The 72089-nt window shown below is 45.2% G+C and overlaps 2 protein-coding genes across 4 annotated transcripts; both read left to right on the top strand.

The window, feature by feature from the left end:
* Nucleotides 1-25855: 25855 nt before the first annotated feature.
* LOC311140458 (nucleosome assembly protein 1-like 1-A) lies at nt 25856-47152 on the top strand. 3 transcript variants are annotated; one of them, XM_084175526.1, is made up of 14 exons: nt 25856-25940; nt 31060-31101; nt 33566-33654; nt 35397-35499; nt 38712-38853; nt 39652-39732; nt 40024-40152; nt 40675-40746; nt 40859-40998; nt 41582-41747; nt 42083-42205; nt 42318-42350; nt 42884-42934; nt 45307-47152. In XM_084175526.1, the coding sequence occupies exons 2-14, from the start codon at nt 31085-31087 to the stop codon at nt 45343-45345; spliced, it is 1185 nt and encodes a 394-aa protein (XP_084031652.1). In that variant the 5' UTR covers nt 25856-25940; nt 31060-31084; the 3' UTR covers nt 45346-47152. The 3 variants fall into 3 exon arrangements, with proteins under 3 accessions (XP_084031652.1, XP_084031650.1, XP_084031651.1); XM_084175524.1 differs by having other exon boundaries at nt 39652-39744; XM_084175525.1 differs by having other exon boundaries at nt 25876-25940; nt 31063-31101; nt 39652-39744.
* A 7984-nt stretch (nt 47153-55136) lies between these two features.
* Nucleotides 55137-57668, top strand: phlda1 (pleckstrin homology-like domain, family A, member 1). The gene is made up of 2 exons (XM_084175530.1): nt 55137-55754; nt 56491-57668. The coding sequence occupies exon 1, from the start codon at nt 55264-55266 to the stop codon at nt 55720-55722; it is 459 nt and encodes a 152-aa protein (XP_084031656.1). The 5' UTR covers nt 55137-55263; the 3' UTR covers nt 55723-55754; nt 56491-57668.
* The last annotated feature ends 14421 nt before the right edge of the window (nt 57669-72089 follow it).

The raw sequence follows: 72089 nt of genomic DNA, 5'->3' as shown, positions 1-72089 counted from the left end.
CTTTGACTAGGCCATTCCAAGACATTTAAATGTTTCCCCTTTTGGGTTTGCGCCAGACATAGCATTTTCCTTGATGGCCAAAAAGCTCAATTTCTCATCTCACCAGAGTACCTTCTTCCATATGTTTGGGGAGTCTCCCACATGCCTTTTGGCGAACAGCAATGGCATTTTTCTGGCCACTCTTCCGTAAAGCCCAGCTCTGTGGAGTGTACGGCTTAAAGTGGTCCTATGGACAGATACTCCAATCTCCGCTGTGGAGCTTTGCAGCTCCTTCAGGGTTATCTTTGGTCTCTTTGTTGCCTCTCTGATTAATGCCCTCCTTGCCTGGTCCATGAGTTTTGGTGGGCAGCCCTCTCTTGGCAGGTTTGTTGTGGTGCCATATTCTTTCCATTTTTTAATAATGGATTTAATGGTGCTCCGTGGGATGTTCAAAGTTTTGGATATTTTTTTATAACCCGACCCTGATCTGTACTTCTCCACAACTTTGTCCATGACCTGTTTGGAGAGCTCCTTGGTCTTCATGGTGCCGCTTGCTTGGTGGTGCCCCTTGCTTAGTGGTGTTGCAGACTCTGGGGCCTTTCAGAACAGGTGTGTGTATATATACTGAGATCATGTGACACTTAGATTGCACACAGGTGGACTTTATTTAACTAATTATGTGACTTATGAAGGTAATTGGTTGCACCAGATCTTATTTAGGGGCTTCATAGCAAAGGAGGTGAATACATATGCACGCACCACTTTTCCATTATTTATGTTTTAGAATTTTTTCAAACAAGTTATTTTTTTCATTTCACTTCAACAATTTGGACTATTTTGTGTAAGTCCATTACATGAAATCCAAATAAAAATCCATTTAAATTACAGGTTGTAATGCAACAAAATAGGAAAAACACCAAGGGGGATGAATACTTTTGCAAGGCACTGTATATGCTGATGATTATGTAATCCTATCCTCCTCTCCTCCTCCTGTCCTCCTCCCTCCTACTCATCTCTACTCCCTCCCCCTCTCCTCTCCTCCCTCTCTCCTCCTCCCTCCTACTCATCACTACTCTCTCCTCTCCTCCTCCCTCCTCCACATCTCTACTCTCCCCCTCTCCTCTCTCCCCCTCTCCTCCCTCCTCTCCTCCTCCTCCCCACTCCTCATCTCTACTCCCTCCACCTCTCCTTTCCTCCTCCCTCCTCCTCCTCTCCCCCTCTCCTCTCCTCCTCCTCCCTTCTCCTCTCCTCCTCCCTCATCCTCCTCTCCCCCTCTCCTCCTCCTCTCCTCCTCCTATTTCCTCCTGATCTCTACTCTCCACAAACATCCTCCTTGCCAGCTAGCATCCTGTCACTCGACAGGCAGAACTGGAGCTGTGGCAGATGTTGCTCTCATATCTTGTTGCCTTTCAAGTCATGGTGCATCGTAAACAACCGTTCTACATATTTTTATATTTTTATTTAGTATAAGCACAGGACGGACGGGCAGACGACAAGGACACAAGGCTATAGTATGTGCTGGGACAGCACTTTGGGATACAGTGCGCACACACACACATCCTTTATGAATCTGACCCCTGATACCATTGACTCATTCGACAGGGGTGCGCCCTCCCCCTCCCTCTCTCGACCTTTCCTCCCTCTTCCCCCCAAAAGCAGGAATGCCCTTAACCAACATAAAAGAGAGAGGGGTAATCCGCAGTCTTTGCATTGGTGTTTGGGGTGGGGAGCTGGCTCAGCAGTGTATTTATCCCCCTGTGGGATCGCCAGCGCATAAAAGAATTGCTGCAGCGAGGCTCTCATTCAGAGCAGGATTAGTGGAGCATTACTCCATGTTACTAGTCCTGCCCCGGCCCTCCACAGACATGCACAGAGCAGTCAATGCAGCGACTGCCGGACAGTTCTATCTATCTAGACCATACAGCCAGATAGTCAGCCCACTCACACTGCACTCCTCCCTCCCTCCTTTCTCTCGCTCTCTCTCTTTCTCTTCTCTCTCTCCTCTCTCTCTCTCTCTCTCTCTCTCTCTCTGTCTCTGTCTCTCTCTCTGTCTCTCTCGCTCTCTCTCTCTCTCTCTCTGTCTCTCTCTCTCTCTCTCTCTCTCTCTCTCTCTCTCTCTCTCTCTCTCTCTCTCTCTCTCTCTCTCCTTATTTCCCTCTCTCCCTCTCTGTCTGTCTGTCTCTCTCTCTCTCTCTGTCTCTCTCTCTGTCTGTCTGTCTGTGTCTATCTGTCTCTCTCCCCTCTATCTTTCTACCTTCTCTCTCTTTCTCTCAATTTCAATTTCAATTTAAGGGCTTTATTGGCATGGGAAACGTGTGTTAACATTGCCAAAGCAAGTGAAGTAGATAGTAAACAAAAGTGAAATAAACAATAAATATTAACAGTAAACATTACACTCAGAAGTTTCAAAAGAATAAAGACATTTCAAATGTCATATTATGTATATATACAGTGTTGTAACAATGTGCAAATAGTTAAAGTACAAATGGGAAAATAAATAAACATAAATATGGGTTGTATTTACAATGGTGTTTGTTCTTCACTGGTTGCCCTTTTCTTGTGGCAACAGGTCACAAATCTTGCAGCTGTGATGGCACACTGTGGTTTTTCACCCAGTAGATAAGGGAGTTTATCAAAATTGGGTTTGTTTTTTAATTCTTTGTGGATCGCTGTAATCTGATGGAAATATGTGTCTCTAATATGGTCATACATTTGGCAGGAGGTTAGGAAGTGCAGCTCAGTTTCCACCTCATTTTGTGGGCAGTGTGCACATAGCCTCTCTCTCTCTCTCTCTCTCTCTCTCTCTCCCTTCTATTTGTCTTCTACCTTCTCACTCTCTCTCTCTCTGGCTGACAGGGGCATCTCTATTCCCTCCCTCCACGGTGTGGTTTGATGAGTGGAATCCTACATTGGATGAGCGTATGTTTTGTAGATCTCATTGAGCCGGATGCTATTTTTAGCCGGAGGAACTGCGATGGGGGGGTGTTGTGGTGGTACCCCCTTTGTACAGCTACTGGCACTCACTCACCCCACCGCTCACTATGTGTGCAAAGTGCATCCCAAATGGCACCCTATTCCCTATAGACTGCACTACATTTCACCAGATCCCTATGGGCCCTGGTCAGAAGTATAAAGGGAAGAGTATGTCATTTGGGACGTAGAATATGTATTGGATTCAGGTCTATTCTTATCTGGCAAGCAAACTATTTAAATGGCCTGACGAGCTCATTCTATACCAGTATTGTCTCATTCTATACCAGTATTGTCATTCTATACCAGTATTGTCTCATTCTATACCAGTATTGTCATTCTATACCAGTATTGTCTCATTCTATACCAGTATTGTCTCATTCTATACCAGTATTGTCTCATTCTATACCAGTATTGTCTCATTCTATACCAGTATTGTCTCATTCTGTACCCGTATTGTCTCATTCTATACCAGTATTGTCTCATTCTATACCAGTATTGTCTCATTCTATACCAGTATTGTCTCATTCTGTACCAGTATTGTCTCATTCTATACCAGTATTGTGTCACAGAATCTGCCGAGGCTGCTCCTCCTCCTTGTTCGGGCAGGCTTCGGCGTTCGGCGTCCCCGGAGTACTAGCTGCCACCGTTGAATGTTTCGATGTTCGTTTGGTTTGGTCTGTCTGTTACACCTGTGTCCGTTTGGTCTTGATTATGTGCCTTATAAGTTTCCTGTGGTTGTTTTCGTTAGTTGTGTGTTATTTTATTTCCTGTCTGTTGGTGGTATCCGGTGCAGTACTCTGGGATTGTTATTGTAACGCATTGTGTTGCGTTGCCTCCTCGTTAGAGGTACTTTATTTTGTACTGGTTGTACATTTAGTAAAGTCTTGTTTGACTGAGCTTATGCGTCCTGCGTCTGACTCCTCTCAACGCACCCACATCAACAGTGACAGAATAACACACCACCATGGAGTCAGCAGGAGCAGCGGCGGCACCCAAGTCCCTCGAGGAACGGATCAGCAATCAAGACACCATGATCCAGCAACTTGGGGCCGCCATGAACGATTTGTCCAACACGCTGCGTCGTTTGGTTACTGGAGAGGTGCCCACATCTTCGCACACCTTACCATTACCATCGGCCAGTCCTCCTCTCCCAGTACCGGAACCCAGCGGCATTCGGCTCTCGCTCCCGAGGGCATATGATGGTACCGCAGCCGGGTGTCAGGGATTCCTCCTGCAGGTGGAACTCTACCTGGCCACCATACACCCGGCGCCCTCGGGATACTAGAGCGTCTCCGCCCTCATCTCCTGTCTCTCCGGCAAGGCGTTGGAGTGGGCTACCGCCGAATGGAGGGGAATAGACGCCGCTACCATCACCTACGCAGAGTTCTCCCGCCGCTTCAGGGCAGTGTTCGATCATCCACCTGAGGGGAAGGCGGCGGGGGAGCGTCTGTTCCACCTCCGACAGGGGAAGAGGAGTGCCCAGGAGTTCGCCATGGAGTTCCGGACGCTAGCGGCAGATGCGGGATGGAATGAGAGGGCCCTCATAGACCATTATCGATGCAGCCTACGAGAGGACGTTCGTCGTGAGCTGGCCTGCAGGGACACCAACCTCACCTTCGACCAGTTGGTGGACATGTCCATCCGTCTCGACACCCTGCTGGCTACCCGCGGACGTCCCGAATGGGGGTCGTCCATTCCATCCTCCAGCACCGCCGAGCCGATTCCCATGGAGTTCGGGGGTGCAGGCGCTAGGGAGAGGAGGAGAGAGAACCCGAGGGGGGCCGTCCCCTGCACCAACTGTGGCCGTGGAGGGCACACTGCGGCTAGGTGTTGGGGAGGGTCTCCTGGGAGAGGGGACAACAGGTCACGCACTGGGGAGTCATTTCAGGTGAGTAGATGCCCCACTTACCCAGAGCTCTCTGTTGGACACCTGTGTATACCTGTGAGATTTCCACAAGTGGCACCTCATTCCCAGCATAAGGCGCTAGTAGATTGAGGTGCAGCTGGGAATTTTATTGATCGTGTATTTTGTTCTAGGGTAGGAATTCCCCTTCGGCCGGTGGAACCCCTTTTCCCAGTTCATGCTCTAGACAGCCGGCCGCTGGGGTCGGGGTTGATTAGAGAAGTCACAGCACCACTGAAGATGATTACGCATGGGGGTCATGAGGAGATCATTCAGTTTTATCTGATCGACTCTCCTGCGTATCCCGTGGTGCTGGGGTTTCCCTGGTTAAGCACCCATGATCCTACCATTGCGTGGCAACAGAGGGCTCTTATGGAGTGGTCTGCCCAGTGTGTAGGGAGATGTCTAGGTGTTTCCATAGGGGCAACATCGGTGGAGAGTCCGAACCAAGTGTCCGCAATGCACATTCCCCCTGAATATGAGGATTTAGCACTGGTTTTCAGCAAAACTAGGGCAACACGGTTGCCACCTCATAGACAGGGGGATTGTGCGATAGATCTCCAAACAGGAGCGGCACTTCCGCGGAGCCGTGTGTATCCCCTGTCTCAAGAGGAGACCGCGGCTATGGAGACTTACATAGCCGAGTCCTTGGAACAGGGATACATACGGTCCTCCACTTCCCCGGTTTCCTCAAGTTTCTTCTTTGTGAAGAAGAAGGACGGAGGTTTGCGCCTGTGTATTGATTATCGTAGTATCAATCAGATCACGGTTAAGTACAGTTATCCTCTTCCTCTGATTGCGACTATGACAGAATCATTACGCGGAGCGCGGTTCTTCACAAAGTTGGATCTCAGGAGCGCGTACTATCTGGTGCGCATTAGGGAGGGAGATGAATGGAAAACAGCATTCAGCACCACCTCGGGTCATTACGAATATCTCGTCATGCCATACGGTTTAATGAATGCTCCTTCAGTCTTTCAATCCTTTGTGGACGAGATTTTCAGGGACATGCATGGGCAGGGTGTGGTAGTGTACATCGACGACATCCTAGTGTACTCTTCTACACGAGCCGAGCATGTAGCCCTGGTACGCAGAGTGTTGAAGAGGCTGTTGGAGCATGACTTGTATGTCAAGGCAGAGAAATGCTTGTTTTTCCAGGAGTCCATCTCCTTCTTGGGTTATCGATTGTCCACGTCTGGTGTGAAGATAGAGGTTGACCGTGTGTCGGCCGTGCGTAATTGGCAAACTCCAACCACTGTAAAAGAGGTGCAGCAGTTTTTGGGTTTTGCTAATTACTACCGGAGATTTATCCGGGGTTTTGGACAGGTGGCAGCTCCCATTACGTCCCTGCTAAAGGGGGGTCCGGTGCGTTTGCAGTGGTCAGCTGAAGCGGACAGGGCATTTGTTAAACTGAAGGACCTGTTCACTTCGGCTCCGGTGCTGGCGCATCCGGATCCCGCTTTACCATTCCAAGTGGAGGTGGACGCGTCAGAAGCCGATATTGGGGCGGTTCTGTCGCAACGGTCTGGCACGCCACCTAAACTCCGCCCCTGTGCGTTCTATTTCAAGAAGCTCAGCCCGGCGGAGCGTAATTATGACGTAGGGGACACAGGGAGTTGTTAGCCGTGGTTCAGGCCCTAAAGGTGTGGAGGCATTGGCTTGAGGGGGCTCAACACCCTTTCCTCATTCTGACTGACCACCGTAACCTGGAGTACATCCGGGCAGCTAGGAGACTAAACCCTCATCAGGCTAGGTGGAACATGTTCCTAACCCGGTTTGTTTTTAAGATCACGTACATCCCAGGGTCCCAGAACGGTAAGGCAGACGCCCTGTCCCGGCGGTATGACACAGAGGAGAGGTCCATTGAGCCTACTCCCATACTGCCGGAGTCTTGTCTGGTGGCTCCGGTAGTGTGGGAGGTCGATACGGAGATCGAGAGGGCGTTACGTGCCGACCCTACTCCCCCCGAGTGTCCTGTGGGGCGGACGTACGTTCCGCTCGAGGTTCGTGACCGACTTATTTATTGGGCTCATACATCACCCTCCTCTGGACATCCAGGTATTGGCCGGACAGTGTACTGCCTTAGCGTGAAATACTGGTGGCCAACGTTAGCTAGGGATGTGAGAGTTTATGTCTCCTCCTGCTCGGTGTGCGCCCAGTGTAAGGCGCCTAGACACCTGCCCAGGGGAAAGTTACATCCCCTGCCCGTTCCACAACGACCATGGTCCCACCTCTCGGTGGATTTTGTGACCAACCTTCCCCCCTCCCAGGGGAATACCACCATTTTGGTCGTTATGGATCGGTTTTCCAAGGCCTGTCGTCTCCTCCCAATGCCGGGTCTCCCTACTGCCCTACAGACCGCTGAGGCCCTATTTACCCACGTTTTCCAGCACTATGGGGTTCCCGAGGATATAGTGTCTGACCGAGGTCACCAGTTCACCTCCAGAGTCTGGGGGGCTTTCATGGAACGCTTGGGGGTCTCGGTGAGCCTTACCTCGGGTTACCACCCAGAGAGCAATGGGCAGGTAGAACGAGTCAACCAGGATGTGGGTAGGTTTCTGAGGTCCTATTGCCAGGGCCGGCCGGAGGAGTGGTCAAGGTATATCCCCTGGGCAGAGATGGCACAGAATTCTCTCCGCCACTCCTCCACCAATCTAACACCTTTCCAGTGTGTTTTAGGGTATCAGCCGGTTCTGGCACCATGGCACGAGAGCCAGATCAAGGCTCCTGCGGTGGATGAATGGATTCGACGCTCGGAGGAGACGTGGGACGCTGCACATGTCCATTTGCAGCGGGCCATCCGTCGACAGAAGGCGAGCGCCGATCGCCACCGCAGTGAGGGACCGGTATACGTACCAAGAGATCGAGTCTGGCTCTCGACTCGAAACCTGCCCCTCCGCCTGCCCTGCCGGAAGCTGGGTCAGCGGTTTGTGGGGCCTTTTAAAGTCCTGAGAAGATTGAACGAGGTGTGTTACAGGTTACAACTGCCTATTGATTATAAGAATATTAACCCCTCGTTCCATGTGTCTCTTCTCAGGCCGGTGGTAGCTGGTCCACTCCAAGAAGATGAGATAGGAGAGACCCCTCCGCCCCCATTGGACATCGAGGGGGCTCCGGCGTACAGGGTCCGGACCATCTTGGACTTGAGACGCCGGATGAGGGGTCTCCAGTATCTCGTGGAGTGGGAGGGGTACGGCCCGGAGGAACAGTGCTGGGTGCCTAGGAGGGACATCCTAGATCCATCCCTCCTGACTGAGTTCCACCGTGGTCATCCCACGCGCACGGGTCCGCGTCCTCCTGGCCGTCCCTGAGGCCGTGGTCGGCGCACAGCTGGAGCCGCGCGTCAAGGGGGGGGTACTGTCACGGAATCTGCCGAGGCTGCTCCTCCTCCTTGTTCGGGCAGGCTTCGGCGTTCGTCGTCCCCGGAGTACTAGCTGCCACCGTTGAATGTTTCGATGTTCGTTTGGTTTGGTCTGTCTGTTACACCTGTGTCCGTTTGGTCTTGATTATGTGCCTTATAAGTTTCCTGTGGTTGTTTTCGTTAGTTGTGTGTTATTTTATTTCCTGTCTGTTGGTGGTATCCGGTGCAGTACTCTGGGATTGTTATTGTAACGCACTGTGTTGCGTTGCCTCCTCGTTAGAGGTACTTTATTTTGTACTGGTTGTACATTTAGTAAAGTCTTGTTTGACTGAGCTTATGCGTCCTGCGTCTGACTCCTCTCAACGCACAACAGTGACATATTGTCTCATTCTATACCAGTATTGTCTCATTCTATACCAGTATTGTCTCATTCTATACCAGTATTGTCTCTTTCTGTACCAGTATTGTCTCATTCTATACCAGTATTGTCTCATTCTATACCAGTATTGTCAAATAGACCTTTCTGTTATATCAACAAGCTCCACTCTCTGTCTCATGTTAGCCTAGATAACACATTTCTTCCTCAATGGGAAACCTTAAAAGTATTGTTCCTTTCTATTCTAAAAAATTATTTACTCCCCTTAGGTTACCTGATGTTATCCATCTTAGGTTAGCTGATGTTATCATCTCAGGTTACCTAATGTTATCCATCTTAGGTTACCTGATGTTATCCATCTTAGGTTACCTGATGTTATCCATCTCAGGTTACCTAATGTTATCCATCTTAGGTTACCTGATGTTATCCATCTCAGGTTACCGGATGTATATTTTCCCCCACATGAAAACAGAGCACAGGAGAGGCAGCTAGGATAAATAAAAACAGTGTGTTCAGATCAGCCTTTTAAATGATATCTCTGTGGCTCAGATGGGTTGAGTCCCAAATGGCACCCTTTTCCATATATACTGTAGTGTTCTACTTTTGACAAGGGCCCACAGGGAGAAAATAGTGTCATTTGGGACTCTGTGGACTGTACTGCTGCCTTATTGTTTTGGACATGGTACAGGGAGTCAACCGCCTCATCTGCTCATTTCACTTTTGACCCGCTGCTCTCTGGCCCCACCAAGATGGACCTGTCACACAGACTGTGTGTGTGTGTGTGTGTGTGTGTGTGTGTGTGTGTGTGTGTGTGTGTGTGTGTGTGTGTGTGTCTCTCTCGCGTCCAGTGGTCTCACTGTTCTCTCGTGTCATCTTTCATTTGTGTACAGCTCTGTGTTGCTCTGCCGGTGGAAAACATTCAGTAAATATATATTTACATTTAAATGTTCGGTAGTGCTTAAATGAATGAAAGTGAGTGTGCACTTCCTCATGCAACAGAGGTGGTTTGGTGAACCACACTCCAGTGATGCCTTGCCTGAGAACTGAAGACTTGCAATAGTTCCCCAATAGTTCCCCATAGTTCCCCAAGCTCATGCTTAGGTTTTAGTTAAATCTTGTGGAGTGCAGGAGACCCTAATTGGAACCCAGTTACACAAGTGTCTTTTAGTTACAGTACATGTCGTTTCAAAATGTTTTATCCCAAGGGGTTTGGGGATTGATTTAAACCTGCTTTTCTGCCATTGTAGAAACTGAGAAAATAATTGCTGAGATTATTGAGCCATAGCTTTGTGTTGCTGTAATTGGGGGAAGTGAATCGATACATTCTAAAAACTCACCATATTGCAGGTAAAGCTTGTAAAGGAATGAAAATGAAAATATTTTGCATGCGTTTTATGTTTTTTTCCTGCGTGAAAAAAAACGAAGGATTCTGCGTAAGGGCAACCCCTAAGTTTAACTTGCTAGTTATCTAAGTGGCTGAATTAATATGGTCACAGGGCATCATATTGTGTTAGCTTTCTGTCTTGTTTGAGAAGATCTGGATACCGCCCAACCTTAGTTGCGAGTTCGAATCTCATCACGGATAACTTTAGCATTTTAGCTAATTAGAAACTTTTCAACTACTTACTACTTTTTACCCTGAACTCTAACCCCTAGCCTAGCGAACTTTAGCCAGCTAGCAAACGTTAGCCACCTAGCCATTTAGCTAGAATTTGTAACATAAAGTATCCTAAAGTACATTTTACAAATTCGTAACATATAGTACGTTTTTCAAATTCATAACATATTGTACGTTTTGCAAATTCATAACATATAATACGAATTGTAATTTGTAACATATCATACGAAATGGTGATGGACCTCACCAAATTAAACATTCCATACGAAATGTAACATATCATACTAAATGGATTGTCTCGAATTACATATAGAATAATACGGAATGCTCTGAGACCAGGTTGCTTTTTCATGACAAGGTCAAGATGTCATGGGAAAGAGGTCATATTTTGGTTGTTACCTCATCAGATTACAACCATTTAAAGACCGATATTTCGGGTTATGCATCAAACAGGGTGGAACTGTTACACTAAGAAGACGTGAAGGCAATTCCACAGCAACAGAATAATGCTGAGACTTTTTCACTCAGAAATTGTTAAAAGTCATCCTTGTGCATAGAGTTGTATGGTTTGTTTAACTTTACAATCATTGGTTTTTGTTTGGCATACATTTTAAAGTGAAAAATCTGAGCATCATTCTGTTGCCGTGGAATTGCCCATTAAAACGTCCTTTTACAACCCGTATACAACCTAACTATTACGCCACCAAAGACGTCATAATGACATCATTGCAACCAGTTCTCCCGGCTGTGTATAGGTTGGTTATGGCACAAAGAAACTTGAGGAACCACTGACGTAGGGGCATGCACAGTGAGACAATGCTTTATCTGCAGTGATGGCAGGCTGCGTCTGCTCCACCACAATGGCTTGGGCAGACAACACCCAGCCCGGACCAGCCGATGTGGCACTTTTCTTTTAACCCCTAGATTAAAGACTTGCATGTCTGCCTCTTTTATTTGAACCCCTGGATTGGCTACAAGAAGCATTTGTCTGCTCCGGGGTGCAAATAATTTTGTTCATGCCATTTGTCTTTTTATTTTATTTTATATTCGAAGAAAATTGACGAATTAATGATTTAAGGGTGCCAATATATTTGGCCACAACTGTATTTGCCCCTGTACACAATGATAGTAAACTGCTGTGCAACCTAAGTAGTTGTTAGTGTGTAATGAATTCATGAATGATTTCCGTCAATAGGACATGGCACACAAACAGTGTCACATGCCAGCCAGAGTAGTAATAACACATACACAGGCTGGGTCCTGGTGAAAAGTAGTGCACTATGTAGGGAATAGGGTGCCATTTGGGACGCAGCTACAGAGAAAACAAATCCCATGCAATTTGAAGCGGACCATGCTGAAACCTTCAAACATACATCTAGGAAACTGCTCTTTCCTTTATGTTCTGCTTCCACCAATCAGCTACTGCCAATTGAAAGCAATGATATTTTCGTTTTTTGTCTTGTTAAGCTTTCCAAAAATGTGATCAAGGGTAGTCGAACCGCATAACTGTCAGTGTCACAACAGTGAGTCTGGAGGACTTCAAAATGAGTGATAGACTAGAATGAAGATAAAATTGGATGATTCCCGATTGGACGAGCCGGTGGTCAGGGTCATATTCATTTTTGTACGACGGCTGGCGAAATATGAGCCAGAGGGAGTGGATAGCCTGCATGGCCCAGGGCCAGCCAAGGATCACAGTGGCCCCACAGATTCTATCTACACAGATCTAGGATCTTAATTTGATCACTCTTTTGTTGCTGACAATTTTCCTGCACAGCACGAAATGCAAACTTATAGTGTATTTGAGTTTTAAAAAGGCTTCTAAAATTCCATTTTCAGACATTATTTGCCCTAATGAAAAACGTATCAACCCCTACAAAAATCTATTATAATTCACATAATTAATCAAATTTCCTTTTGCTGCAGGATAATTTTCCTGCTGTAGCAAACTGGCTCAAATTAAGGCCCTACACCTGTACCTGATGTGCAGACCAGTGACTTTTGAGGACACAGAGTACAGGACCGCTCTCACTGTACCTCACTCATCTGGCTGTATTAAATCTACCACCTCATGTATTGTTGTTGTAAAATGATTATATTGTTGTTATTGTTGATGGAAGTGTAGTTTAGAACATTGGTATACAATTCAGTCTATGACTGGGAGCTAACAATAAATGCTACTACTGCTGTGTTGTGAGAGAGGAGAGTGGTGGAAATGCAGAGGTAGAGTGACAATGTCAATGACTGCCACAAAATGACAATGAGTTTGTTTTAGGGGCGATGGAAAGTTGAGTTTACTGGTCATCTCTTATAGTCCCGTGTAGCTCACTTGGTAGAGCATGGCACTTGCAATGCTAGGGCTGTGGCTTCGTTTCCCACGTGGGACCAGTATGAAAATGTATGCACTCACTGCTGTAAGTCGCTCTGGATAAGAGCATCTGCTAAATAACTCAAATGTAAATGATACTTTAACAATCACTTATCACCTCACTGTGATAGTGGTGGATGAGTTGGATGGGTAGTTTCTCCCCTCCCAAGAAAGCTCCATTGGCTTCCTCTACTCATCTCCTTACCTCCATTACCACTGATCTGTAAGATCCATGACAGGTGAAAGCAAAAGGGTGGGAGGCTATCCATTGCTTTCATCTGATTCAGTGATCATTAAGGAAAGGCGAGGAGAGGAAACCATGACAGAGTAATGATATACAGCCTTTGTCTCCTGAGCTGGGAGGGAATGAGATAGAGGTGATTTCTGGGGGCATATGGACCCCCCTCACCCCAGCTGGCCGGGAGGTGGTGAACACACACATGAATAAGTCATCAGGCAGGGAGGCAGGGAGGCAGGGGCCAGGAGGACTTCATCCCAGCAGGCAAAACTAGTTGCATGTCACGTTGGTTAGAGATGAGGACCAAGGCGCAGCGTTGCAGGCAAACATACTCTTTATTAGGCGATAGATATACAAAATAAACAAAACGATAATGTGACAGTTCACGGTCTAACACAAACCAAACTAGAAACAAGATCCCACAACTACTGTGGGAAAACAGCCTGTATAAATGTGGTTCCCAATCAGAGACAACCAGCCACAGCTGACACTCGTTGCCTCTGATTGAGAACCACACTGGCCAACATAGAAATGAACCAACTAGAACTACAACACAAATCTACACACCCTGGCTCAACATAACAGTGTCCCCAGAGCCAGGGCGTGACATTGCAGTGACGTCTTTTATGATGTCAGGTTGTGTACTGGTTGTATTTCATCTATATTATAATACAAGTTTTGTGTTACATTAGAAAATATACAAATGTAATGTAGGCGGCAGGTAGCTTAGTGGTTAAGAGCGTTGTGCCAGTAACCGAAAGGTCACTGGTTCTAATCCCCGAGCCGACTAGGTGAAAAATCTGTCGATGTGCCCTTGAGCAAGGCACTTAACCCTAATTGCTCCTGTAAGTCGCTCTGGATAAGAGCGTCTACTAAAATGTAAAAAATATATATATATTTCTGGAGAGCTTATATTTCATGGTCTAATTTAATTGGACTTTCGGCTGTACGTGGCTGATCGGATAAGGGCCAGCGGGAATGGACATACTTGGCTGCATTTGCTGTGGCTGCACAACACTTTAAGGCAAAGCTGCCTCTGTAAGAGGGAAGCAGAGACGGAAGAAGAATAGTGGCCTCATCATGGTGCATCTATTTTTAAGGGCTGTCAAGACAGAGGTGGAATAATTTATATTAATGTGGATGAAGATGTCCTGTTCTCACTGTGATCGGGCTTAGGGAAGACTATTTATCTGTCTCTGTGTCTGTCTCTCTGTGTCTCTGTCTCGCAGTCTCTCAGTCTCTCTGTCTCTCTTTCTCTCTCTCTGTCGGCCTTTCTCTGTCTGTCTTTCTGTGTGTGTCTGTGTGTCTGTCTGTCTCTCTCTCAAAACCCAGATGAGTTCCTATGGGAATCTTGCTGCGCCAGCTCTCCAGCACTCCAGATGTTACTTGACTGGGGGGTAGGGGTGAGGGGGGTCCATGTTTAGGCTTAAACCTCTCTGTAACGGGGCCATGGTTTGCCCCCCTCTCTGACCCCTCTAGATCCGCATGTCACTGCTCTGCCTCCCAAAAGCATTTTCGCTGGGCATTATGTAATGAGGGTTTACACCATGTGCTATATTTATTTTATCAAGTCTCTTGTGTAAGCTAGGAAGGCCAGGCTCCCTGATGCCAGCTTCCCCTGCTCCCTGTTTACCTCTTTCTCTCTCACACTCCTCTCCTCTCCTCTCCTCTCCTCTCCTCTCCTCTCCTCTCCTCTCCTCTCCTCTCCTCTCCTCTCCTCTCCTCTCCTCTCCTCTCCTCTCCTCTCCTCTTTCAAACCTCCCTCCATTCTTCCTCTCCTTTAGTGTGTGCGTGTGCATACACAGGATACCCGAAGGTCAAGACCCCATTCTGCCAGCACAGCATTCTCTCCCCTGGGCAGCCAGCCACCATGTACCCCCTGAGTGTCTGTGTTGAGGAGTGTGTGTGTGTTTAGGAGTGTGTGTGTGTGTGTTGAGGAGTGTGCGTGTGTTGAGGAGTGTGTGTGTGTGTGTTTGTGATGAGGAGTGTGTGCATCAGTTCTCAGATGTGATGATTCCAGACCAATGGTGTTCTGTCCTGTCCTGATATAGCGTTATTACCTGGTCCTCTGTCCTGATATAGCGTTATTACCTGGTCCTCTGTCCTGATATAGCGTTATTACCTGGTCCTCTGTCCTGATATAGCGTTATTCCCTGGTCCTCTGTCCTGATATAGCGTTATTACCTGGTCCTCTGTCCTGATATAGCGTTATTACCTGGTCCTCTGTCCTGATATAGCGTTATTCCCTGGTCCTCTGTCCTGATATAGCGTTATTCCCTGGTCCTCTGTCCTGATATAGCGTTATTCCCTGGTCCTCTGTCCTGATATAGCGTTATTCCCTGGTCCTCTGTCCTGATATAGCGTTATTCCCTGGTCCTCTGTCCTGATATAGCGTTATTCCCTGGTCCTCTGTCCTGATATAGCGTTATTCCCTGGTCCTCTGTCCTGATATAGCGTTATTCCCTGGTCCTCTGTCCTGATATAGCGTTATTACCTGGTCCTCTGTCCTGATATAGCGTTATTCCCTGGTCCTCTGTCCTGATATAGCGTTATTACCTGGTCCTCTGTCCTGATATAGCGTTATTACCTGGTCCTCTGTCCTGATATAGCGTTATTACCTGGTCCTCTGTCCTGATATAGCGTTATTACCTGGTCCTCTGTCCTGATATAGCGTTATTCCCTGGTCCTCTGTCCTGATATAGCGTTATTCCCTGGTCCTCTGTCCTGATATAGCGTTATTCCCTGGTCCTCTGTCCTGATATAGCGTTATTCCCTGGTCCTCTGTCCTGATATAGCGTTATTCCCTGGTCCTCTGTCCTGATATAGCGTTATTCCCTGGTCCTCTGTCCTGAAGATGTGGTCCTGTGTGGCTCCGCTGGTAGAGCATGGCACTAGCAACGCCAGAATAGTGGGTTTGATTCCTACTGGGGCTACTCATACAAAAATGCACTCACTGTTGTAAGTCGCTTTGGATAAAATAATTTGCCCAATGGTATATATTATTAAAGTGATACTTCAGGACTTTGGCAATGAAGCCCTTTATCTACCCCAGAGTTAGATGAACTCGTGGATACCATTTGTTATGTCTCTGCTTGCAGTTTGAAGGAAGTTGCTCACTGACGTTAGCATTCTAGCAGATACCATAGACTTCCAGTCATTGTGCTAATGCTATGGATGCAGAGACATACACATGGTATCAACGAGTCCATCTGACTCTGGGGCAGTAGATAAAGGGCTTCATTGCCAAAATCCCAAAGTCTCCCTTTAAGATGTACTTTCATTTCCCTATTGATTTTATATTTTTTTAAAGGATGACTCAAATATAATATATATTCCTGCTGTATTTATTATTTGGAAGGGACATATTTGGAACACAGACACAGAAAACAACAGAACAACAAGTTCTTAAACTCTTACTGCGTGCATGGTTTCACTAGTGTGTCTGCCTGACAGAGAGCCCTTCTGACAACAAGAGGAGCCTCCAATTCACAAACGTTGCTGTACTGCTGTGATAGACAACAGAGCATGCCCCAAATCCTCTGTGTCAGGAGACGAGTGGATTATGTTCATCACTGATTCTCAGCAAAGCCATTCGGAGGAGGCAAAATAGCATTCAAAAGTCAGTGCTTGTCGCACGTAGCATATTTGCGTGTTGCTATGTGCGACATAACCCCTCAAGACACCAGGGCCCACAGGTCCAAAGTAGTGCACTATATAGGGAATAGGGTGCCATTTGGGATGCACCCTTTAGCTTGATAAAGATGGTACTGTTCAATGTAACAGTGGTTTGTGGTGTTGGTGTTTCCCCCAATATGACTCCATTTCCCTACATAGTGGCTTTGGAGCATTGTGGGAATTCCAAGGCATCTGCGTTAAGGACAAAGTGTCTGGAATAAGTTATGGAATAACTTTATATAATCTGAAAGTGGGAGGGAAATGGAGAGACAGGGTCTTTGTGTGATCGTGTGCCAAATGATAATAAAAAATACAGCACACTAATATCAAGCCAATTGTCTCTTTACTTCGCTTCAGTATTCCCACAGACACACAGTATGCATACAGCAGTGGCGGCTGGTGGGAGGAGCTATAGGAGGATGGGCTCATTATAATGGCTAGAATGGAATACAGTAAAACGTGGTTTCCATATGTTTGATGTGTTTGATACATTATTCCATTCCAGCCATTACAATGAGCCCGTCTTCCTATAGCTCCTCCCACCAGCCTCCTCTGGCATACAGCCATTCCCGAACTGTCTCCCCTTTAGTATCTCTCACACTGTAGAGTTGGTGATATCACCCTCAAGCCAATAAAGACGGCGGTGATTAAACAAACTCGCATGCCTATTCGCCCGCCTTCCCGCCTTCCCGGGCCCCCTGCTGTGCCCGCTCGTCCGGCAAAGGGATGTGTCATCATCCCCCTGGCCACGGGCCACAGGTTGGGCGAGAGCGGGAGAAAGCAAAGTGTCGGAGCTCCCACTAAGTGTTAAACAGAGACAGCGGCTGGCAGGAATCATGAATATTACATCTTCTGGCTGTCTACAGATGTAGGATCTTTAATTTGATCACCCTGTTGAAAGATAACTTTCCTGCAATGCAGGAAATGTTTAACTTGTATAGTATTTGAGGTTTAAAAAGGCTTCTGAAGTTTGTAATTTCCACTTTGAAATTTCAGACTTGATTTTCCCTTTTGAAAAATGTATCAACCCCTACAAAAATGTCCATTAATTATAATCCACATAATAATTCACATTTCCAGTTGCTGCAGGATTATTTTCCTGCTGTAACAAACTGGCTCAAATTAATATCCTGCATCTGTATAGGTTAACTCTTCTAACAGTGGAGAGAGGAAGCGTTCTAGTCAGGGTTTTGAAGTATCTGTGATAGGCTAGATAATAGTGTGGTTGTCTGTAGTGTAGAGCCTGTGGAGGCTAAAGAAAGGATTCACTCTCCTTTAGTGTTACAAAAATAGCCTGTCAACCGAAAATAAAATATTAATTCAAGTGTTCTTGTGTGGTCCCTTGCCAATCCTCAATGAGATGATGTGCTTTAAAGTCACCGTCCTGTTCCCTCACCAATGACAAGAGCTACACTATCTTTTTATTGGAGTCGATTAAAGGGTTGTTATTGGGTAAATATTGATTATGCCAACTCTGCAATCTGGACCAATGTTCCTAGGGTTCATGTGGTTCTCTCTCTCTCTCGCTCTCTCTTTCTCCATTGTATAATAAAGCAAGGTGATGAAGTCCTTTATCTGTTTGATATTGTCTGAAACAGCTGGCTCCCAAACAGTGAATGAGGCCATTTTTCTCAACCATGCCGGCTGACAGGCCATATCTGTCCCGATGCACTCTCTGCGGGTCAGAAGAAAGTGGATGTTTACAGTTTTCAGGAATACAGTATTTTCAACCTAACTTTCGTTTCCTTGAAAAAACGAAAGTGGGAACTCCGCTCAGGGGTCTTTTTACGCCTGCTACGTTAGGTTAGTCCCAATTCACCTAACGTAGCAGGCGTAAAAAGACATCTGAGCGGAGTTCCCACATCCTGTTTGAAGGGAAAAGGAAGCTTGGTTGAATTAGCTGTATCCCTGAAAACCGAATGCATCCGTTTGTTGGCAAATCCGTTAAGGGCGGTCCCGATGCTGGAAGAGGTCTCTTGCCATTGGCTGCTTTCTGTCGAGACATTCTTCTAAATTTACACCTTGTTGCCAGGAAGTCGGCATCTGTCGGGACTATTAATGCAGGTAATTAAACTTGAGCAAAAAGGTCATCCTTAGCCTCACATGGTAATCACTCGAGGGCCCATTTTAGTGCCAAATAATATAATCTCTGAGGAATGGCTGAAAAAATCCTCTGTTGGAATATTCATACTACGACGACTCTGGTTGCATCCCAAATAGTACCCTATTCCCTACATAGTGCACTACTTTTGGCCATGGCTCTGATCAGAAGTAGTGCACTATGTAGGGAAAATGGTGCCATTTAGGACACAAACTGTGACTCTGAGTCAGATGCCTTCAAGCCAATTGGTCTGAACCCCCGGTCCCATTTGTACACGGTTGTCTTGTTAAATAATCAATTTACAGTGCGTTGGTGTGAAAGGTAGAGACTTTGTATAGCAATTTGCCATCTGATGAGCACTCGTATTCTTATGCCGCTCTGCCCACTGCACTTTAAGGCCCTGGTCCCCCAGTCAGAAGGCATTTCTCCTAATGGTTAATTAGTTGAGTCACTATCAATGTGGCTCCCTGTATGCCTTCTGATCAGGAGAAAGAGGAAGCCTATGGGATGAGAGAAAAGGTTGGAGAACAGCTTGAGATGGATGGGTGGGGTTTTGCATCTGTTCTTTAAAATTCAAAATGTAACCCAGTTTATTTTGTAGCTATGCAGCCAGTTCATATGAAATAGTCTGATACTACTCTGAGCATACTGTGATAATGTGGCAGTGGATGGCTAAGTGCATCACTAATGCCTTTCTCAGACCAACTACTTTAGCCATGGATCCAGAAATGCCTTGGCTTTTTTGGGCCAGTGGTATTAACAGTGCTTCTTGAGTATGTTGTGTTACGTTGCAAAAGGTTGTGAGGTTGGAATTTCCACTCTGTCACAACTACAGGTGGGGAATGTTGGAAGCTTGGAATGGAACTGAACGGAAGGTTGGGATGTTAGAAGGTTGAAATGGAAGGTTGGAATGGAACTGACTGGAAGGTTGGGATGCTGGAAGGTTTGAATGGAACTGACGGAAGGTTGGAAGGTTGGGATGTTGGAAGGTTGGAATGGAACTGACTAGAAGGTTGGAATGGAACTGACTGGAAGGTTGTAATGGAACTGACCAGAAGATTTGAATGTTGGGATGTTGGAAGGTTGGAATGGAAGGTTTGAATGGAACTGACAGCTGGAAGGTTGTTGGTCTTTGATCACAGGTACTATCTCCTGTCTTTGTGCCCTTGAGCAAGGCACTTAACCCCCCACAATTACTCTCCATCCAGGGACGCTGCACTGCGGCTGACCCTGTGCCTCTCAACGCGTGCGTGTGTGTACAGTATATCTAGGGGTGTTGGGAAAGGCAAAATACATATTTCCATTCTAATCAATGGACAATAAAGTATCTATTCTATTCTATACATAGTCTAACCTGTGTGACCTGTGCCTTTTACCATGTTACCATGAAGAGAACACATAAACTCTCTGTAAGCTGCTGTATATTGGTACCATTAGACTTCCAGGTGAGTGGATTGTAGGAAACATAGAAGGGAAATCGTTTCCCCCCAAAAAATGAAGAGAGATCTCAACCTTTAAATGTGGTGTATCTTGTCAGATCCCCCAAACTCCAAGGCACCATCACCAATCATGCATTCACTTCTCTGTTTCCAGGTATGTGCTTTTCCTCTGCATTTGTGTGTGCCACCAACAATGACCAGAATCCTCCATGGGGGTACGAGTTCATTGGAGGGTCAGAGGTTATGTCATGGGTCATCCCATTTAGGTGAATACTCTTTTTTTAATCAAATGTGGCAGATTGGAATTTTCCATTTGAGTTTAGGCGATACATGTGATTTGTTAAGTTTAGACAAGTAATTACAATTGGTTAAGGTTATATGGGTTGGATTAAGTTTGGGTAATAAATGTGATTGGTTCAGTTTAGAGACCAGGTTAAGGGTTGGTGTAAGATTATAAAACAAATTAAACCACACCGGGATTCGAACCAGCAATATTGTGTATGGGAATCCCACTGTAAGCTCCACCCACTGACCCTTGAACTTTCATCCACTCAGCTAAAATGTGGATGTCAAAATACTTAGAATAAAACCTCAATTTTATCATAGTTCCCATAAGTAGGACTGAAAATCATGTCACCACTGAAGCAGTTGTATTTGAAATACAGGTGTTTGAGTGTCATGGCGTTATCCTTTTGCGATACATAATTGACTTCAAAACTTGCCTCGTTTATCTCTTCCGACTGTGAAGTCCCTTTGTTAATAATGCATAGCTGCCGTGAAACGTAAATGTTGGACTTGAATGCGTTTGCGCTAACTACCGGGTGTGTATTTCCCCCTCCCTCACACCCAGGTCAGTGTCACTGTGTTGGGAACAAAGCGGGCCTAGTAATAAACTCCTAACTTGATAGGTAATGTGAATGACCTGTACCAGGCAACAGTAGTGTGAGCAGTTGCCTGAAATACTATGCTTCGAAAGAACCGTGACATTTGGAATAGCATTTACATGACCTGCTTAATTTATATGGGTATTGATGCATTACCAAACTCGTTTATTCATTCACCCAACAGATACCACATTTGTTCTCCAATTACACAAAACCAATTGGTTAATTTGATACACATGACTTCCTTTTTGTCAAACAGTTTTTTCTTGTTGCTTAAAACACCAATGAATATTGCAGGAGTAGCTTACTCTGAAGCTACAAAGTTCAAATGTTTTGTGTAAGCAGAATGGACACCCACCCATGGCCATCCCACTGGACGCAGACATCTGTTCAATGTCTAGTTTCATTTACATTTGGTTGAGTTGTGAACTGACATGAAATCAACAACCAAAAATGTGCCATGTCATTGGATTTAGGTTCAAAGTTGGGTGAAAAAAATCCTATCAGTTTTCCATGTTGATTCAATGTCGTCACATTGCATTTTTTGGTTGAAATGATGTGGAAACAACATTTATTCCACCAGTTTTTGCCCAGTGGGATGTGAATGTCATGCATTGACTGGAACACAATGGATTGGATACTTGTTATGTCTTAGTCGGAACTAGGAAACTCTGAAATTTCCGACTTGCTAACTGGTTGAACGCGACACATGTATAACTACAACCAGTTAGCAAGTTGGAAATTTCAGAGTTTCCTAGTTCTGACTGGCACGTGAATGCGGCAATATTTCATCTCCCTTTCTAGATAGGTTGTGTTTTGAAACTATTGTGTCATCCGTTTGAACTCTGTACCTGATTTACAATAGAAAAGCTAAACATTTGTCATTGTGAAAAATTATATGTTCTTAAGTGACCTGGATAAATGAAAAAATAAATAAACAACATAAAGATGCATAAGCAATAGGGGGACTTGAGCAGTGTGTTTGTCACCCCATTTCTTTATGGGAGGTTGTCTATGAGGACTATCTGCTGAGACAATGTGGAAACAGGAGACCAGAAGCGTCACATCAAAGAAGTGAGATCATTTGCCAACCAAACACAGACTCACATTGACATTTTGAGGTGGCGGTGTTCCTGCAGTGGTAAACATGGCAGGCTGAAACCTATTTTCACTCTGCTAAACCATATAGGCATATAGAGCATTGCAGATAGAAGTGCAGGTCTTATTCATTAGGCACCAAACCTAAGAAAATTGATTGAAACAGGGAGGGACTACCTGGACTTGTTCAATAGGAAACTCTGATTTCCATTTTCCGTGTCAAAACATTTTGAAACGTTCTCCGTTGCATGCCCTAATGAACACTACCCAGGAGTTGTAAAATGTACTCAACTCAATAACATGATACACAATACACTTGAATGAAGCTCTGCTTTGTCACATTAAAATAATAAATAGACTTATTGAACAGTGAAGGGGTCCTGGTATCTCTAACACTTCTCTGATTCTCTACAATTGATAAATGGGCACCAGTAATGATTTGTATCATAAAAATAAATAATTAGGTGGGTGCTTATTTCTGTCCTGTTTCACACATGTACAAGTGTGTATTATACACGTTTGAAATAGAAATGTGTTTTTTGCATATCCAAACGCCCCGAGACACCCTCAGAGAATGGGGTCACAGCCAGCCATTAGGGTTAAATGTCTTGCTCAAGGGCAAATAGATGTATCCCCTTGTCAGCTCAGGGATTCAAACTAGCAACATTTTAGTTACTGACCCAATACTCTAACCGCTAGGCCACCTGCCGCGGTTATTGACATCCTGTTGATATTCATATTCATTGAATGCCAATCAGGAGCACCTTGTCTTTGGGCCATGGCAGTTTTGATGAGTCATGATGATACCAACTGTGCACAACATTAAAAATAAATGTCAGAGTAAAGAGTATGCTCCAAGGGATCATTCTATGAATACTAAAGAGCTATGATCCTCTTAACCATAAGGAAGCAGGATCACTTGATAAAAACTACAGTCAGGTGCAACCATTGAGATCCTATTATTCAGTAATATATATAGTCAGAAATATGAATATACAATATCTGTTGTTGGAGCCAAAACACACAAAACAATGATTGAGTAATAACTTATGAATGCACAACCATCTGTTATGCTGCAGTGCACAACAGGAGTCGTAATGTGTCATGATTCATGACATATAGGCAAGAATGTGCTTCAGTATTCACCAGTATGAATGGGAAGTGTTTTTGACACGCACCCATATGTGGGAAAGACTTCGGCCCATTGGAAGATTTGGATCACACTTATGACTTTTGGGCACTCATCTAAAACTGCTCTGAGTGTAGAAGCTTTGTGGGGCCTAGTGAGTAAAAGTCAGTCTATAGGCCTCTTGTTGATGTATGATTCACACTGTAATCCTCACATGTTGCCTAAAGCTGAGTCTGGAGACAAAGGCAAACAATGCAACATTAGTTTACAACTCCTATGGTGTTGCTAGGGCCCATCAAATCATCCCCACTGACTATCCTTCCGCACAGGCTGTGGGCAGTATTCATGAGATATCGGGAGAGAGGAAGAGCTGCAACGCCCGTGGCTCCTGTGACCTGCAGTGCAGAGGCGAGCTTGCTCTCTGGCTGTGCCATAAAAGCTCAGACCTCTGGGCAGAGGCAGTAACATCACTGTGCTCACATACACCGGTTACAGTATCCCCCCTCTCTCGTGGTGTCCTCCTCGCGTACAGAGCAGTTTCTCCGATGCAGAAGAGAATGACAAATCCCGCTGCTGCCACTCTACCTACATGTACATTTTACCTCAATTACCTCGACTAACCGGTGCCCCCGCACATTGACTCGGTACCTGTACCCCCTGTATATAGCCTCGCTATTGTTATTTTTACTGCTGTTCCTTAATTATTTGTTACTTTTATATTGTATAATTTTATATTGTATTTATTTTTGTGTGATTTGTTTTGGTATTCTTTCTTAAAACTGCATTGTTGGTTAAGGGCTTGTAAGTAAGCATTTCACTGTAAGGTCTACACCTGTTGTATTCGGCGCATGTGACAAATAAAATGTTGATTTGATTTTGATTTGATTTGAGTGTAGCAGTCAGCGTGAAAGCTGCAATGGGGAGCCGAACCGTGGCTCCTGTGGTGCAGAAGTAAGCGTCTAACTGACTGTGTCACAAAAGCCTGGGCCTCTGGGCAGGAGAACGCACACATCGGTTAAACAGGTAGCCTATGGGCTTGACCGGAGATCAAAATGAAGCCCTTTGAGGATCAATCCTATGGCCAAAGACTCATTCTGATTCATATCAACTCATGGTACCAGCGTTCAAGACAAGTCTAGATAAATAGATGTCATGGTTTACTTTAAGCTAAGGATCCTGGGACTAAACACCTCCCTCTGCAACTGGATCCTGGACTTCCTAACAGGCCACCCCCAGGTGGTAAGGGTAGGTAACAACACATCGGCCACGCTGATCCTCAACACGGGGGCCCCTCAGGGGTGCGTGCTCAATCCCCTCCTGTACTCCCTGTTCACCCATGACTACATGGCCAGGCACGACTCCAACACCATCATTAAGTTTGCCGACGACACAACAGTGGTAGGCCTGATCACCGACAACTATGAGACAGCCTATAGGGAGGAGGTCAGAGACCTGGCCGTGTGGTGCCAGGATAACAACCTCTCCCTCAGCGTGACCAAGACAAAGGAGATGATTGTGGACTACAGGAAAAATTAGAGGACTGAGCACGCCCCCATTCTCATCGACGGGGCTGTAGTGGAACAGGTTGAGAGCTTCAAGTTCCTTGGTGTCCACATCACCAACGAACTATCATGGTCCAAACACACCAAGACAGTCGTGAAGAGGGCACGACAAAGCCTATTCCCCCTCAGGAGACTGAAAAGATTTAGCATGGGTCCTCAGATCCTCAAAAAGTTATACAGCTGCACCATCGAGAGCATCCTGACTGGTTGCATCACCGCCTGGTATGGCAACAGCTCGGCCTCTGACCGCAAGGCACTACAGAGGGTAGTGCGTACGGCCCAGTACATCACTGGGGCCAAGCTTCCTGCCATCCAGAACCTCATACCAGGCGGTGTCAGAGGAAGGCCCTCAAAATTGTCAAAGACTCCAGCCACCCTAGTCATAGACTGTTCTCTCTGCTACCGCATGGCAAGTGGTACCGGAGCGCCAAGTCTAGGTCCAAAAGGCTTCTCAACAGCTTCTACCCCCAAGCCATAAGACTCCTGAATAGCTAATCATGGCTACCCGGACTACCCCCCACCCCCACCCCATATTTTTATGCTGCTGCTACTCTGTTAATTATTTATGCATAGTCACTTTAACTCTACCCACATGTACATATTACCTCAACTACCTCAACTAGCCGGTGCCCCTGCACATTGACTCTGCACCGGTACCCCCCCTGTATATAGCCTCCCTACTGTTATTTTATTTTACTTCTGCTCTTTTTTGCTCAACACTTTTTTGTTGTTGTTGTTGTTTTATTTTACTTTTTTATAAAAAAAAATTATGCATTGTTGGTTAAGGGCTTGTAAGTAAGCATTTCACTGTAATGTCTACACCTGTTGTATTCGGCGCATGTGGCAAATACAATTTGATTTGATTTGATTTTAAAAAATCACCCTTCTAATTGGACCACACTGTCTGGGACCCAGGGAAATTGCACGTTGCTATGGTCTGGTTGACATGGTGACATAAGATATGATGCAAGCATGCATCTTGCAGAAAAAAGTGAACGTGTTTTGCGGTGAATTGACTAGACATATCTGATGACGATGGTGACAGAACACTTTCATCAAATATTCCAGACCGGCCCCTCCCATAGACTGAACGTTGCCCTGGTTTACGTGATGACGCTAGATGTATATGAGCGCAAGCGGCGGGATCGCTCTCTCTTTTACCGCCATAAGAGCGGAGTCTTTTTCTTTGGGACCGCTTCACTGCGCAGATCCACCTAGTCAAGGCGCTAGCTAAAGGTAAGATAATGACTTGAAAACCCCGTAGCAATACAACAGAGGGGTGCATATGTAGTACTTTTAGATGGGTACGAATATGGGGCTGTTCTTATCGTATTGAACTCAATATTTGTGTGGATGTAGTCGGGAAGAATGGACCGATAGCTTGCCAGCTAACTAGCTAAGTCGGGTGGCTAGTAGCAGCCATTGACAGACGAGAGCCTCCACCATGATGTGTAAGCTAGCTACGTTCACGATGATGAAAATGGCAAATTTTCTGCCCTGTTCGATACGTTGTATTGTAAATAAAAAAAAAGCGGTAACGCTATTTGGAAGAATAATCGTTATTTGCGTCATTCAGTTATTGGTTTTTATCGAATGTCGTGTTTTATTTAGACTTGACCTTATTTGTTCACTAGCCTTAGGGAGGATAACGTGAGTTAAGTGAGGGGAGGGAGATGTGGCGGGTACAAGTTTGTCTGATCACTGCGCGAGTTATACAGCTAATTAGCAGGCTACACTCTAAAATGGAACGCATGTCTCCGTCATTTAGCGTGATATTTTTTGACCTGTTTGCAGTTAATTAGCTAACTTCGATAGCCACAAAGCTAGCTAACAGTTTTCTCTTATTTTGGTTATATATTATTTGAGGGTGTCTATGTGCCCAGCAAGTCACGTTGCCAATCAATGATGGACTGTCACTGTTGAGGACTTGCCCAATGAAACTGCGTACGCCAAACTAGCTAGGGAACTGTAACTAGCTACATTGACATTTTAGTCATTTAACAGACGCTCTTATCCAGAGCGACTTACAGCTAGCTAACGTTACTATTGTTGACTTGCTGGCTAAGTAGTTAGCTAGCTGGAAAATGGGGGAACATACACAATTAGCTAGCTAACGTTACAGCAAATGTATCCGTTAATACTGCGCTAGCGAGACACCACGGAATTTGTACATTTCAGTGGTAGGCTAGGTAGTTCGCTAAGCACATATGTATGTTATTTAAGTTAGCTGGCTGGCCAGCTTTCTTTGTCAGTGAGCGCTATTGCTCATAGCTTGCCTTGGCTTGAGCATGCAACACGTGGTCGCTGGGTTTGAGAGGCTCTTTGAAGGGATGTAACTTGTGTACCCTTGGGGGATTTCAATCACCGAATATCTGCTTATTTCACTTTGTTAGTAAAATGTATTGGGGTTGACTACACTCAAACAATATCAATGTTTCAGCTGTTATCACATCTAAAGCTGCCTTCGTTTCTTCCATTGCTTATCAATGCAACATAACAATATTATTCCTAGCTAATTTCGTTAGGTATTCTACCTTTAGCTACAGATTAAGCTAGCTATAGTAGTTTGTATTTTTCAATACTATTGTATGGAAAGGCCCAGAATCAAGTGAATGAACCTAGCTAACGTTTGTCAAGAAACGAGGGTGGACCAACAATATTGTCGCAACGTTTTGAATGGATATAGGTCCTGACGGCTCCTGCTAAGGGGACATTGACATTTTTGTTGTAGAACATTTTACCATTGATTTAGCCCTTGATGATCGTGCTATGAATGATAGCTACTCTTGTATCAATCTTTGAATGTCTCAGATGCTTTGTCTTTTATTTGTAATTTGTGTTTGAGGCAGACATCAGCTACTCATGAAGACATGGCATTTTTATGACCCCCATCATTTTGAGTTCTAATGGCCCCTTTGTGAAACTGGCATGAAAATAGTATAGGAACTCAATTTATGTGATTTGCAAGGTATTCCTGGAACTGTTGCTATAACATAACTCCAGACAGTGTTGGAAGCTACTCTTAAAATAGTTTACCAAGCTATCAATTACTTCACACTGGAGGTGTACTGCAAAATGTTAAAAGTTACTAGTTAAACTACACTGAACAAAAATATAAACGCAACATATCTATTGTTGGTTTCATGAGCTGAAATAAAATATCCCTGAAATTTTCCATGCACACAAAAAGCGTATTTCTCTCAAATGTGCACCAACTTGTTTACATCCCTGTTAGTATTTCTCCTTTGCCTAGATAATCCATCCACCTGACAGGTGTGGCATATCATGCTGTTTAATCAGGTTCTTGATTAAACAGCATGATCGTTACACAGGTGCACCTTGTGCTGGGGACCAAAGTCAGCTCTAAAATGTGCGGTTTTGTCACAACACAATGCTGCAGATGTCTCAAGTTGAGGGAGCGTACAATTGGCATGTTGACTGCAGGAATGTCCGCTAGAGAATTGAATGTTCATTTCTCTACCATAAGCCGCCTCCAATTTCTTTTGAGAGAATTTGGCAGTACATCCACCCAGCCTCAACCGCAGACTACGTGTAACCACGCCAGCCTTGGACCTCCACATCTGGCTTCTTCACCTTCGGGTTTGTCTGAGACCAGCCACCTGGACAGCTGATGAAACCGAGTAATTCTGTCTGTAATAAATCCCTTTTTTTGGGGAAAAACTCATTCTGATTAGCTGGGCCTGGCTCCCCAGTGGGTGGGCCTATGCCCTCTCAGGCCCACCCATGGCTGCACCCCTGCCCAGTTATATGAAATCCATAGATTAGGGCCTAATTAACTTATTTCAATTGACTGAATTCCTTATATGAACTGTAACTCAGGAAAATCGTTAAGTGTTGTGTTTTATAGTTTTTGTTCAGTATACATGTAGTTCACTATTCCCCCAACACTGACTCCTGAATTATGATTGTAGTACCCCTTGACAGTGGAGCGTTCTTTACACAGCGACGTATCATGCCTAAGGCATTAGTGGCATGCCTAGTTGACTGTTTCAGGCCTAAACGGCAGTTTGGATCGTCCTAAATTCATTTTATCAGAGGAAATCTACTTTATCAATCAATGTCAAAGCCTAAAATGCAGTCACAGCGTCTCTGTATTTGAGTGGTGCTGTTGCTTTTCCCGAGCTTCATATGGTTATTAAGAGCTCTGGCATTAATAATTTGCTATGGTGGAGGAGAACGCATTGGTGGAGAATGTTGTCTTTTTGGTCTGTTCCCAGGCCAGACATCGTAAAGTTGGGCTCAGTGTTTTTTACAGGTCGATCCAAATGGTATCGGTCCACGCTTTCAAAAATATGATTAAGGTAGTGCTGTGTGGGGTTTTGGAAATTCAAAGACCAAAGATTTGGCCTGGAATGATCCTCTCTGTCTGGTAATCTCCCTTTCGGCTGCTTAACAGTTGATTTTTGGACCGCTTTTCAGTTGTCCTATTTAAACTGCGCAGGTGAGCGATGGGCAGCCTGTGTGATCCTTAACCAATTGGCACAAGCCAGCAGGAAGGTGTGGTGAGGGAGAGAAGAGGAGCTGCTGAAAGATGGAGACTGAGAAAGTGAGGTGGAGGTGGTCAGCAGTTATTAGTCGTGCATTTCACATATTGCCGGCCGGCCCACATCAGCAGTGTTGAACAAAATGTTGCTGACTGGTTAATTATGGCACAGTTTCCCTGACAATTATGTATGGTGTAGCTTCTTCAGTGATGCAATTTTATTATTATAATAATAATATCTTGAACCAGGCCACTAAACCTTTTATACTGCTTTATCATACAGCACCCTTGGTTTGAGATGAATATGGCGCTATAAAATGTGATTTCCCCTTACTTCACTCTTTGAGTACAGAGAAGGTTGTGTTGTAAACAGTGAAGGGGCATTTTTTAGTTCTGTCAAGCATCTTTCAATTGAGAGCCATGCCTTCACATTGGATTTGATTGAGCTGCACTGAGATTTCTACACTGGAGATGTCAGAGCTTGCCCAATAGAATATTGTGGTTTGAATTTGTTTTCACTCATTCCAGGGAGCCAGAATTGATGTCAACCTGGCAGCTATTAAGATGGTATCGTTTTGTAATTAGTCCAGTCGACCAGAATTTGGATATCGGCCGCTTTGTATTTAACTCACCACTTTTAGGCCCATTTGAAGACCCATGTCAACCTAATACCACAGCAGTAAAGAGAACCCTTCAGCAAATCCGTAACCTAATGCCATATGTCTTTGGATCTGAGTTTTGGTCACTGTCGTGGTTGAGAGTTTCTCACTAGTGTGAGCTAAAGCTGATCTGGCTCTCCTGTGTTTCTCCATGTGTGCCAACCCTGTGGTAAATGTTCTCCCCCCAGGGGATGGTTCTGGAGCCTCATTCAATGCCTGATGTGACTAATGGCTTTGTTCATTGTCAACCTTCTGTAAGAGAGGCCTTCACATGCATGTATGGTTAAAGTGCAAGTCTGATGGGGTCCAGCTGTGTACCTTTTTCCATTGTGTTGAGGGGTACTGGCCCTGTGTGAAAGGCCTGTTGGACCGATGGGTAAACTACTACCTGTGATCTCCGCCCCCTCTAGGATTGGGAGCTTTGCCTAGCTCCAGTCCCCCTCTGCTCTCTCCTCCATGCCAGGAGGTTTATGGGGGAGGAACAGCTCTAAACAGTGCCTTGCTTGGGTGCAGTGCTGTTATCAGATGGCAGCCCCAGTGTCGCCAGCAACCAAAGCCCCAGCCCAGGGCACATTGCAGAACTCATATTCTGAACATATATACCAAATGGGATGGGCAAGGGGTTGAGATATGTAGGATGATATAACTAAGGCTTATATTACTTAATGCCTCAGCACAGCTAACAGGGCTGTCAGTGAGCTGTGCGCTTGGGAGTTCTTTCATGCACATTTCACTAACCAACATGACAGGGGGCCAAAAGCAGCCCTCTTTTGTTTTCCTCTGGGAGTGGGAGGAGGAGAAGCTGGGGTAGGATTACAGTTGGTGGCCATTTTGCTGTAAGCAAGCGGAGTGCTTGGAATAAGATGTCCAGCCCTCCTGTGGGTGCTTTAGTCCACAAAGATCCTAACGACCGTTTGCTACACACTGGGATGGAGATGTCCTCAACTCTATTGAACTTAAGGATATTATATTATGTAGCCTGTTGTAAAGCTACCATCAAACAAGGCAATGTAATGGTAGTCTTGCATATAAGTCATTTGGGCCTATTTCAATAAAATATTCTAGCCCCATAAGCCATTTTAAGTGAACATATCGATTGCCTGCTGTGAATTAACAATTGTCAAAAGTAGCATGTATCATACATTATCTCCCCCCATTGTCTATCTAACACTCCCTCTTTCCTTCTCTGCAGCAGCATCACTCAAGACTTGGCTAAGATGGCAGACATGGACAAGTAAGTGCATCCTCTCCATTTGATTGGCTGTGCAGCTTGCATTCTGTGCAACAAGGAAAGACATGTATTAAGTGTCTGTTGCAAAAACAATCCCACCTCTGCATCGTTACCTATTTTTGTCTGATTGAGTCAGGTTTTCGCTCGCAATGACACTTTTTAAATAGAAAACCAAAATGTGAAGTTCTAAGTCCACAACAATGCTTAAACCACATCAGGAGACCATTTTTGAGGTCTGTGGAAAAAATGGTGAAAGTTACATTTCTGGGTGTAAAATAAATAAAAAAATATGCCATTTAGCAGACGCTTTTATCCAAAGCGACTTAGTCATGCGTGCATACATTTTTGTGTATGGGTGGTCCCGGGGATCGAACCCACTACCTTGGCGTTACAAGCGCCGTGCTCTACCAGCTGAGCTACAGAGGACCACAGTAGTTACCTTTTTATTTCCAGTGTGCCCCTAGCAAAAGGCTGTTTAGCTGTGTTTTTGTAGCTCACGTGATGGTAGTTTGCAAAACAAGTACCCACTGGATTGATGCAAATAATCATGCTATTATTCTGCCAGGTAAGCATAGGCTACTTTGTAGTTAGCATTTAATTGAAGGTTTTTGGGGAAGCCTTTCCGTCTACCAGAATACTTTTCATTGTCATCGTTGCTAATGGCTAGAAAGTGGTAGGCGCGCACCGCACCTGCTGATGGGAAATTTGCGTTGCCTCTTAAAGTTCAGATGCATTCTGTTCATGTCTTATGATAAACGTTGGCTAATTAATTTTCAGTACATTTAGTTGATTCCCTACTAAGTTAAATAAACGTTTGAATATTGTTGAATCCCTTTTTAATATCTGGATTCAGTGTTTCCGTCCGCATTCTCTGCATCTTGGATTTTATATGGCCCTAATTACCCTCCCCCTTTGTCATTGGAGGTGTGTTGAGGTCCGATGCGCTCTGTCATTTTGGCTGTACCCTCTATTCTGTGTAGCCTGGCCAGGAAGCCATTATTCTAATGTGCTGTTTAATACCTTGTTGCATATAGCGACCAGTGTGTTTAAGTCCATGTGGATTATTTATTTTCTTCTTTCAGGCCAATGTTTGTTGGTCCAACCTCCAGGGTATTCCAGAACGAGGCCTCCATCAGCAAGCTAACCTGTCAGGTTCAGGATTGTTGTGGATCTCTTGGTTTGCAAGGAAACCAGTCATTCAGCCTAGCACAGTCAGATTTGTTCACCCATGGCATCACTGTACCAAAACACAATTCGGCAAATGGCACACAAGTGTTGGGTGAAATCTTGACATTAGTCCGATGCACATACTCTTGTGTTTAGCAATGCCATCATCCATTATCAGTATCTGTTAAATATTAGACACCAGTGGATGGATGTATCAAGCGTCTCAGTGTAGTGTTAGTTTTGCATTTTAGAACACAGCGAATATAAGAACATGGGCCGGGGGACCCGATCCTAGATCAGCACTCTAACGCTACGATGCTTGGTCCGTACGGCCGCAGAGCTGAGTCAGTCATCTTTCCCTTGTGTCTGTAGCTGAGGAGGATGGCCAGCTGTCGATCTCACTGTGGAGACGTGTCCTCGCTGGGCCGTGGCTCGAGGTGGCTGTTTACTCAGCCGGGGCTGCTTGGGATGCCACGCCTGGGCTTGGGTTACGTTGGCTCCCTCCGGCCACTCGCAGACACCTCCCTGAGTTTGAGTAATGGGCTTTGACGCTGGTCCTGCAGTCCTGTGGCTGTCACACACACCACAGGGATGAGGCAGCCAATCACACGGACAGTCAACTGTTTATCCATTCATCTACCTTATTATATACGGTCCTGACTGACTGCAGGCGTCTCTGGGTGAAGTTTCCCCTATATACAGATCTTGCATCAGCTTCCCCTCACCCTAACCTTAACCGCTAGTTGGGGAAATATGCAAAACTGACCCAAGATCAGTGTCTAAGGGCAACATCACCCAATTTTGCCCCAGACTAACTGCGGGGCGGATGCTAGCATGTTAGCCTGACGCCACATGGTTGTCATTATGTTGATCAAGGGCTTATTCAGATAGAAATGTAATTATTTTTTTGCACTGGTTCGGAACCTGGTTCATGGTTCAGTATGAACAGGGATTAAATCCAGTGTTAGATGAAACTTCAGTGAGGCAGGGGAGCGGTATACCCTTTGTGCTGTGTCCCTGTTCACTCTCTGGGAACATGCCTCCTAGTCTGTCAGATGTACTGTGTGGAGGCCTCCGTGTATTAGTGTTGTCTGGCACACCCCTACTTTTGTATCGAAGTAATTATTAGAGTTGAGACGATTCCCTATACTACACAATATATATAGTCACATGCCATCTAAACAGTGCACTTCTATTTGAAGCTTTTGTAAAATTCCACTCCCAAAGAAGCTCCAGGAGTCTGTTCTGGCTGATACTCCTCTCTGTGTTTTGGCTGATTCCCTCGTCTCTCTGTGTGCAGTAAGGACCAGGCTGAGCTGGACCCGGCAGATATGGAGGATGTGGAGGAGGTGGAAGAGGAGGAGACTGGAGAGGATGTCAACAGTAAAGGTAAGGCTCAGCACTGCCCGATGAGGAAGCACTTGGGATTGTTGTTAAACGTTAGATGTCTGTGCCCACCGTAGATTTGATTTCAACTGAACAACCAGCAGTGAAATCAATCAGTTTTACCAGCAGTGTCTGGCTGGTGAGCAAGGGCTTGTGACATGAGCCTCTGCTTGCTGGTCAGTCGTTAATGTTAGATTGACAGTTGAATTAAAATCCTCTGTGCCCACATTGACTAAATTTTGAAATCTGAAATGGAAGATGTGTTTACCTGTCCTTGAAAGATTAGGAATCATGAATTGTTTATCATCATGAATAACTGGCAGTCCTTTGTAGACTGAATTAGATGTCTCTCCCCCAGGTATTTATAGCCTAGCAACGCTTATCGTCTCCCGCCACGGCGATCTGTCACAATGATCACACACTTGACAGCAGAGACTTTCATACGGCCAGAGCCTAACAAACATCCTAATTATCGCCCGATTTCTGAAATGACACTCGTCATCAGTAGGAACGTCCCTTGTCTAGAACCGATTAAGAACATTTTGCGTTCCCCTCCTCCCTGTCCCTGCTCCGCCGCAGCACTTTGAGTTGTCACTCAGCCGAGGAGTTTGTCCCAAACGGCACCCTATTCCCTATATAGTGCACTACTTTTGACCATAGACCTATAAACCCTGCTAAAAATTAATGCACTATATAGGGAAAAGGTGCCATTTTGGGACACACCGCAAGCACGGCAGGGCCCACAAATCCAAGGCGTAAGGAGTTTAAGCGTGGCATAGGAAAATCAAGGCAGGCAGAGTATACCTGCTGGCTAGCTCACTGTGTAAATTATGCAGCAGCCGCCCTCCTCGCCCCATGGGCAAAGCGTTTGTTCTCCACCATGGAAATGTCTCTCTGTAACAGCTATTATAAATAGATTTTCTCCTGTTTGGTGGAAGGGAAGACTTCACCTATAATGGTCCATCTATGGGCTCTAGTCCAACCTGAGTCTTCAAGCAGGCTCGGACAATTTACCAACTGACTTGATCACTAAGTACATTTTTATCACCAACTTACTTTGATAGAAATTGAATTATTTTGGAACTGGTTCGGAACCTGGTTCATGGTTCAGTATGAACAGGGATTAAATCCAGTGTTAGATGAAACTTCAGTGAGGCAGGGGAGCGGTATACCCTTTGCTGTCTCCCTGTTCACTCTGGGAATATTGCCTCCTAGTCAGATGTACTGTGGAGGAACCACAGGGCTCTGCGTCAATAGTGTGAAGTGACTTCCTTTCCTTGTCCTCTCATTCATCTGCATTGATCTGAAGAGGTTTGACAGGTGGCAGCGTTATGGCAGAAGCATGCTTTGACCTGTTCAATACTGTCAGATCAATATGGCAGAAGCATGCTTTGACCTGTTAAATACTGTCAGATCAATATGGCAGAAGCATGCTTTGACCTGTTAAATACTGTCACATCAGTGAAGATGACAGTAACTAGACAAGCAAAGTGAGCAACCCGTTGACCAAGAAGCCAGCCCTTCACCAGGAGTTTTTCTAGATCCATTTTTATTTTTTACTTTGTCTGGCCTTTTAAGTGGGATGAAAATATTTGGGTTGGCCCACCCAATAATTTCCTATGCAGAAAACCCCCTGCCTTCACTCTATTTTTTTCTGTCCTTGTATCCTGTCTGTATGGTGTCTGATGCTATGAATGGCTGTCTGTGTCTGACGGTAGTGTCTGGCCTTGTCCGTCTCTCCTCAGCTCGTCAGCTCACCGTGCAGATGATGCAGAACCCACAGATTCTGGCCGCGTTGCAGGAGAGGCTGGACGGCCTGGTTGGCTCGCCGTCAGGATACATGGAGAGGTGAGACCCCAAATCAGGAGAGACTCCGAGGCTACGGCGATACAGATTCTGGATCGAGCCAATCGTTTTTCAATGGAAGTCATCCGTTGATGGATGATGGGCAACAGACAATGGCTGACTGCATCTACGATTTAATCAGTGTTCCTGCAACTGTGGCCATAGCCTGACCCTGTCCCACTTTGCAGCCCTGGGGGACTAGCCTAGATATGCAGCACTGCTTTAGATGTTAAGACACCAACAGAAGTTGGTCTCACTGAGGTAGTGGCCCTTTTTATTTATTTATTTTTTATAAACCTCCATTCTTGGCATGCACGCTGTCTCCCTGTACGCGTGTGTGTATGTTATGGAGGGATAACAAGGCCAGTGCTATGTCTTCGGTGCCAGAATGTTCCCCGTCTTCTGGTTCTATCCTCAATCGCCGGTACATCACTCTGACAGCATGTCTGTGTAAAATGTGTATTGGTAGTCTAGGCTGATAATAGGCAGAATCTAACCTACACCCAAAACTGGGAAAAGGTTTCTGCACACTCGTTGCTCTGGTAAAGGTTGACTGACCAAAAGCTCAGCTACTATTTATAGTATAGGTTGACAAAATAGTTATTTAAAAGTTCTCATTTGACTTGACTGCAGGACCTAGTACTCTCCCATCCTTTAGGTAATCACTTATCTGTGTGTGATTGAGTATGTGAATGCAATGCTTTCCATTCAGGGATTTCCTCAAGCAAGGCCACTGCCACAGTGATAGGAAGCTGCTGCATTCCGCTTTAAAGCAATGCCCCATAACTGTAGTCCTTCAGGTCTGCTCTGTGTGCTGGTGTGCCACATACACTACTGACCCTCATTTTGACTTGTTTTAAGGACATTACATCAAAGTTGGATCAGCCTGTAGTGTGGTTTTCCACTTTAATTTTGAGGGTGACTCCAAATCCAGACCTCCATGGGTTGATAAATTTGATTTCCATTTCTAATTTGATTTCCATTCATAATTTGTGATTTTGTCAGCACATTCAACTATGTAAAGAAAAGTATTTAAGATTATTTCATTCAGATCTAGGATGTTATTTTAGTGTGCCCTTTATTTTTTTGAGCAGTGTATTTAAGTGCCTTTGAATGGGGTATGGTAGTAGGTGCCAGGCGCACCGGTTTGTCAAGAACTGCAACACTGCTGGGTTTTTCATGCTCAATAGTTTGTATCAATAATGGTCCACCACCTAAAGGACATCCAACCAACTTGACACAACTGTGGGAAGCATTGGAGTCAACGTGGGCCAGCATCCCCGCTTTCGACACCTTGTAGATTCCATGCCCCGAATGATTGAGACTGTTCTGAGGGGGGGTGAGAAAATCAGGTGTTCTTAATATTTGGTGTACTCAGTCTATCAAACTATTTTCAAAGCTTTTTATATTTTAATTCAGCTCTTGTCATGCTAATTGAGTTTTTTTCAACCCGCGAAAACAACTTTGAAGACGACGGCCACAAAATGTGAAATCTGCAAATTGTTACGAGAAACCTGTACCACTGTCAACAGATATGCTTATTGGATGTATTAGGTTACGAAATCAGACTTTTTGGATATAATGTTAATATGTTAAAGAAAGACCCCATATAATGATTCAGAACATGAATAATCATTTGTCTTGGTAAAAAAAAACATCAGGATGGGAAATTAAATCACCACCAAAGCGCTGGGCAGAGTGGGTGGACACCCTAAAATCTGTGTATAAACATGCCATCGTTTCTGCCTCTGCCATTTTTAAATGATGGAAATCTCAGTTTAAACTGTTCTTGGCATGGGTTTCTTGGCCCAACGCCGTACCTAAGCGTTGCAGCGCGGGCGTTGAATTCGGCAGTCTTGAGTAATGGAAGTGCTGGCCTTCAGCCGCTGTGGTATTGCTCGGTTCAACCTCAACAGATTAATTGTGCCCTGTTCACCATTGGAGCGCATGGCTGTGCTGCTTATACACTTTTGGTCCTCAATCATTTCCGCTCCCTATGTCCTAGTGGTTGTCTAGGAGCACGGCCTCTCCGTCCGTCCTAGTGGTTGTCTAGGAGCACGGCCTCTACGTCCGTCCTAGTGGTTGTCTAGGAGCACGGCTAGGCTGGCGGCGGTTCAATGATCACAAACAATTGTGGAGTTACGTTGACCTGGTCTCCAGTGTCTCCGTATAAGGGTGCTGATCTGGGATCAGGTCAACCCTGTACATGTTATTTTATTAAATGTGATCCTGAATCAGCACTCCTGCTCTGAGATGCTTGGTACATACGGCTCCAGATATCGGAGCTTGTTTTAAGTTGAAGACTCCGATAAATTTCACTTTTCGGCGAAGCTGTCTTAATATGGTTCTGGACCCTTTAATAATATTTTTCTGTCAGTGGAGGCCAGTTCTTCATATCTGTTACGAGAATTTCTCTCTAATTCAACCTAAGCTTGAATCATTACCAGAGGTTGTAAGGCTCTGGTTTTAATCATAAATGATTCAAGGTCCACAACCAACAAGGATTATCTGTATTTTTATTCATGGAGAGCTCTGCTGCCCAAAACACATACATACTGTTTTACTCCTTCCACACAAATGCACCGTGCTCCGCCCACCTCTAGGAGGCCCCCTGTAACCCATTTTCTCAGTCCCCTTCACCCTGGAATGTTTAGTCCCGCCCCCCTCTGTTAGTAGGTTGACAATACATTATAATTCTAACACAGTTCACACATTTATACTGTATTTGGGGTGAAATCCTTTAGTCATTATTCTTAAAATACAAATTAATCTAACAATATCTCCTAGCTTCCCCTCAGTGGGGTGCTGTGCCTGAGGGGCTTGGCTGTGGTTGCATAAAGCCAAGGCTGAGGTGACCGGGCCATTACATAAAACGGGAATGTTTTTAATTTAGTGTATAGTTTGTCTTTCTCCATGCCGTCTCAGTGGAAGTAGTCCTCTACTTCTGGGTCCTATGGTTGCTTATGTATGCCTAGTGGGAGATACTAGGTCCTGCAGTCAAGTCCAATCTCCCTGGCACTGTGTCCCTCTGCATAAAAAGCGTCCGTATACATAGGTCTTCATACATAAGTGTTTGTCATTCGTTAGACGTTTATTCCCGTTGTCATAGCGGAGGCTCTAGTATCTTGTCAGTATATACCACCATCTTTGGGGACAGTCAAGATGTACTCTTTCACCGTGTGGAATTTTGACCCCTTTTCTCTCCCCGTCTCCAGCTTACCAAAGGTAGTGAAGAGACGGGTCAACGCCCTGAAGAATCTACAAGTGAAATGCGCCCACATTGAGGCCAAGTTCTACGAAGAGGTCCACGAACTGGAGAGAAAGTACGCCGCTCTCTACCAACCCCTCTTCGACAAAGTAGGAACACCCCTATTGTGTTTGTAACAACATCCAATACATTCTCCCGTTCGTTGTACCTTGGAACCATGCCGCATTTGTTAGACTGGGCACTTTGTGCATGGGCTGCGTTCGTTAGTGCACACCGTAGTAAAATGAGCCATTCTTTTTGGACAGATCCTGGTAGGTCCCTCCCTGTTTCATTTCGTGTGAGTCCAAATAGTTATTTGGCGTGACCTGACTCTCCGATGGCGACTCAGGAGAGTTGGGATATCCCCCCCCCCAAATAAAATCCTATTTAAACACGAATATTAATACGCGCGTGTGAAATAGGACGAATATATATGCACCCACCAAATTGTTGTTATTAATGAATACACCCCAGTATTCTCAGTCTTTAAGTGTTGATCAGTCACTCCTCTGCCCATGTGTAGTTCCTGCTGCTGCTTATCCAACGCTGACAGACTCTAGCTTTTGCCCTCTCTCCCCAGTCCGCTCCTTGATGCTGACTCGAGATTTAGCAGAATCCTCTGACAAAAGAGCTGCAGCCCGTTCCAGGGATGCAGATAGAGCTGAGAAAATGGGGGGGGGGGAGCAAAGCTGGAATGCGCGCACATACACAGACAGACAGACATACGGAGCGGCCAAACTGCTGTCTTAAGTAAATAATGCGCTGGCTTGGCACCCCCAGCCCATATTCCATTTATCTTGGTTTAAACAGATCACTTTTCTGGGCTTTTTGTTAATGTTTTGCTTTGTCCTCCCTCTGGCTGTTGGCATTACAGGGACTCACTGTTTACCCCCCCTCTCTCCCTCCAGCGCAGCGACATAGTTAAAGCAGCCTATGAGCCCACAGAGGAGGAGTGTGAATGGAAGGCTGATGAGGAGGAAGAGTTGACAGTAAGTAAGCAGGTACAGGTGACTCCATGCCTGCATGTCTTATTTATCTAACCTGGGGACCTCTACTGTCTGGTCCTAAAGCATGCCAGGGCCAGGAGGGTGTACCATGACTGTTTTGGTTACATAGCTATTTTGTGTGGTGGATGTGTTAGATTTACATGTGCAATATAGGATGGAATATTGCCTAGTTTGAGTTTTAACCAGGGGTGAATTTATCGGTTTTATAGGCATCAGTGAAATGGTACATAAAATCCCCTTTTTACTGATCGTCCTCCTGCCCGTTTCTTCCAGGAGGAGATGAAGGAGAAGGCCAAGGTGGAGGAGGAGAAGAAGGATGAGGAGAAGGAGGACCCCAAAGGCATCCCAGAGTTCTGGCTAACGGTTTTCAAGAACGTGGACCTGCTCAGCGACATGCTGCAGGTAGGTGGGGAGAGGCAGAGCAGGAACACAAACAAGAGAGCAGTAGTGGAAAGTAGGTCAGTAGACATTTACTGCTGCTACTCCTGAAAGATGAGGCTTCATCACCACCTACAGGTTTGACGAAGCAGTTTCACCCCTAAAAATAGATCCCATATACATAAAGCACACTGTTGGGAGTTCTGGACAGCACACCTGATTCAACTAATCATCAAGCCCTCAATGAGTTGAATCAGGTGAGTTTGTCCCGGGCTACAGCAGAAATGTGGAGTACTGGAGTTGGGAAACACTGATTTTTAAATGGCACTCTTATCCAGAGTGACTTAGTCAGTGTATTCGAGGTAGGTAAGACGACCACATTACAAGTAAAACGTTCCTCAATAAAGCGGCTGTCAGCTAAATCAGTGCTAGTAAGCAAAGACAAGTGTGCGTGTTGGTGCCAGAAAGACCAGTCCAACATTAAGGTGTTTCTGTCTAGATACCATACCAATGTTCAGGCTGGTGTTCATGTGTTGTGTTTTACAGGAACATGATGAACCCATCCTCAAGCACTTACAAGATATCAAAGTCAAATTCTCAGACCCAGGCCAGCCCATGGTACGTCTGCACCGTATTTCTCTACTAGACATTCTATCAATGTATTGAAAGCCAATGAATCTAGAATATTCCCGCTAATGTTCCCAATGTCCAACTCTCTCTCTCCCTCCAGAGCTTCTCTTTAGAATTCTACTTTGAGCCTAATGAGTTCTTCACAAACACTTTGTTGACAAAAACCTACAAGATGAGGTCTGAGCCTGACGAGAGCGACCCCTTCTCCTTCGACGGGCCGGAGATCATGGGCTGCACGGGGTAAGACATGCTCCGTTAAACTGGTCCTTGTGTTGTCCCATAGAGATCCTATTCAATTAGTATTCTTAATCCTATGGTGCATCCTTCGTAAACCCCCTAGTTGCTAATTGTAGCCTCTGGGACAAGGAAGGATGCTAGATCAAACTAGAGATCCAAAGCTGAGAGTCTTGTCAGTGCCTCTTGGTTATTTCAGCTCTAGGACAGTCATTGCAGGCACTAACATTGCCGTTTGTTTCCTGGGTGGGGGGTTATAAAAAAGTATCTCCTTTTAAAATAATTTTGAATTAACATAAGATAATCGTGTTTATGCACCCTTATCTATGTTGGCTGCTTGTTTGGCCAGTACAACAGACTACCTTGTATTTTAACACTTGGAGACATGGGTGAATAATGCATCGGTCTGTCCGGTCTGATGGAAAAGAAGTGGTCCTTTTTAACCATGCACCATGTTGGAGTGGGTTCTATTAACATTGGGACTTAATCTTGAGGGCTCAAAGCAACATCTACACTAGTCATTGGTTGGTGTGTTTAGTCCTGTTCTGTTCTCCTTGTAACCCTGGTGTCCACCGCTCTCGCCCTGCAGTTGTCCGATCGACTGGACGAAGGGCAAGAACATCACATTGAAGACTATCAAGAAGAAGCAGAAACACAAGGGGCGTGGCACAGTCAGGACGGTCACCAAGACAGTCCCCAACGACTCCTTCTTCAACTTCTTCACCCCGCCTGATGTCCCTGAAAGTGGAGAGCTGGTAATTAATGGTTTCCATTGTCTAGTGTAGTGCTTGAAGTGGACTGAAATTAGTGCCGGTATTTATTTTGGGTGCCGCAACTCAATATTTCTCTTAATGTAATATTTTCTTGCCAATATTCTATAAGAGGTGCCGGAACTCAAGCAGTAGAACATTTGGGGTGTTACTCGGTACCGGTGTGTTCCAGTCCAATTCAACCACTGGTGCAGTGTAGTCTTTCTATTGACGTTGGTGTGGCTGAATGGTAAGTCTCATAGCTCTGACTGGTGTGGTGAGTGGCTGAATGGTGAGTCTCATAGCTCTGACTGGCGTACCGGTGACTCTTGCCCCTCCAGGACGAGGACTCTGAGGCTGTCCTCGCCGCAGACTTTGAGATTGGCCACTTCATCCGCGAGCGTATCGTCCCCAGGGCTGTGCTGTACTTCACGGGGGAGGCCATCGAGGACGACGATGACGATGTGAGTACACACCACAGCCTGTGTGTAATGGCCTCATCCCTGTCCTAGACCTCTGAACCGAGCCAGTTGCCTTCACATGTATCCCCCTAACAATGGTGTCTTCTTGTTGCAGTACGATGAGGAGGGAGAGGAGGCTGATGACGAGGTAAGGTCTTAGCTAGCTAGGGCTCTTCACCTGGTCCTCACTAACCCAGTCCTGTTATTGACCTTAGCCATGTCCTCTCGCTAACCCAGTCCTGTTAATGACCTTAGCCGTGTCCTCTCGCTAACCCAGTCCTGTTAATGACCTTAGCCGTGTCCTCTCGCTAACCCAGTCCTGTTAATGACCTTAGCCGTGTCCTCTCACTAACCCAGTCCTGTTAATGACCTTAGCCGTGTCCTCTCGCTAACCCAGTCCCGTTAATGACCTTAGACATGTCCTCTCACTAACCCAGTCCTGTTAATGACCTTAGACATGTCCTCTCGCTAACCCAGTCCCGTTAATGACCTTAGACATGTCCTCTCGCTAACCCAGTCCCGTTAATGACCTTAGACCTGTCCTCTCGCTAACCCAGTCCTGTTAATGACCTTAGCCGTGTCCTCTCACTAACCCAGTCCTGTTAATGATCTTAGCTAGGTGACGTCTGTCTCAAGGCGACGTCTGTTTCCAGTGTTAAACAGTTTCCTCTTGTGTTCTAGGAGGGTGAGGAGGAGGGTGAAGAGGAGAATGATCCTGACTATGATCCCAAGGTGGGTGGGAGAGCTTACTGTTGACGTTAACATGACCTAATATCAGATTTCAACATACAGAATAGAATACATACCGGTACTGTACTCCAAATGCATCATGAACACCGGCCACCATTTTGGATATATTTTTCTGTGTATATACTAGTGCATCCAACGTCACATCAGACCACACAGCCGTCGGAACACGTTTCCCTGTCACCTACTTTCACTCGACTTGCTTCTACTGTAAGGGCTTGTTTTCCAGACACACATTAAGCCTGGTCCTGGACTATTAATCATTCTACATTTGCGTTTTGGTACACCAGAAGTACATTCATTTCCAATGGAACGCTGCGTTTGCCTTGCAGCAGGGCGTTCTGTGTGGTGCAGAAGTTGGATTTGTCTAACGTATCCGTCAAACTGTATGCGTAGATAGCTTGACAGAACTGGTAGCAGAAGGTGAATGTTGAACTTTTGTTGCACACACATCCAGATGATGATGCAACGACGACGCTGTTGGTATGATCGAGGCGTTAGTCCAGGACTAGCCTCATTCTGTGTCCAGGAAACCGCTAGAATGAGAGTTATAGTAAAGAGAATGGTATTTCTAAACTGTCTCAAAATATCACTTCAAAATAACCTAATCAAAGTGAAACTAATTCCACATGCTTTTTTGTGAGTGTCTGGTCAGGGGGAATGTTTTCCACTTTTCTTTTCAATGGAATGCCTTGAAAGCATGCTTCCACTTGCTCTCTACATTCTTGCTAAACTGAGACTGCATGTAAATTGGCAATCAGATACTAAATATATTTAGGTTTTGACTGTTAGTTTCATAGCTCTGCATCCCAAAGCTTTATTTGATTTGTTTGGGCGACTGATGAGAATGGAAACAGTCCTCCTTCTCTTTGCTGTATAAAGCCTCTTGAATTCTGTATTCTGCCTATTTTTTTGCCTTTAATTCATTAATGTTCATCTCCAATCACTTGGCACCTTTTGTCAGCTATACTCTTTAAATTTTTCCTCACTAGGTTTAAGTGATGTCTGTAGAAAATAACCCTCTCCTGGTAGGTACAGCTTGTGAATTGTCAGCTTAACGCACCCCACCTCCCTCCCACACCTCATTTTGACCCCCCTCCATCCCTCAATCTCCTTGCATCCACCTCCATCTGCACTTACAACTAACATAGTGGCTTGTTTTTTTTCCTTTAATCGTAGTGGGCGCCGCCTTTTTGAGTTGTTTTCTCTTCTGTATGTTGAAGCTAGTTAAACTTTCCTCCAATTTGACCATATTCGTCTTTGTACCAAAAATATTTTCCAGCTCCAATATTTAAGTTGGTTTGGAGAAGAATAGATCAACGTTCGTCACACCTGTTTTGTGGATTTTGATGTTTTTGAGTGTCTTAAGCCTTCGCTCCGTTCATTCTTTCATTATTCACTTCAGAGACTGTAGTCTCGATCTGGAAGGGTGCTTGTTAATTGTCCGTCTCTCATTGGACATGCTTGAAGTGTTAAGACTGCGTGGGGTGAATCCGAACTTCCACTTAAGTCGAATTTTCACTCTGGTCTCCCACTGACATCAATGCACGACCTAAGTGAAAGTCTGAGTTGTAGTTTGGCTTCACCCCTCTGTCCTGGAGAGCTGTTGACCCATGTAGGTGTATGTAGTTCTGGTTGTAGTGTGATTTATTTGAGTTAGTTACACCCCACATTTCTTCCCCATCCATCTAGTTTACCTTGTGTGCACGGACATTTACGTCTCCTCCTCAGACGAACTACACCCGAGGGGAGAACGTAAAAGGCACTCTCCCTGCATTGCTGCCAGTAGATCTCATTTTGTTTTCCTACCCTGTGAAAGAATGGAGAGGCTCTATGAGATCAGTGGTGCAACCCCCCCCCCCCTTACATCTTCCATAGGATGACCGTATGCACTACATCACTGTTACAAACACTACTGGTTATTGTGTTTACAGTATGGAGGTTCTATGCAGCAGTAGTGACGGCTCTCAAAGTAGTTATTAAACTTCAAATGTATAATAGGCCAATTTGAATGTTCACCACCAAATTCCCGTCTCCATTGATGGTGTCTTGGACCTTGAATTTGAGTCGGTAGTACACACCCCGGACTCTGGTCTGATACCAAAGCAGAGTGCCGTTTTATTTCCAGTGGCGTACTTTAAGGACATACTAGTATTGTGTGGAGTGTTGTCAGGTCACTGTTCAGATATCTCTAGCCTCAGTGCCAGGATGACGTTGCCCTGTGCCCTGTCAATGTCCGTCTCAATTGGACATAGAAAAAAGTCTGAATGGTGAAGCCTTAACCTGTGTGAGAGAGGGGGATTAGTGCGGTTGTATCTCAGTTTAGCTCTAACTTCCTCTCTTTTGGTCTCTTGCAGAAGGACGCAAATCCCCCAGCCGAGTGCAAGCAGCAGTGAAGGCTGCGGGTCAACTGCACTGTAACAGCTTCTCAAATAAAACTTACTTACGCCTTATAATGTTTTGTATTTTTCTTGGTAGAAATAAAAATAAAGGGTTTCAAGATTTTTGTTACAGAAAACTCCTAATATAATGTGAGCAGTGGCTCGATATGCATAGTATTTTACTAGACCGTTTCCCCCCCCCCTCCTGTACAAATAGTTAGAATGCCACAAACTCTCAAAGCATGATCTTGTTTCTCTCACTGCTAAACTAGTTTGGGTTCTTGTGAAGTTTTTGTTGTATTGCTCTTGGACAACAGCTGTGGTTAGACTGCATTGAGGCAAGTGATGAGAAGGCCAACCTGTTCCTTTTCCCTCGCGCTACCAAAGTTACCGGTCAGTTCAGGTTGAAGTCGTGAGTTTGAAGTCTGTCATTGTATTAGTGGGGCCTCGAGCACTGTCGGAGCAAAACCCTGCTTTTAGTCACGGCTAAGGAAAGAAACTAATGTGACGAATCGCTGCCTGTTGCACACAGGTGCACATTTGGCCACTCAAGCCATTTGGAGCAGGGCAAGCGGTTCTAGCCCAGTTGGAAGCTGTTATTAGCTGCTTGAGTGGGCTGAAATCAAGTTGTCAATGTAAAACATTCCAGTTTGCAGACTGACAGGCATCGGAAGTTTGAATGCTCTCTTGGGATCAATATTACCTCGACTCAATGGTCTGATTTGTTAAAGAAACAGAACCATGTGTCAGCGCTGCTAAATTTAATGAGACAAGTCTGCAAGTTATTTTTTTCTATTAAATACCTTAACGCTCTTTCTGAATTTTAATTTGCATGAAGCAACTTTTTTTCTCTCCAACACACCGCTTTGTCTTGCCCAGTCAGACTCCTAACATTGCAGATGATTTGACGAGGGACAGTTCCAAGGGTTCACCAGCAGGGGGCAACACGTGCCCAATCATCTGCTTCAGGCTCTTGTTAGCTCACAGTTGTGACTTGTCTTTTTCTATAGCACTTTGTATTACTTAGTCATGTATCAGTTGTGTCCTCTGAAATGGTTAGTTGTCGGTCCAGTACCCCTTGTGTAAATCAGAAAGTGAGCAGCACTTTGGTGGCGGCCGTTGTCATACTGCGCCCCAACGATTGGCGCCCTATTGGGCTTTTCCCTGCAATACGTGAATCTCCAAGTGCATTACCCTTAATTTGGGAATCCCACTTGACTTGTATACTCTGATAGCAATAGGTTCGGAACAAGTTTTCTTCTGAGGAAGAAAACCACCAAATTCAGGCTTCCATTGGCATGTGGTCGTGGCTTTTGAGACTTTTGTAACATACTCTCAAGGTTAGGATAACTCTAGAATCTAGACTGCCTGTCAGGCCCCTGAGCGTACGGCTAATTTATCACTGTGAAGGGAAGGTGGCGATGAGTTCTGGTAGAAGTCCTGTCTGTCGGCCGCTCTCTCTGTAACCAACCCCACCCGGCAGGTCACGCTGAAGCATGTAAGAGCAATACTTAGTCAGGGAACAGAAAGAATAAGTTGCTTAAGCCAACCCACTGCATCCTTTTCCTTTAGTGGAAACAGCCATGTTGTAGATGTATGTCGGGTGGTGGCACCCTCATTGCTGTTGCTAGTGGAGCTCTAGGGAATACTGCTGCATTCAGTGGGAGATTTAAATAAGAAGTCTGGACTATTCTAGGGGCACGACTGGATTCGGTCTGTGGATTCTCTTGAGCAGCTGTTGTCAAAGCTAAATGCTATGCTACAAAATACTAAATGTACTCAATAACTGTATGTATATTCATGAATAAATTGGTTAAACGTGTTTTGCTTTTGTCCCTTGTTGACTCTGTGGTTCCTCTTCAACATGAGCTGCTTGACACTTAAACACTGAGTTCCGTAACATTTGAGTAGCTCATTGAGGCAGTATTTGGTAGCACTGCCTTAAAAAATGTTTTACTTAGGTCAAACGTTTCGGGTAGCCTTCCACAAGCTTCCCACAATAAGTTCGGTGAATTTTGGCCCATTCCTCCTGACAGAACTGGTGTAACGGAGTCAGGTTTGTAGGCCTCCTTACTCGCACACGCCTTTTCAGTTCTGCCCACAAATTTCCTATAGGATTGAGGTCAGGGCTTTGTGATGGCCACTCCCAATACCTTGACTTTGTTGTCCTCAAGCCATTTTGCCACAACTTTGGAAATATGCTTGGTGTCGTTGTCCATTTGGAAGCTTTAACTTCCTGACTGATGTCTTGAGATGTTGCTTCAATATATCCACATAATTTTCCTTCCTCGTGATGCCATCTATTTTGTGACGTGAACCAGTCCCTCCTGCAGCAAAGCACCCCCACAGCATGATGCTGCCACCCCCGTGCTTCACGGTTGGGATGGTGTTCTTCGGCTTGCAAGCCTTCCCCTTATTCCTCCAAACATAACGATGGTCATTATGGCCAAACAGTTCTATTTTTGTTTCATCAGACCAGAGGACATTTCTCCAAAAAGTACGATCTTTGTCCCCATGTGCAGTTGCAAACCGTAGTCTGGCTTTTTTATGGCGGTTATGGAGCAGTGGCTTCTTCCTTGCTGAGCGGCCTTTCAGGATATGTCGATACAGGACTTGTTTTACTGTGGATATAGATACTTTTGTACCTGTTTCCTCCAGCCTCTTCACAAGGTCATTTGCTGTTGTTCTGGGATTGATTTGCACTTTTTGCACCAAAGTACGTTCATCTCTAGGAGACAGAACGCGTCTCCTTCCTGAGCGGTATGACGGCTGCGTGGTCCCATGGTGTTTATACTTCCGTACTATTGTTTGTACAGATGAACGTGGTACCTTCAGGCGTTTGGAAATTGCTCCCAAGGATGAACCAGACTTGTGGAGGTCTACCATTTTCTTTCTGAGGTCTTGGCTGATTTTCTTTAGATTTTCCAATGATGTCAAGCAAAGAGGCACTGAGTTTGAAGGTAGGCCTTGAAATGCATCTACAGGTACACCTCCAATTGACTCAAATGATGTCAATTAGCCTATCAGAAGCTTCTGAAGCCATGACATCATTTACTGGAATTTTCCAAACTGTTTAAAGGCACAGGCAACTTAGTTTATGTAAACTTCTGACCCACTGGAATTGTGATACAGTGAATTATAAATGAAATAATCTGTCTGTAAACAATTTTTTAAAAAATTACTTGTCATGCATAAAGTAGATGTCCTAACTTGCCAAAACTATAGTTTGTTAACAAGACATTTGTGGAGTGGTTGAAAAACGAGTTTTAAAGACTCCAACCTAAGTGTATGTAAACTTCCGACTTCAACAGTATATACAGTGGGGAGAACAAGTATTTGATACACTGCCGATTTTGCAGGTTTTCCTACTTACAAAGCATGTAGAGGTCTGTAATTTGTATCCTAGGTACACTTCAACTGTGAGAGACGGAATCTAAAACAAAAATACAGAAAATCACATTGTATGATTTTTAAGTAATTAATTTGCATTTTATTGCATGACATAAGTATTTGATCACCTACCAACCAGTAAGAATTCCGGCTCTCACAGACCTGTTAGTTTTTCTTTGAGAAGCCCTCCTGTTCTCCACTCATTACCTGTATTAACTGCACCTGTTTGAACTCGTTACCTGTAAAAAAGACACCTGTCCACACACTCAATCAAACAGACTCCAATCTCTCCACAATGGCCAAGACCAGAGAGCTGTGTAAGGACAACAGGGATACAATTGTAGACCTGCACAAGGCTGGGATGAGCTACAGGACAATAGGCAAGCAGCTTGGTGAGAAGGCAACAACTGTTGGCGCAATTATTAGAAAATTGAAGAAGTTCAAGATGACGGTCAGTCACCCTCGGTCTGGGGCTCCATGCAAGATCTCACCTCATGGGGCATCAATGATCATGAGGAAGGTGAGGGATCAGCCCAGAACTACACGGCAGGACCTGGTCAATGACCTGAAGAGAGCTGGGACCACAGTCTCAAAGAAAACCATTAGTAACACACTACGCCGTCATGGATTAAAATCCTGCAGTGCACGCAAGGTCCCCCTGCTCAAGCCAACGCATGTCCAGGCCCGTCTGAAGTTTGCCAATGACCATCTGGATGATCCAGAGGAGGAATGGGAGAAGGTCATGTGATCTGATGAGACAAAAATAGAGCTTTTTGGTCTAAACTCCATTCGCCGTGTTTGGAGGAAGAAGAAGGATGAGTACAACCCCAAGAACACCATCCCAACCGTGAAGCATGGAGGTGGAAACATCATTCTTTGGGGATGCTTTTCTGCAAAGGGGACAGGACGACTTCACCGTATTGAGGGGAGGATGGATGGGGCCATGTATCGCGAGATCTTGGCCAACAACCTCCTTCCCTCAGTAAGAGCATTGAAGATGGGTCGTGGCTGGGTCTTCCAGCATGACAACGACCCGAAACACACAGCCAGGGCAACTAAGGAGTGGCTCCGTAAGAAGCATCTCAAGGTCCTGGAGTGGCCTAGCCAGTCTCCAGACCTGAACCCAATAGAAAATCTTTGGAGGGAGCTGAAAGTCCGTATTGCCCAGCGACAGCCCCGAAACCTGAAAGATCTGGAGAAGGTCTGTATGGAGGAGTGGGCCAAAATCCCTGCTGCGGTGTGTGCAAACCTGGTCAAGACCTACAGGAAACGTATGATCTCTGTAATTGCAAACAAAGGTTTCTGTACCAAATATTAAGTTCTGCTTTTCTGATGTATCAAATACTTATGTCATGCAATAAAATGCAAATTAATTACTTAAAAATCATACAATGTGATTTTCTGGATTTTTGTTTTAGATTCCGTCTCTCACAGTTGAAGTGTACCTATGATAAAAATTACAGACCTCTACATGCTTTGTAAGTAGGAAAACCTGCAAAATCGGCAGTGTATCAAATACTTGTTCTCCCCACTGTATATACAGTGAGGGGAAAAAAGTATTTGTTCCCCTGCTGATTTTGTACGTTTGCCCACTGACAAAGAAATGATCAGTCTATAATTTTAATGGTAGGTTTATTTGAACAGTGAGAGACAGAATAACAACAAAGACATCCAGAAGAACGCATGTCAAAAATGTTATAAATTGATTTGCATTTTAATTAGGGAAATAAGTATTTGACCCCCTCTCAATCAGAAAGATTTCTGGCTCCCAGGTGTCTTTTATACAGGTAACGAGCTGAGATTAGGAGCACACTCTCAAAGGGAATGCTCCTAATCTCAGTTTGTTACCTGTATAATAGACACCTGTCCACAGAACCAATCAATCAATCAGATTCCAAACTCTCCACCATGGCCAAGACCAAAGAGCTCTCCAAGGATGTCAGGGACAAGATTGTAGACCTACACAAGGCTGGAATGGGCTACAAGACCATCGCCAAGCAGTTTGGTGAGAAGGTGACAACAGTTGATGCGAATATTCGCAAATGGAAGAAACACAAAATAACTGTCAATCTCCCTCGGCCTGGGGCTCCATGCAAGATCTCACCTCGTGGAGTTGCAATGATCATGAGAACGGTGAGAATCAGCCCAGAAGTACACGGGAGGATCTTGTCAATGATCTCAAGGCAGCTGGGACCATTGTCACCAAGAAAACAATTGGTAACACACTTCGCCGTGAAGGACTGAAATCCTGCAGCGCCCGCAAGGTCCACCTGCTCAAGAAAGCACATATACAGGGCCGTCTGAAGTTTGCCAATGAACATCTGAATGATTCAGAGGAGAACTGGGTGAAAGTGTTGTGGTCAGATGAGACCAAAATCGAGCTCTTTGGCATCAACTCAACTCGCCGTGTTTGGAGGAGGAATGCTGCCTATGACCCCAAGAACACCATCCCCACCGTCAAACATGGAGGTGGAAACATTATGCTTTGGGGGTGTTTTTTCTGCTAAGGGGACAGGACAACTTCACCGCATCAAAGGGACAATGGACGGGGCCATGTACCGTCAAATCTTGGGTGAGAACCTCCTTCCCTCAGCCAGGGCATTGAAAATGGGTCGTGGATGGGTATTCCAGCATGACAATGACCCAAAACACACGGCCAAAGCAACAAAGGAGTGGCTCAAGAAGAAGCACATTAAGGTCCTGGAGTGGCCTAGCCAGTCTCCAGACCTTAATCCCATAGAAAATCTGTGGAGGGAGCTGAAGGTTCGAGTTGCCAAACGTCAGCCTCAACCTTAATGACTTGGAGAAGATCTGCAAAGAGGAGTGGGACAAAATCCCTCCTGAGATGTGTGCAAACCTGGTGGCCAACTACAAGAAACATCTGACCTCTGTGATTGCCAACAAGGGTTTTGCCACCAAGTACTAAGTCATGTTTTGCAGAGGGGTCAAATACTTATTTCCCTCATTAAAATGCAAATCAATTTATAAAAATTTTGACATGCGTCTTTCTGGATTTTTTTGTTATTCTGTCTCTCACTGTTCAAATAAACCTACCATTAAAAAAATAGACTGATCATGTCTTTGTCAGTGGGAAAACGTACAAAATCAGCAGGGGATCAAATACTTTTTTCCCCTCATAGAGTATACTGAATATACCAAACATTAGGAACACCTTCCTAATATTGAGTTGCAACCCCTTTTGCCCTCAGAACAGCCTCAATTCGTCAGGGCATGGACTCTACATGGTATCGAAAGCGTTCCACAGGGATGCTGGCCCATATTGACTCCAATGCTTCCCACAGTTGTGTCAAGTTGTCTGGATGTCCTTTGGGTGGTGGACCATTCTTGATACAAACGGGCAACTGTTGAGCGTGGAAAAACCCAGCAGTGTTGCAGTTCTTGACATACTCAAACTGGTGCGCCTGGCACCTACTAACATACCCTGTTGAAAGGCACTTCAATATTTTGTCTTGCACATTCACCCTCAATGGCACACACACAATCCATGTTTCAAGGCTTAATCCTTTATCCTGTGTCCTCCCCTTAATATACAGTTGAAGTCGGAAGTTTACATACACTTAGGTTGGAGTCATTAAAACTCGTTTTTCAACCACTCCACACATATCTTGTTAACAAACTATAGTTTTGGCAAGTCAGTTAGGACATCTACTTTGTGCATGACACAAGTAATTTTTCCAACAATTGTTTACAGACAGATTATTTCACTTATAATTCACTGTATCACAATTCCAGTGGGTCAGAAGTTTACATACACTAAGTTGACTGTGCCTTTAAACAGCTTGGAAAATTCCAGAAAATTATGTCATGGCTTTAGAAGCTTCTGATAGGTTAATTGACATCATTTGAGTCAATTGGAGGTGTACCTGTGGATGTATTTCAAGGCCTACCTTCAAACGCAGTGCCTCTTTGCTTGACATAATGGGAAAATCAAAAGAAATCAGCCAAGACCTCAGAAAGAAAATGGTAGACCTCCACAAGTCTGGTTCATCCTTGGGAGCAATTTCCAAACGCCTGAACGTACCACGTTCATCTGTACAAACAATAGTATGCAAGTATAAAGACCATGGGACCATGCAGCCGTCATACCGCTCAGGAAGGAGACGCGTTCTGTCTCCTAGAGATGAACGTACTTTGGTGCGAAAAGTGCAAACCAATCCCAGAACAACAGCAAAGGACCTTGTGAAGAGGCTGGAGGAAACAGGAACAAAAGTATCTATATCCACAGTAAAACAAGTCCTATATTGACATAACCTGAAAGGCCGCTCAGCAAGGAAGAAGCCACTGCTCCAAAACCGCCATTAAAAAGCCAGACTACAGTTTGCAAATGCACATGGGGACAAAGATCGTACTTTTTTGAGAAATGTCCTCTGGTCTGATGAAACTAAAATAGAACTGTTTGGCCATAATGACCATCGTTATGTTTGGAGGAAAAACGGGGTGGCTTGCAAGCCGAAGAACACCATCCCAACCGTGAAGCACAGGAGTGGCAGCATCATGCTGTGGGGGTGCTTTGCTGCAGGAGGGACTGGTGCAATTTACAAAATAGATGGCATCATGAGGAAGGAAAATTATGTGGATATATTGAAGTAACATCTCAAGACATCAGTCAGGAAGTTAAAGCTTGGTCGCAAATTGGTCTTCCAAATGGACAATGACCCCCAAGCATACTTCCAAAGTTGTGGCAAAATGGCTTAAGGACAACTAAGTCAAGGTATTGGAGTGGCCATCACAAAGCCCTGACCTCAATCCTATAGGAAATTTGTGGGCAGAACTGAAAAAGCGTGTGTGAGCAAGGAGGCCTACAAACCTGACTCAGTTACACCAGCTCTGTCCGGAGGAATGGGCCAAAATTCACCCAACTTATTGTGGGAAGCTTGTGGAAGGCTACCCGAAACATTTGACCCAAGTTAAACAATTTAAAGGCAATGCTACCAAATACTAATTGAGTGTATGTAAACTTCTGACCCACTGGGAATGTGATGAAAGAAATAAAAGCTGAAATAAATCACTCTCTACTATTATTCTGACATTTCACATTCTTAAAATAAAGTGGTGATCCTAACTGACCTAAGACAGGGCATTTTTACTTGGATTAAATGTCAGGAATTGTGAAAAACTGAGTTTAAATGTATTTGGCCAAGTTGTATGTAAACTTCCGACTTCAACTGTACACTGATTGAAGTGTATTTAACAAGTGACATCAATAAAGGATCATAGGTTTCACTTGGTCAGTCTATGTCATGGAAAGAGCAGGTGTTCTTAATGTTTTATATACTCTCTCTGTGTGTGTGTATGTATGTGTATATGTATATGTGTGTATATATATATATATATATATGACTGAGTTACAGTTCATATAAGGAAATCAGTCAATTGAAATAAAGTCATCAGGCCCTAATTTATGGATATCACATGACTGGGCAGGGGTGCAGCCATGGGTGGGCCTGGAAGGGCATAGGACCACCCACTTGGGAGCCAGACCCAGACAATCAGAATGAGTTTTCTCCACGAAAGGGCTTTATTACAGACAGAAATACTCCTCAGCACCCCCCTCCCTCAGACGATCCCGCAGGTGAAGAAGCCGGATGTGGAGGTCCTGGGTTGGCGTGGTTACACGACGTCTGGCTTATGTTAGAGAAATAGACAATCATACAGCTAAAGCAACTTTGGAATGGCTTCAGAACAAGAATGTGAAAGTCCTTGAGTGGCCCAGCCGAGGCCCAGACTTGAATCCCATTGAAAATCTGTGGAAAGACTTGAAGATTGCTGTTCACTGCCACTCCCCATCTAATTGAAGAGCTTGAGAAAATCCCCAAATCCAGATGTGCAAAGATGATACAGACATACCCAAGATGACTCAAATCTGTAATTGCCGCCAAAAGTGCTTCTACATTACTAAGTATTGATTCAGGGGTGTGAATACTTATGTAAATGCAATATTTCTGTATTTCATTATCAATACATTTGCAAAAATGTCTAAAAACATGTTTCCACTTTGTCAATATGGGTTATTTTGTGGAGATGGATGAGGAAAAAATAAACCATTTAATCCATTTTGAATTCGGGCTGTAACACAAAATGTGGAATAAATCAAAGGGTGTGAAAACTTTCTGAAGGCATTGTATACTTAACTCAAGAAATTCACTCACCTTTAGTTTTTAATAAAATTGTATAGGCCCATTTGATTTCCAAAAAAATACCAATATAACATCAGAACATTGATCCTCGTTGCACTGTGCTGGAGAGGCCCTCTGACATATGAGTCCTCTTTCCGCTGGATGTCACTCGGGGGGCGGTCCACAAGCTCGAGAAAACCTCAATCAAACTGTGCGTATCAGTCACTCCAGCGACCGCTGCGGACGGGCTAGTACCAAATACCCTGCTCACACATCCACGAGTTCCACAGCACATAGTAACCCACTCACTGCAGTGACCACTTCAGCATCCGATGCCTTTACCTCTACGGGCAAGGAGAAGAAGAAGTGTTTGCATTTGCTGAGGAAATTGGGGCGTTTTCTCAAGATGCTGGAGAACGGCAGCAAGGTGCTGAAAGAGGGGCTTCTGGAGAAGCGAAGCGACGGTTTGCTGCAGCTGTGGAAGAAGAAGCACTGCGTCCTCACGGAGGACGGGGTTCTGCTTCACCCGCCGAAGCAGCACGACCACCCGCACCATCACAACCACCACGGCGGCGGAGACACCGGCAAAGTCAAGGAGCTGCACTTCTCCAACATGAAAACTGTGGACTGCGTTGAGAGGAAAGGGAAATACATCTACTTCACCGTGGTCATGTCGGAGGGCAAGGAGATCGATTTCAGGTGTCCACAAGACGAGGGCTGGAACGCCGAGATAACTTTGCAGATGGTGCAATACAAAAATAGGCAGGCCATCCTGGCCGTGAAGTCAACCAGACAGAAACAGCAGCTCCTCGTTGTTCAGCTCCCGGGACAGAAAATTATTCGGAGCTCGCCAAACGTTGCGTGACCTGCGCCTTGGACATTCGACATGCGGTAACGGTAAGACATCCGAGAGGGGTCTTAGCAGGCTTGATTACTAATTAATACTTAGCCCCTTAGAAGTGGAAATCCTCTGCGGGGAAATTGCTTGGATATACATTCCCCGGCAACGTTTGATATTTGACACAAGGCTCAGGATACGAGGCTCACCTACCCCATAAACATGGGTTTACGCGCGGCGATGTCGGCAGGGGAAGCTTTTATGCAGTTAAATAAGCATGCATTGCTTTCATTGTTCCATATGCTTGTAGCCTTCTCAAATTACAGTCTCTTACAAACAAAATACACTACATTGGCCACTGCAACAAGGAGAGCTTGCAAATAGCAGAGGTCTTGACTTTTTGCGTAATTACGTGTAATGTTTTATTATTCACTATTATTAGGCTATTATTCATTATTATTAGTAGGCATATTATGGTCCAGTTACCATGGCCACTTAATTGTGCGTAAAAATAAGTCATATTTAATGAAATTGTTTAATATTATATTAATTTTAGAGTAAGGCTATTTCAAACACTGCCAGTGCTGTCACTGTCTTCTAAACATTATTTGGAGCCATTAGGCTGCGTTTACACAGGCAGACCAATTCTCATCTGTTTCCACTAATTGGGCAAAAGATCAGAATAGGGCTGCATGTGTAAACGCAGCCCAAGAAGGCCAAGCTATACGGAGATTCCTCTTCTCCTCGTGTCACGCACTGCCACCTCTGAGCCGGTCTAATTTATTGTATCCGCAGGTTAATTGGACATTCAGAGGAGGGATCGATGGACTCCGGCTGCATCTGCCCCGCCTCACAAAAGGAGCATCACACCCTGCAGGAAACACCTCTTCGTTTAGCTGTTGTTCGGTCCCAAGAACAGCATCAGTCTTTTCCAAGTACTATTTTCCATTAGAGACTCTTTATTTGACAAAGATGGACACTGATGGACAAAGCTTAGGCCTCCGCAACAGCACGAGTGAAAACAGCTGTATTCTAACGGGCGATTCTCTGCCGTCCCTTCTTATTTATTAGATTGTATATATGTTTTATCTAAACAGTGTCATTGACGAATGTACAGCGTGGTTGTTGCTGGAGTTGAAACTGGAAGGTATTCTTGGAGATTCCTTAGTACAGTATAATGTTTTGATATGGTTGGAAATGAGCCTCAGTATCGTTGTGATCCTAGTGGGATGGTTGATTGTGTTACACCTTTAAGGATATACTGTTGTCCTTTCCTTTCAGTCTTATTGTACAAACATGCCATGATACGCGTCCTCGTTCTTTAATTGAACCAAAGATTTATACACTGTAGTTTAATTTTCCTCCATAGTGTAGTTCATTGTAAAAATGGCAGGACGGCAGAGTATGCTCCAATGATGAAGGAAAAGTTGACAAATCTTTTATTTGCTTGATTTCTCCATAAATCTCACTTTTTGTGATATCCTCGTGCCAGATATGGCAGCCATGTTACATTTGCATTATCACTATGGAATACGGTACGACTTTGGGAAGCAACGTGTCAACCCAGCATATTCTTTTGGGAGTCTTACATCTGTACAGATTAGAAACTGCAGTCCTGTTCAGTGGCAACTGATATAAATAAATGTAACCTAGTGAGCAAAACAGGTTGAAAATAGATACATTCAATGACAAAAATGGTTGAAAGGACTTATTTTCAACCAGTTTTGCCAAGGGAAAGTCATTAGGCTAAAACTCATCACCTAAAATGAATCACCATCTTTTCTGAGGAAGCTATTCTGAGACTGACTGTTGAGTTGTCCCCTCACACCACCCCCAGGTGTGTCAGTGTTGTCCTCACATTAACCAAGTTATAGACCTGTCCTTTTTTACAGAGTTACTGTTATTCATTTGGGTTCATATTTTGATGTGAGAGCTATTTTCATACCTCTGAAATATACATTCCATTTCAAATGAACAGCACCTTGTGTGATTTCCTGCTATATAGCGCATAGAAACATCTTGTGGGAAATTTTTTTACCATTTAAATCACCAGCAGATGTGTGTGTTCAATAGCTGTGTGCAGTGTTGCCTGTCTCAACCCTTCCATGCTAACAGCCTGTGAACTTTGTCACCCCTATTTCCTGGGCTAAATGTAGAAGCTGTTGCTGTTCTGAGAATAATATTTCACCGTCAGCCTTCGGGCTGAGACAAACTGCCATCCGTGGCGCGACAACACACGTGTCTCCCTGCCTCTCTCGATTACGCCAACTCATTTATACTACAAGGGGTGCAAAATGTGGATGACAGCGCCATTTCTACACATCCGCAGGGGGGGCCCTGCCAAAAAGGGAGACGACTCTATAACCACACCACTAGGCACTTGTGCATGCCATCTGGACTGCTCAAAGCCATGTCAAGCCATGAGGAAGGTGCCAGGCTGGGACACTGTGTAAACCACCCACCATCCACCCTGGGGGCCTCCAGTTGTGACAGGCATGCTCTGATGGTGTGCTGACATCACCTGAGCGCTGTGGCCGCTGGCTGGGCCAGGTGCTGGAGTTCACAGATGATAAAGTCATGTTGACAGACAAGAGTGTGTCGATGGATCGCTCTGGGTCTCTCACTGCGCTTCCACAGTGCCCCCCTCCACCACCCTCCTCCCTACTAGGGCAGCTTGGGTAAAATTAAAAAGTCTGGGTAGCAACAAACAGTTGGCTGACTCCAAGCTCTTCTTGCCTACTTGGCTCACCTACCTCCAGCCCGGCTCAGAGGTGAAGTTGAACCTAGGTACAGATCTAGGATCAGCTTCGCCTCCCCAATCCTAACCGTAAGCATTGGTGGGGAAAATGCCAAACTGACCCAAGATCAGCATCAAGGGGCAACTTCACCCTACACCGCTCCTCTGCCCACCCAGCCCCAGCCTTTCCCCACTCCCACCCAACCACCCCCAGCCCCTCCCACCCAGCCCTTCCCCACTCCCACCTAACCACCCCCCAGCCCCTCTGCCCCAGCCCCTCCCCCCCATCCCCATCCCCTCCCCCCAGCCCCTCCCCCAGCCCTTCTGCCCTCTGCCTTCTCCCACTCTTTTCCTCACTTTAATTGATTTGCTAGGTCTGTAATGTCATTCACATGACTCCCAACGAAGATTGGCGCCCAGATAAGTGATATGAGCTGCAGTCATGTTCTCAGTACACTCTGTACTTAGTTCTTAGTAAGGATAATGTAGAGTATTGCCAATGGTGTTTTTTTTTAAGAGCTCTCCTCTTTTTTGCACTGATTAAACACATATTGTCTCATTTTATATTTACTTATTGGAATCAAAGTAGTTGAATGGCAGTGTAACACAGAATATGGTAGGAGAAAATCTTGCCTTCTTAAGATTCCCCCAAAAAACAATGTGGATCTAACAAATACAATTTCCCATTTCTGTCCTGTGAATTTCCATGTGCTCGTTTTGGCAATACAACTGCTCATCTGTCCAGTGAATGGAACCCAGATTGTTCATTCCTTTGTGTTCTCCCTGTTCTTTGAAATGCTCTGCGTATGTGTAAGAAAGGTAGTGAGCTACTGTAGATTAGCAACACTCTCCTCTCTCTCTCTCTCTCTCTCTGTCTCTCTTTCTCTCTCTGCTCTCTCTCTCTCTCTCTCTCTCTCTCTCTCTCTCTCTCTCTGTCGCTCTCTCTCTCTCTCTCTCTCTCTCTGTCTCTCTCTCTCTCTCTCTCTCTCTCTCTCTCTCTCTCTCTCTCTCTCTCTCTGTCTCTCTCTCTCTCTCTCTCTCTCTCTCTCTCTCTCTCTCTCTCTCTCTCTCTCTCTCTCTCTCTCTCTCTGTGTGTGGCTAGAGAGGCTGAGGGATAGATGACCTTCAGGGGTTTTGTTTGTTATCTTTTCTCTTTGTGTGGATGGTGATACAGGTGTAGAAACAGGAAAGGGCTTTGCTAAGTGAATTTCAACAAAACAGGAACTCTCACAGTTATGTAATGGAGAGAAGCTAATTATAAATACATATTAGCAGGAAGTTTAGGATTATAAGTTCTGGTTGTTACACTATTATTTATCATTAACATACCATTATACCAAATGTACAGTAATCATTACATTACATTTACACTTTTGCCGACGCTCTTATCCAGAGCCACTTACAGTAGTGAGAGAGGTAGTGAGTCTTCAAGCTGTGTATTATTGTACAGGTGGGTAATGTGCATTATTGTACAGATGGGTAATGTGCATTATTGTACAGATGGGTAATGTGCATTATTATACAGGTGGGTAATGTGCATTATTGAACATATGGGTAATGTGCATTATTGTACAGATGGGTAATGTGCATTATTATACAGGTGGGTAATGTGCATTATTGAACATATGGGTAATGTGCATTATTATACAGGTGGGTAATGTGCATTATTGTACAGATGGGTAATGTGCATTATTGTACAGATGGGTAATGTGGATTATTATACAGGTGGGTAATGTGCATTATTGAACATATGGGTAATGTGCATTATTGTACAGATGGGTAATGTGCATTATTGTACAGATGGGTAATGTGCATTATTATACAGATGGGTAATGTGCATTATTATACAGGTGGGTAATGTGCATTATTGTACAGATGGATCATGTGCATTATTATACATGTGTCTTGAATTTCTTTTCAGATTCCATGTGCCTTAGTGCTGTAGATCTATAATGATACAATGTAACTATTGGACAATAAGTTGAGACTATAGGAGGATATAGGTGAGACATTTAGAAGGTGAGGCTATCAGGATATAGACGTGAGTTTCACTCAAATGCCTGTAATGACTACAAATACTGCATTCAATAGGGAAGACTGACCTGAATGTTAACTGAGCATTCTGACACAGTTGATTCTGTGTCATGCAGGTGATGGAAAGTTTCAGCCAATTAATTAGAATTAGCAATTGATCAGTGGGCTGCAATGATCATGCTCCCATGAAGGTTTCTTCTTTGAGGGAGTTGTTCCTAGCCACTGTGCTTCTGCTTGTGAGTTGGGGTCTAAGCAGGGCTACTGAAAAGTACTTTGTGACAACTGCTGATGTACAAAGGGTATTATATATACATTTGATTGATTGATTGGTCCTTCATCTCTTATATCATGGGTTAACTAACAGGGTGAGTAAAAGCTTGTTTAAAAAAAGCCAATGTTTCTCCTCTTCCACCTCATAAAAGGCAGGGTCGTGTTCATTAGGCATCAAACAGAAAAAAAACTGACTGAAACAGGGAGGGACTACTTGGACTTGTCCAATAAGAAACACTCATTTTCATTTTCTGTCATTTCCTGAGGAATGGGATTCCTGAGGAATGGGGGGGGTGAACAGAGTTCTTTCGACCCTGTACCCCCTGGATTTTCGACCCCCCCCCCCCCCCATCACCCGCCACCTGTTCATAGACCACCCAGCAGCAGCAACACTGGAATACAATCAGCTCAGCTGTTGCCTCTACTCACTGATTAGGGCAGGAAGCCTGAGATAGGAGCAGGACATAGACTTAGATAGACATCGCATCATTGTATCTGTCCCTTTATTGCGTCAAGAACAGGCTTTTGGGCACTAGAGTCCTCTATCTATCTCTGTGGGGCAGGAATGTCACCTTGCATGTACACCGCTGCCCTGACAACTCCATGAAACTCCACAGGATAAGAGACAAAGAGCCAAGAGGATACAGTATATGTACTTCGCGTCAGCTTATAATCCTTCTCCAATGAAGATGGTTCAGGTTATGTTGCAGGTTATGGGAGATGAGATCCTCATGTGGTTGATGTGGGGCAGCACATATCTCTGAATTCCATCCTGTGTGCTCTTTAGAGTGTAAGGTGCATGGTGATAAACATAGTGATGTACAGAATAACTGTATTCCCCCTGTTCTGCACTCAACAGTGTCAGTATCAACAGTGATACAAACCATAGCCAAACAAAACCTCTCATTTTATGTGCAAACATATATACACTACATGGCCTGCTCGTCGAACATCTCGTTCCAAAATCATGGCCATTAATATGGAGTTGGTCCCCCCTTTGCTGCTATAACAGCCTCCACTGTCCTGGGAAGGCTTTCCACTAGATGTTGGAACATTGCTGCGGGGACTTACTTCCATTCAGCCACAATAGCCTTAGTGAGGTCGGGCACTGATGTTGGGAGATTAGGCCTGGCTCGCAGTCGGCGTTCCAATTCATCCTAAAGGTGTTCGATGGGGTTGAGGTCAGGGCTCTGTGTAGGCCAGTCAAGTTCTTCCACACCGATCTGGACAAACCATTTCTGTATGGACCTCGCTTTGTGCACAGGGGTATTTTCATGCTGAAACAGGAAAGGGCCTTCCCCAAACTGTTGCCACAAAGTTGGAAGCACAGAATTGTCTTGAATGTCATTGTTTGCTGTAGCGTTAAGATTTCACCCGAGTCACCCGAGTGGCGCAGTGGTCTAAGGCACTACATCGCAGTGCTAGCTGTGCCACTAGAGATCCTGGTTCGAATCCAGGCTCTGTCATAGCTGGCCGCGACCGGGAGACCCATGGGGCGGCGCACAATTGGCCCAGCGTTGTCCAGGGTAGGGGAGGGAATGGCCGGCAGGGATGTAGCTCAGTTGGTAGAGCATGGTGTTTGCAACGCCAGGGTTGTGGGTTCGATTCCAGTATAAAAAAAATTAAAATGTATGCACTAACTGTAAGTCGCTCTGGATAAGAGCGTCTGCTAAATGACTAAAATGTAAATGTAAATGTAAGATTTCCCTTCACTGGAACTAAGGGGCCTAGCCCAAACCATGAAAAACAGCCCCAGACCATTATTATTTTTCCCAAAGAACAGTTATTGTGCCGACGTTGCTTCCAGAGGCAGTTTGGAACTCGGTAGGGAGTGTTTCAACCGAGGACAGATTATTTTTTACGCGCTACACACTTCAGCACTCGGTGGTCTCGTTTTGTGAGCTTGTGTGACCTACCACTTTGCGGCTGAGCCATTGTTGCTCCTAGATGTTTCCAATTCACAATAACAACACTTACAGTTGACCGGGGCAGCTCTAGCAGGGCAGAAATTTGACGAACTGACTTGTTGGAAAGGTGGCATCCTATGACGGTGCCACGTTGAAAGTCACTGAGCTCTTCAGTAAGGCCATTCTAGTGTCAATGTTTGTCTATGGAGATTGCATGGCTGTGTTTTCGATGTTACACACCTGTCAGCAACGGGTGTGGCTGAAATAGCAAAATCCACTAATTTGAAGGGGTGTCCACATACTTTTGTATACATAGTGTATATGTGGAGACCAACAGCCATGGTCGCTTAGGTGGGGAAAACCTGACAATGTTTTTTTATTCCAAATTTCCATTGTTGTCAGCAAGTAGGAAAGTGGTGATTCAGCAAAGCAGGGACAAATAAGGGTTTATCAGGAGAAGTACACACACACACACACAGACACACACACAGACACACACACACACACACAGACACACACAGACACACACACACACACAGACACACACACACACACACACACACACACACACACAGAGGCAGGTGGCGGATTCTGTCTGCTTCTGATTACGGAGGTAGGGTGGCTCAGTTGGCCTGCCAAAGTAAACTTAGCCTCCTCCTCCTCACTTCCCTCCCAAGGTCAGTGATAGGGCAGCTGCACCTGGGAGTGCGCCTCCAACAAACCAATCTCTGATCCTGCCTGTGTCCCAAATGCCACCCTATTCGCTATAAAGTGTGTTTCTTTTGACCAGGGCCCATTTGGCTCTCGTCAAAAGTAGTGCGCTGTGTAGGGAATAGGGTGCCATTTGGGACGCAGCCACTGTCTTTGAACCAAACACTTCCTCTTTTGCCTTCGTTACACTGGGAATTATCTTGTCCTGTCATCCATATATCCGTTAAAACAAGCAAATGAGAAACAGAAGGGCAAATTGTGATGGAAAAGATGTGGTGATGTGTTGAGTGCTTTGGCAACTTAACGTTTTAGCGGGGATTTGCATTCAAGGAAAACGGGACTCAAAGGGCTCACAACACAGTCGGATAGAGATTACGGTTTTGAAGTGTCTGTGCTATATTTAGGAGATAAGAAAGCTCAGGAAATATATTTTTTGGACAAATATTTAACCCCTTATTTTTGTCACCAAACTACCTCCATACTTCCATTCGTTTGTATGGGTTACCTTCAGACAAGTCCCGTGACACTTGTGGGGGTAGTAGAGCAAAACGGAGAACACCATCATGTTTGAGAGTTTCCCCTTTCCATAGAGTGGTCATATTAGTTTGTAGGCCATTCGGACGCTACAGACGTTTTCGTGAGAAGACCGATTTTCGAGATGTCTCATGGTCTGACAAACATCGCTGTAGCTTGGCCACCTTCCACCACAGATGCGAAAGGCCAACATAGGCGGATGTGGTGGATTGAGCCAATGCAAAAATATCTCTAGCTTAAATTGACAGATTTAGATTGTCGCACAGGTTCATCAATAGACTCTTAAAGATAATTAAAACAAAAAGGAAATCCATTTCAGCATCCCAAATGGCACCCTATTCCCTATATAGTGCACTGCTTTTGACCAGACCCCTATGGGCCCTGTTCAAAAGCAGTGCACTACATAGGGAATAGGGTGCCATTTGAGACAAAATCCATAACTCGGCACGGCTGACATTTGAAAACTTGAAAAGGATAAATAGGTGTTCCATCCAGGAGGGTCAGACTGTAATTAAAGACACTAAACTTACCCAGGCTGTGTCCCAAATGACAACCTGTTCCCTTTGTAGTGCACTACTTTTGACCAGGGCCCATAGGTTCAAAAGTAGTGCACTACATAGGGAATAGGGTGCCATTTGGGATGGATGCCCAATCAAATTATCCTTGACATTTAAGCCTTCTGAGGGCTGGTTCAACTTTAATAAACCGCTTGAAAACCCACGGTGGCGGCAGAGTAATCCAGCGCACCTGTGAATTCATGTGGTAAAATCATGTCTATCAAGCACACTCTCTGACTGAGAGTAATGACTGTGTCCTCTCAGCGGCGCGTATATGGAAATGTGTGCACTTTGCGGAAAAAACTGTGGTGGAAGCAGGAACTGTGCATGAATGAGATTGTTTATTCACGATTGCCTTTCAAAAAACCTCTTGTGTTTTGTACCTCAATGCTTCATTGTTCCGTCTTTTGGTATGATGGAAACACATCATCAACATAGACAGACAGAGGGTTCACTAGGGTTGATTCTGGTAACTTTCCCAAAATTCCCAGGTTTTCCAGAAATCCCGGTTGGAATATTCCCGTAATCAGGAGGAAATCCAGAATCCTCCAATGTGTTTTTGCGGGTATCCTGGGAAATGTTGGAATGTTACAGGAATGTTGCATTATTCCTGTCCTACTAACATAGGATAGTAGTAAACAGTGCTTTTCAATACATTCCACTTTCTTTTTTTATTACAGATTCAGCACATGATTCAACTAGGCAACTAATCATGAAGCCCTTGTTGAGTTGAATCAGATGGGCCAGAGATGGAAAAGAGCAGAGATGTGTATCGGCTGTGTGCCCAAAGAGATCCTATAATTCATAGAGTGTTCTATGTGCGGGTCCCTGAGGAACAGGTTGTTAAATACTGGGCTAGTAGGCCTATTTCTGTCTCCTATAGGCTACCTCCTGATGTCAGTCTGTTCTGTCTCCTATAGGCTACCTCCTGATGTCAGTCATTTCTGTCTCCTATAGGCTACCTCCTGATGTCAGTGTGTTCTGTCTCCTATAGGCTACCTCCTGATGTCAGTCTGTTCTGTCTCCTATAGGCTACCTCCTGATGTCAGTGTGTTCTGTCTCCTATAGGCTACCTCCTGATGTCAGTCTGTTCTGTCTCCTATAGGCTACCTCCTGATGTCAGTCTAAGTTCTGTCTCCTATAGGCTACCTCCTGATGTCAGTCATTTCTGTCTCCTATAGGCTACCTCCTGATGTCAGTCTGAGTTCTGTCTCCTATAGGCTACCTCCTGATGTCAGTCTGTTCTGTCTCCTATAGGCTACCTCCTGATGTCAGTCTGAGTTCTGTCTCCTATAGGCTACCTCCTGATGTCAGTCTGAGTTCTGTCTCCTATAGGCTACCTCCTGATGTCAGTCTGTTCTGTCTCCTATAGGCTACCTCCTGATGTCAGTCTGAGTTCTGTCTCCTATAGGCTACCTCCTGATGTCAGTCATTTCTGTCTCCTATAGGCTACCTCCTGATGTCAGTCTGTTCTGTCTCCTATAGGCTACCTCCTGATGTCAGTCTAAGTTCTGTCTCCTATAGGCTACCTCCTGATGTCAGTCTGTTTTGTATCCTATAGGCTGCCTCCTGATGTCAGTTCTGCCTCTTGGCAAGCTTGTAATGAGGCTCTGGACTAGGGGAGATAGCTATGAGATAGCTACTGTAACTGGACTGTGGGAGATAGCTATGAGATAGCTACTGTAACTGGACTGTGGGAGATAGCTACTGTAACTGGACTGTGAGAGATAGCTATGAGATAGCTGCTGTAACTGGACTGGGGGAGATAGCTACTATAACTGGACTGAGGGAGATAGCTATGAGATAGCTGCTGTAACTGGACTGGGGAAGATAGCTACTGGAACTGGACTGAGGGAGATAGCTATGAGATAGCTACTGTAACTGGACTGGGGTAGATAGCTACTGTAACTGGACTGGGGGAGATAGCTATGAGATAGCTACTGTAACTGGACTGAGGGAGATAGCTATGAGATATCTACTGTAACTGGACTGGGGGAGATAGCTACTGTAACTGGACTGGGGGAGATAGCTACTGTAACTGGACTGGGGGAGATATCTACTGTAACTGGACTGGGGGAGATAGCTATGAGATAGCTACTGTAACTGGACTTGGGGAGATAGCTATGAGATAGCTACTGTAACTGGACTGGGGGAGATAGCTATGAGAGAGCTGCTGTAACTGGACTTGGGGAGATAGCTATGAGATAGCTACTGTATCTGGACTGGGGGAGATAGCTATGAGATAGCTACTGTAACTGGACTTGGGGAGATAGCTATGAGAGAGCTGCTGTAACTCATAGTGTTGCTACTGGAAGTGCTGACAGCAGTCAACAGATGACCAGATGATCTCAGATGATTGACTGTCCCATCTCTCACACTGGGCCTAAACATCTCGGGAAATTCCCCTCCACATGTCTCAGCCTCTGGTTCTGAGAGAAAGATGACCTGTCCTTCAGGAAATAAGAAGGAAAAGCAGGAATCCAACCAGGATTTCTGGAAAACCTGGAAATGTTGGGGAAGTTACCAGAATTTTGCAACCCTAGCTGTCAGTATGCTTATCTTTTTTTGTTTTATTAGACAGATCAGAAATGAGGATGGGAGACAGTTGTAAACTGGCACATAGGGGATTCGAACCCTGCCTTGGGGAATGTGTAGGGCACGTGTAGCCACAGGAGGCTGCTGAGGGGAGGCTCATAATAATGTCTGGAACGAAGCAAATGGAATGGCATCAAACCCATGTAAACCATGTTCGATGTATTTGATACCATTCCACCTATTCCGCTCCAGCCATTACCACGAGCCCATCCTCCCCAATAAGGTGCCACCAACCTCCAGTGGTGTAGCCTGGCTGTGTTGACCACAAATCCAACCTCCGGTACAGTCAGTGTATGTATTGTGATTAGTAACCACGGTTCATAACATTCGGCGACAATATCTGAACTTTGACCTTGAACAATACCAGATAATGAATTTGCTGGGAAGTAATCCTACCCCATTGCTGCTAAAGCTGTTCTGCTTTTCCTGCATAATCGCTTTTGCCTTTTGCATACCCCAGAGAGAATCGTCCCTAATCATTGTTAGAACGTTTGAGCCACAGGACAGGAATTTGAATGAACAGCCAATAAACATTAGGCTGCTGTGACTCAGCGCAGGAGCGGATGCAACTGTAATTCTGTGGTTTGTCATTGTATACAGATACGATATGGGTGTATAGTAGGTTTGGTGAGGGAATGAGTAATACGCCCCTCCCAATGACATTGTGTCCTGTATTCAGGGTAAACACTTAATGGACAGAGGACAGAGGACAGCCTAAGGCAAGGCGTTCTGGTCCCTCTTGTTTATTTGTTGTCTGCCTCATTCTTGAAAAATACCAGGAAGTGTTATAACTGTTTTATTTATGGGTGGATATTGGTTAGCTATGGAACATAAAACCAAGCAAGCACCATGTGATTGTCACTAAAGCATGGCATCAGGAGGAAGTATAGTACTAATGTTATTTGGCATGCTAAATCGGTAACAGTAAGAAACATTGACACAAGCTCAAAGCACGTCTCAGAGAAGCCAGAAATCAACAGGAGTCATGTGGCTTTTTTGTCGGCCATCTGATAAGCTCTCATTTGGGAACAATGAAGGCTTGTCATAAACGGAGGCTCAGTACAGAAGGTTAGCGGTGCTAGCCATGTTTGACATTGCTCTGTATGTGATAGGGTGGGAGATAATGTTGATAGTAGCTAGCCTAGTGTGGATGCTAGTAGCTAGCCAAGTGTGGACAGCTGCAATGTCAAAATTGGCTATATTGTAAAAATTCATGAAAACTAGAATTAGCTTTTTGGTCTTAATTTAAGGTTAGGCTAGGCATTAGGGTTAGCAGTGTGATGAAGGTTAGGGTTAGGTTTAAAATCTGATTTTATGACTTTGTGGCTGTGCCAGCTAGTGGAGCAGCAGCTGGGTTAAGTCCCAAATGTAGGAAATAGGCTGCCATTTGGGACGCAGGAGGTTTGTTGAAAACACACCGCGTGTTGAGAACAGCTACAGTTCCTGTCAGTGTATCTTGCCTGCTGGCAGTTTTCTGCCTATGATTTAATTCCTCTGTCTGACAGGGAGAACTAGCAGTTTTTCATTGCATAAAACATTTCAGAGGAGTTTAAACAGTGTTCACAGTGTTTGTTGTATCACTTTCATTTCATAAAACATGTCAAAAGTGTTTGTTTTGCTCTCTAGTTGTCCTCGTCAGTCTGCCTCTCAAACACACATTGCTGCAGTTGCCTTTCCGTGTGGCAGAATTACAAAGTCTCAACATGGTTACATGTGTCCCTAACCCCCCTACTTTATTTAGGCTGATTAAGAGGAAGTGGTGGGGGAGGTGGGAGTGAAACCTCATCAAAGAGACAAGGGAAGTGGATTTGTCCCCTCGTAACAGTAGTGGCAGTCTGAATCCAGGGAGATTATAGGACTGCTCATTGTTAATGAGGGGCCACGGCTCCGGCTCAGGCCTCCGCCACAAAACCTTATCATGAGGACCAGCTGTACAAACTGGTACCCTATTCCCTATGTAATGCACTATTTTTGGTAGTGCACTACATAGACATTTACATTACATTTTAGTCATTTAGCAGACGCTCTTATCCAGAGCGACTTACATGAGCAATTAGGGTTAAGTGCCTTGCTTAAGGGCACATCGACAGATTTTTCACCTAGTCGGCTCAGGGATTAGAACCAGCGACCTTTCGGTTACTGGCACAACGCTCTTACCCACTAAGCTACCTGCCGCCCCACATAGGGAGAATATGGTGCCATTTGGGATGGAGGCCAAGCCTCCCTCACAGGGCAGAGTGCCTCACGAGCATCCCTCATAGAGAGACATCCAGTCTGCTATTAGCAGGGCTCTAAACAGTGGCCAGGAGGTAGTGAACAGGGTGCTCTCCCTTCTTCCTCCCTCCCTCCCTTCCCCTCTCCTCTCCTCTCTTCTTTGTCGATCCCTTCCTTCCTATCTTCTCTTTTCCCCTGTCCTCCCCTTTTCTCTCTTCCTCTACTCCCTTGTTTTGCTAATCTCATCTCCTCTCCCCTCTCATCTCCTCATCTCCTCTCCCCTCTCATCTCCTCTCCCCTCTCATCTCCTCTCCCCTCTCATCTCCTCTCCCCTCTCCTCACCCCTCTCATCTTCTCACCCCTCTCATCTCCCTTCTTATCTCCTCACCCCTCTCATCTCCTCTCCCCTCTCATCTCCTCTCCCCTCATCTCCCCTCTTATCTCCTCACCCCTCTCATCTCCTCTCCTCTCCCCTCTCATCTCCCCACTTATCTCCTCACCCCTTTAATCTCCTCTCCCCTCTCATCTCCTCTCATCTCCTCTCCCCTCTCCCCTCCTTTCCCTTCTTATCTCCTCACCCCTCTTATCGCCTCACCCCTCTCATCTCCCCTCTCATCTCCTCTCCCCTCTTATCTCCTCACCCCTCTCATCTCCCCTCTCATCTCCCCTCTCATCTCCTCTCCCCTCTTATCTCCTCACCCCTCTCCCCCGCTCTGTTCTCTTCTTATCTCAACCCCTCCCATCCCCTCCTGTCTTCTTCATCTTGCAGCATTGGGGTGAAGGACAATGATCTCATTCACACCGCCTTGGGAAAATGTTTGTGGCACTTCAGAGTGCTGATGGCTGCCCATGTGATACCCAGAGTGAGCCTACCGGCTGGGGACACAGACACAGGGAGGAGGGAGGGAGGGAGGGAGGGAGGGAGAGAGAGGGGGGTGGGAGGGAGGGATGGAGGGAGAGAGAGGGTGGGAGGGAGAGAGGGTGAAGAGGGAAAGAGATAAAAAGGGAGAGATGGCGCTTTGGGATGAGTGGGGGTGAGAGAGAGAGAGAGAGAGAGAGAGAGAGAGAGAGAGAGAGAGAGAGAGAGAGAGAGACCTTCTCAATGTCATCATGTCCCTGGGTGGGAGCGTCTCCCTATGTGCCTCTGTATGTCTCTCTCTCTCTCTCTCTTTCTCTCTCTCTTTCTCTCTGGCAGACAGACCAGGGCGCACGTACACAGCGGCAGCCCCTTACACACCTCACAGTGCTTTTCATCACCTGCCACCACGGCCACTCAAGCGAGGCACCACCGAAGATTTGCGAGCGGAGCTCCAGAGGGCTGCTGAGGGCCAGACCAAACCAGTTAATCACAGAGAGGATTCTCTCCACCGCTCGGTGCTCCATTCAGCCTCCTCTATCCCTCAGACTTGGGCAGTGGTGGAGAAACACTGTAATGTGTGATCAGAATTCTCCAGGAATTCATTATTAATGATTAGGTTCCTAGTGCCTCCCGACTTCTGAAGATGCCCTAAATACAGTCATATAGTAACATCGTAAACTCGTGTTTTTATAGCCGTCTTTGCCGGCCTTTCCCAATTCTTTGAGATGAAGAATGAGACAAAACCCTGACATAGCTGACAATGCCACTTCATAGCTGTACTCCATGTTAAATAAAATATTACTGAATCTGAGAGGGGGAAAAGAATCCATTGGTTATAGCCTGTCAGAAAGCGCAACAAAATTTCACAGTAAAGTGAAACCACCCCAGGACCTTCCTCCACCTGGCGTTTTTGGCAGATTTCGCATCGCGGCGTGCACAGCCCCAAACTAACTATCGTTGCCCGTGTTTGTCTTCTTCGCACTGCTCTTTTCATGCTATCCGTTCACTTGTACTTTTCCATGACCAGACGTTTCTATGGAAACGAAGAGAAAGAAGAGGGGGCTGGATTTGACAGAGCGCCGTCAGGCAGCAGCACACAGGGTGGCTGGAGTTTCTCCTGGAGGGAGGGAGGGAGAGATACAAGGAAATTAATGATGTATAATAAGCCCATGTTTTATCTACATAAAAGTCCATATATTCCACACTGTTGGAAAAGCATGTCTTCAAACCTTAGTTTTACTGTCATTTCATTTTTTAAATGTATGAACGTGTTTACCATTTACTCGCCATCCAAAGATCCTTAGAAAGACTCTGGATTTTTTGGGGTGGAGTGGTTTGTTACAAAAACTGTAGCCCACGCCACCAATTCGTGCTGCTCAAATTCAAAAACATAGGCCTTGAACGCAACGCAGACAGGACAATAGTGTTTGTCAAACGGAAATGGAAATTCTTATTGGACAATGCTCCTCCATTTTAAACGACTCCTCCATTTAGTTCCTAATGAACGTGACCTTTGCTCTGCCGGGGGAGGTAGGGTCAATCAGATGAGCTGCACATGGTCTCTCTCTCTCTCTCTCTCTCTCTCTCTCTCTCTCTCTCTCTCTCTCTCTCTCTCTCTCTCTCTCTCTCTCTCTCTCTCTCTCTCTCTCTCTCTCTCTCTCTCTCTCTCTCTCTCTCTCTCTCTCTCTCTCTCTCTCTCTGTCTCTGTGTCTCTGTGTCTCTGTCTCCAGGTTGTTAACCAGTCTCATCCACTCCAGTGTTGACAGTGTGCCATCCCCCAGGGCACAGACCAACCCTTTCTCTGAAGTGTTTTAACATGTACAGGAAGAGTAGGGAACATGTGACGTCTTCTGATTAGTGGGCAGCTGTCATGGCGGGGCGCATGTCAGCTCTCCCAATTGCATTAGAGAACAAAAACATGGCCGCCACATCTATAAGATCCACTGCCTACCCCGCTGACCTGGTAATTAGGTTAT

This window comes from Coregonus lavaretus (genome assembly GCF_964263955.1).
Source record: "Coregonus lavaretus genome assembly, chromosome: 13".
Taxonomy (NCBI): Eukaryota; Metazoa; Chordata; class Actinopteri; order Salmoniformes; family Salmonidae; genus Coregonus; species Coregonus lavaretus.
The sequence above is the reverse complement of the archived record's forward strand: the minus strand, read 5'-3'. Positions and strand labels throughout refer to the sequence as shown.

Coding starts and splice junctions, on each gene's coding strand:
- LOC311140458 (XM_084175524.1), top strand. Junction 39,745..40,023: donor AGTTGACAGTAAGTAAGCAG/GTACAGGTGACT, acceptor CGTTTCTTCCAG/GAGGAGATGAAGGAGAAGGC. Junction 40,999..41,581: donor GAGATCATGGGCTGCACGGG/GTAAGACATGCT, acceptor CTCGCCCTGCAG/TTGTCCGATCGACTGGACGA.
- phlda1 (XM_084175530.1), top strand. CDS start 55,264: ATGCTGGAGAACGGCAGCAAGGTGCTGAAAGAGGGGCTTCTGGAGAAG.